We start from the raw sequence: 66676 nt of genomic DNA, 5'->3' as shown, positions 1-66676 counted from the left end.
CGCAGACTCGGAGGCAGGGTCTGCTGCGGACCCCGCCGCCGTAATTGCCGCCAGCCTCCCCTGAAGCAGGTGCACACCCGCCATCAGTTTTGCTGTCTTGATGTGAGAGTCCTGCCAGCAGGCCACTGTCAGATGCTGCTGACGCAGGACTCGCTGCTCCCAGCCTCCCAAAGCAGCCACACTGTTCGGGATGGGAACGTGGTCCCACCGTGATGCCCGGTGAGGGTTCCATCAGGGAGCAGGGAGTGAGGAATTCAGGTGCCTCCTGGTCGCGGGGCTGCTGGGGGACATGTGATCCGGCACCTTCTTCCTGTCTGATGAGATGGAGTGGTGACTCCAGGTTGGTCCTGGGAGCAGGAGAATGTTTCCCCCCTCCTAAACTTTGGCCCTCAGGTTAAGATGCCATTACCCAGGCCGCCCTCGAAAGCCGGGGTATCACTTCACCCCCATCTGGACGTGAGAAGGTAGCGGGGAAACGGGGATCCACTCGGTCAATCCAGCCACGCGAGGCCCTTTATTCTGTGCAGCCTGGGAGGCAGGCACAGCGTCAAACGGGAGGTGGGGTCAGTGCGTGACTGTCACACGCAGTCCTGAGACTCGACGTCTGGAGGCTGACGAGCTCCTTTCTGCAGGGCTGCGTCCATGCACTGTGCTTCTGGCATCTTTCTTGCTTCACCCATGAATTTCCACGAATTTTGTGCTTCTTTAAAGTGAAGCAATGATTGTAAGGCAAATATAAAGCTACGGAGTGCAAAAGCATCTATGTTTCTACAGTTTTCTCCTCAATCTTTTAACGGTGGCTGGTTTCACCCAGGGCCAGTTTGGAAGCAATATTTGTGCTACTCAACTTTACCGAGTCTTTCGAAAGCATTAGGCTCAATTTTCGTAAAACATCAATTCCCTCTCTTTTCACTCGGCCTCCATCATTTTGCATCCCAGTAAGTAAATCACATCAGTGCAATAAAACGGTCCTAGATGGGCTTGGGACCAAGCACACTGCTTCCAGCTGCATACAAGTAGCTCGAGCCGGCCACAGGCTCCGCGGGCCAGCTGGAGGTCCTGCCACGGGAAGGCCAGCCTGGGAGGAGGGTGCCCTGGGACGAGGCCAGGCGTGCCCTGGTGATGCCCAGCGGCCGCGGGGCCGCAGGCGCCCAGGAAGAGCGCCATCCGACCGGGTCACAGACTCAGGCTGAGAGGCACAGGTCACATCCACCGCGTGGTGACCGGCAGTCAAACTCAAGCCCCAAGGCGACGCCGTTTCCCTAAGAGCGAAAAATAAACCCGAAGCCCCTAGCTTTCCAGAGCCCTTAAAGAGAATTACACATTTTGGACATTTACTTTATATGCGTTTTTTTTTTTTTAAAGCTGAAGACATTTTCAACTTAAAAATTTATATAATAATGTATCATGCAATGTACACATCGTATATTATTGTACATAATTAAAAGCTTGAAATAATAAACCCATCCACATGTGACTCCCATGTGGGTGTAGCATCTTGTCAGTAGCTCCCGGATGCTGACGGCGGTCCCGAGGGACGCACCCTGGAACGCTTCCACCGGGAGGGCGCGCTGGGAGCAAGTCGTCACCCTCACGGCCCACGCACCCCTCTGGGTCCCGCCGACTGGCAGACCAAACCTAGCAGCCTTTTAAAAAGTTCTCCTGTCTATAGCACGTTCCATGTCAGAGGCTGGGTTGAGGATCAGTCAACGGCCAAAGAAGCAGCGTCTTCAGGAAGCAAAAGTGCTCTGGTCTCACGTGAGGACCGCTCTGCCACCTGTCCTTCCAGGCCCAGAACAACTATCTGAGCCACAGCCAAATCCCCTCCGGGTTCCTGCCCCCAGGCCCCCAGGCCGATGCTCCAGCTGGACTCTGCGCTGAGGGACAAGTGAGGGTGTGCTGTTCAGGGTGGCCCCCGGGGGCAGGCTGTGTGGACTCAGACCCGCTCTCCCGGGGTCATGTTCCCGCCCTCCTCCAGGAGCGGTTTTTGTGTCTGGATGGGGATTTTCCGGAAAGAACCTAAGCCGGGGACCATTCTGCTGGTCGCCCTCCCAGCATCCCGGCTCCGGCGGGGGAGGCGCGATTCGCTGGTCAGAGCGGGAGGCAGTCCTGTCAGGCGGGGACGCCTCCTGTCCCCTCGCAGCGAGAGGACAGTCCCGAGAGGAGCGGGCGGCCGTCGGCCTGGCCAGGAAGGGCCGGGAGTCGCCAGCATGGGTCTCATTAGCCCCCCGTGGGGAGCCGGCCTCCTACCGCCTGACCCCTGCCTCTGGCTCATTCTTCCACAGACTAATTCCCCAAATTGACAGATTTCAGAGCCCGGCGTGCCCAGGGTCACTCAGTCACACTGGGCTCTGGTCAGTGTCAACCAGGGCTTTACCCGGAGCAGGGGCTGCGGTGGGAGAAGAGGGTCCACAGGCCCAGCACGTGTGAGCTCAGCCCGAGAGGCCGGCGTGGGGAGGGCGCTCTCGGGACCGCGGACACGGCCGCGCCGCGGTGATGGGAAGGCGCCGAGCTCGACAAGATTCCCGAGCACGCGGGAAGTATCCCAGGAGAAGCGGTTTTCAGGTGAGGGCGCTGTGCCCGGGACAGAGCCTCGCGGGTGTGTAACACACACTTTGCAGAAACATCTTTTATGTCCGTGCACCTGTCACCTGAGGCTCCCAAACTGCCGTGTAGCTGGCGGGCGGAAACCTCCGTCCCCTCGTCTTCAGTGGAGACCGGACACGCGGGGCCGAGTCGCCACCAGCCCAGGTGGGGTGAGGGCGCCGTCCACGCCTCCTCCTCAGCGCCCCACCCCACCACCTGGCCCGGCGGAGGACTCGTGGCCAGGCCCCCGGGGCTAATGACGGAGGTGCCAGGTCGGTACCAGCAGCAAATCAGTTAAAGGCGTTACACCGCGTTCTTCTCTGTGCCAAGAGCTGAGGGAGCTCAAGGCTGGGAGTCGGGGCTCTGCTCACCTGGGATCTGAGACACAGACCCACAGATACCCTGGCAGGTGCCCAGAGGTAAGGACCCCAATGGGCGGCAGCTCCGGAGGGACCCTGGAAACCCGTCCTGGGGAAGGTGACCAAGGGTCCTCTCAGCCAGCGGCCCCTGCTCCTGCCAGAGAAGCAACACCACAGAAAAACCAGGACAGGCTGGTCACCGGGTCAGCAGGACCCAGAAGCCCGGCCTCACGTGAGGAAGGCAGCATGTGGTCACCTGGGCCCTGTCCGCTCGTCTGTCTAATCGAGCAGCCCCCAGCTGGCCTCATCACACGCGCGGGGGCCCAGCTGGGCTCCAAGGCTGGGCTGCCGGCCTGGGCACCGGGATTTTGAACATTCCTCAGCGGTTCCAGGCTGCGGCCGGGCTGAGCATCCCTGGCCGAGCAGACCGGGCGTCCGCACAGCCTGGGCACATCGTGTGCAACCGAGAAATGACAGCCGCTGCGGGTGGGATAATTTTAGACTTGGGCGCATTCGTGTACCGGACACCATACTGAGTACTTTAAATACAGAAGCCTCAGTACAAGCCTGAAGGCACTACTATTATCCCCAATCACACATGTAAACCCTGAGGCCCAGGAGTGCAGGGACTCGTGTGAGGCCGCTCAGTGGTCAACGGTCCAGCCAGATTTGAGCTCCAGTTTCCCTTGACCCTGAGCCCATGCTCCCCACGCCAAGGCTGTAGCATCTCCCCAAGTACCTGTGAGGCTTGACCCTCTGGTCACAAACTTCTCTTCAGTCATTTCATTCTGCACTAAATTATATTTTTGCCTGATCTCTGTCTATTTTTTTATGAACCTAACAATGATAACTGTGTTCTGTGAGTATTGCACATGTAATTTTGTACATGTACATCTCTATACATACATATACATGTATTCATATTTCTGGCGCGGTCATAAAATGTGCTTCTCCAGGCAACAGAAAGATCGGGTCAGCACAAAGGTGTCTTAATGCTGCTTTTTTAGGACCCTAATTGAGTCTGCTGCCTGCATATCCACTTGCAAGGCATCCTGACTTCGGAACGTGAGCCCACAAATGCTGCGGCACCAGCTGTCTTAAGCCTGAATCTGCTCCACCAGAAGGGCGGCATTAGATGTCCTCTCCCTTTACATATTTTCATTTTTGTAACAGCATTCCTCAGCTCAAAGCTGCCGTAGGTGGGTGAGGAAGGAGCGATGAGGGGCTGGCCTGGAGAAGAATGAGAAGACCGATGCCACCTGTGGGACCTGGGGCTCGGAGCCCCAACTCAGGCAGAGATGTGAGAAGCAGTCCTGTCGGCTGAGGCTGCCACTCCCGAGACCGGACTGGAACACGACGGGAGCCCCACCGGCCCCTCTGTCCCTTCTGGGGGGATTCACGCACACGCACGACAGGCGCCCCGTTTCCACAAATAAGGGCCAAGCTACCAGCAGCCCAGTGGTGGCCCCCCAAGAGGTGTTCCTGTCCCCTCGTGGGAGACCGGCTCTGCCGGGCACAGGGAGCAAGGGGCCTGCACACACGTCGGGTCCTGCTCGGCTGTTTCTCCCTCCTGTTGGGAGATGACCCCCGAGGCTCCACACTGCCACATGGCTTTCCAAGGGTGGCCACAGCCCAGGCTCTGGAACCTATGTGTCGCGTTCCCTGGAAAGGGGGACTTTAGGTTGCTAATCAGCTGACCTGAGACGAAGGAACCGGAGAGCCCTGATGCTGCTGGTTCTGAAGACGGAGGAAGCGGCCGGGAGCCCGGAACGCGGCGCCCCCGAAGCTGGAACGCAAGGCCCAGGAAGAAGTACAGACTCTCCTCGGAGTCTCCAGAGGGAACCAGCTCTCTGACTGCTCGATTTTAGCCCAGTGAGACCCGCGTTAGAATTCTATCCCAGAGAACGGGGAGTGGATGCATTTGTGATAATCTCTTACAGCAGCAACGGCTCACCAGTTCAGTCCCACTCCACGGAGATGGTCAGAATCTGAGGGAGGAATTGTAAAGGAGGGTTTGTGAACAAGAAACGCGACGAATGGGTTTCCAGCAGTCACCTCCAGAGTTTCATCTCCTCGTGCCCACTCCACAGGGTGATGTGGTGTGAGGTCGGCCTTGAGGACCGTGCCGTGCCCTTCCCCGTGGAGTCGGAGTCACCAGGGGAGACCCCGGGGCCCTCTCCTGGCACCAGCGACCCAAAGGGGTCAAGATAACGAGGTTTGCAAACTTGACCCTGAGAGACCAGGCCAGCCCCTGGGTTCTGCTCACAGGACGGTGGGAGGAGTCACACGGGACACCCTGTGCCCCCCAGACACCCCGCTGTGCGCTACCGGAAACACCGTCCCTGCGACGGGCACCAGGACTGGCACAGCCCCTCGTGGGCAGAGAATCACGGCTGCCTTCCGGCTCCAGCTCCATGGGCGGCCCTCACGGGGCTGTGAGGAGCTTCTGGAAGCCTGGGTGTGGGGGACCAGGCAGGGCACGTGGGACTCGGGCTCCCACCTCCCTTCTCACTGTCTGTCCACGTTCATGCCTGGGCAGGACCTTCTGCAGGCCTGGGGTCAACCACCCAGCCCAGACCCTCAGCCTGGGCGTCACGCGGAGCCTCTCTGGACCCAGACATCGCAGACACACACGCTCACAGGGGCACGCATACGTGTGCACACCAAGATGCACATGCCCAGACACACGTGTGTGCAGGCAGGCACGCGTGCCCACCCCCACCCCGCGGGCTTGCTGGCTGGGCTCCGGAGCGGGGCCGGGCCCGAACACACGTGGGAACTCCAGCCGCCCCCGTGTTTACACTGCCGTCTGCTGCTAATCCCACTTGCTGCAAACTGCAGAGTTGGTTCCGTAGAAGGAAGGAGAGTCTCGAGCTCGTGCCAGCTGCTGCGGAGGAACAGGAAGAGGAAGCTCTGTGCCTTCACTTCCCCAGACGGAGGGCTGAGAACGGCATTTACCACTGGGGAGAGCCTGGGACCGCCTGGACTTGCCTGCCCCCCAGAGCAACACGCCAGCCCCTGGGGCAGGCCTCACTCGCAGGCAGCCCCGGTGGGGGGCTCCGGGTGTCTGCACGGCGGTCCCCAGGCAGCTGGTGGCCCCCCTCGCCTCCCCCGAGCACAGCCCAAATCTACCCGAAGGCAGCCGGCTGCACCCCGGCCTCCCCCTTCCTCACTGGAAACCTGCACGCAGAGGCTGTGTGTGCTGGCTCCTGCGGAAGGCGCCTGGCACACCCGGCCTGAGGCGAGGTGGCAGCGTGATGCCCCTCCCGAAGCCCCCAGCCCCTAGGGAGCCACCACCTCTGAGGCGGCCCGGAGGCAGGCGGCGGGGCCCCGGGAGCTCCCGCCACCGAGGGCTGAGCCCGCGGGCCTGGGTTGCACAGCTGCTGGCACCGCGGCCGAGCGGACACCACGTCTCCAAGGCTGGTCCGCACCGACCACAAAAACTCGAGTCTCCTCGGCACTGGAGTCCTCAGGAAAGTGCGACTGGGCGTCTGTGTGGGAGACCCCCCTCCTCTCAGGACCCGCCTGACAACCGTGGCGAGGCTGTGACCCAGTTCTCCGGGGTGGGGGTGGGGGCACAGCTGTCCAGTGTCTGCTCCATCGCATGAACGGTGGGCTCTGATGTGTGGACCCACCTTGCAGATGAGGAAGACGGGGCTTTGGGCACGTGGACAGGAGATGGGCCCAGTCCCCGCTGACTGCAGCTCAGACCCCTCTGCACCGTGGTTTGCCGCCCTTGCCGCCTGGGAAGCAAAGTGTCATCCTGAGGATGAACCCGAATGCACTCCAGTGCTGGGCAAAGCCCGGAGCACAGCACACTTGCAACCCTCACGGCTGTCAGTGTTACCGCTGCTACAGCGTCCCTGCAGGGGACCCGCCAGGGGCTGGACCCCGCCAGCCACAGAGGCCACTTTGCAGGAAGAGAGCTGGCGTCAGGGGTTGGGCCCCTCCCCTCCTGGGTCTCCGCCCTCCTTTAGGAAAGATGGACCCGCCAAACTCTGTTCCTGCTGCACTTGGACAGCCGTGGCGCCTACCCACACCCACTCCATCGCTGGCCCTTCCCTGCGGCTGCACCGGCCTGGCGGCTCCTCCCGGCCCAGCCGCCCAGGCCCTGCCTGGAGGCAGAACGGGCATTATTCACTTTGCTCCGCTTTTGAAAGGAAAGGGCCAGGCCTCAGGCCATCTCCTCAGCCTCTCACTCACACCTGTGCTTTCCGGCTTGGAGGAGGACCCTGCCATCTCACCAGGAGGCTCCAAGGCCAGGTGGCCCGCCAGCTCCCCTCTGCAGGAGGGAGGCTGGTCTACACAGGTCACCAGCAACCGCTCTTCGGCTGTCGACTGGGTCCCGCCTGTGGGGCTGTCACCTAAGACCCTCCCTCGGGGCTGCTACCAGAAACGCCCAACGTCCAGCAAGGTTTCCCCTTGCTTCCTCGCCTCTTAATCCAGGACCGGAGACTCAGAACTTCGAAGCACAGCGGTCCAGGCTGTGGAGATAGTTTGCAGGGAGGCCGTGGCAGGTCAGGGGACTCGCTGCAGGCCTCTGGGGGCTTGTCTGTCAGGTGGTCCTGGGGGTCTCTGAGCCGTCCTCCACCCCGATGGCGGCCATGGGCGCTGCAGCCCCGGAGCTGCATGTTAATTATCTGTAGGACAAGCCATCAGGCAGGAGGCCGGGGAGAAATGTGGTTTCAAAGAGAAGCGACCTCAGGTCAGGGGCAAACACCACCGCGCTGCTCAGGGAGCAGGAGACCCGCAGACGGGAGATGGGGAGGGTGGGCACCAGCTTCACGCACACTCTGTGAACAGAGAGGAGATTAGAGGCTTAGTTAGTTACTGCTGAAGACAGAGCAGTTTGGTAAAATCTGAGAGAGCATCTAGAGATACTTTATTCTCAAAGCGCCTCCAAATTGTGATATTTCTTTTAAAACCTGTTTAGGGTGATCATTTCATCCGTCTTTTCAGAGAAGGAGAGAAATTCTGAAACAGTAGGAGTGTTTCCTGTGCCGATGGTGCTGTGCTGATGATTTACTCTCCAGGTGATGTTTACAACTGCAAGGTCGTAGCCCTCTGTTCAGAGCGAGTGGGAAAAGCATGATGATGTGATGGTGGTTACACCTCCCGCTCACAAGTCTGTAAGGAAACGTGAGCTCCTCCAAAGGCCTGGTGCTGCTGGGTCCACCGCCGGATGGGCAGTGCCAGAGAATAGCCACGCACGTCTGCTCTGGGCAGGTGGGGACACTGGCTGAGGGGTTGTGCTGGCCTCTGCAGAGACTCCGGGGTAAGCGTTTACAAGGCCAGGCTGGACCGGCGCCCAGGGTCTGAGACCAGCTGGCCTCTCCTCTTTCCTCCACTCTAGTCTCTTGTATCCTCCTGTGCAGCCTGGCCCTGCGACCCCAGGACCGAAGAGGACACCGCAGAGGGTGTCCTGGTCCTGCAGTCGGGCCAGCCTCTGCCAATCACCATAGGAAGCTGCGTGTCCCGGGACCTGGGCCTTTGTGATGTTAGGTGCTTGGAGTTCCCAGGGCCCATGACCCAGAGTGCTCGAGGCCCACAGGCTGAGGGCCAGCAGGACAGGCACCCACTGCCCCCAGCCCCACGAGTCCTCCTTCCATCCTGTGTTGTCACGGGGAGCGCCGCTATCAACAAGCTGAGAGAGCGGATAAAGGGATTTAGAAGATCCTCCAAAGAGGAGACGTGAGTCTCAAAGGCTCCCACATCGCGCGGGTCCTCAGAGGAGCCCTGGGCGCAGGGATGATTGGGGAACCTGCTCCCAGATTTTCACTGACGTTTTTTCATTGGTCAAGTGCAGCCCACCCCTGCCAGATGCCCAGCCGAGGTCCCTGGAGAGCCGGCGACCCCTCGCAGACCAGAGCTCACAGGGCACCACACTCCCAGGCCTCCAAGACGCGGGAGGGAGGTCCCCACCTGCGCCGACAGGACTGCGGGCCTTTCCGGGACGGTGCTCTGTTGCTGTCGCCGAGTCAGTGCTCCCGCGGTCCGATGGCGGCTTTCGGTCTGAGACTCTCAAACTCAGCCAGGCAGAGCCGCGTGTGGGCCCCTGCCTGTCCCCAAGGCCCTCAGGGGCTCCCAGCGGCCGCCTCCTCCCGCCACCACAACCCCATCTGCTCCAGCCCTGCCCCACTCATCCCAGGCCCTCCTCTGGTCTGCTGGTGCCGCCAGGCACTCCGCTTCTTCCTGGGGACGGAGCCCCCCTGAGTGGCCTCGCGGCTGGCCACAGTCCTCTCCCGTCACCCTCACTGCCGCCCCGGGCCCGGACAACCTCACCACACCCGGGAACCCGTCTTTTTCTTCGGCGTGAGATGATGCTCTGAGAAGAGCCCTGTGCTTGGTCCCCACCGCTCGTGAGACCACAGCGCCCGACGCTAGGAAACGCTCGGCTTATGTTGGCCGTCAGGACCCCCGCTTCCTGCGGGGCCCGCTCTTCCTCATCACCACGCAGGCCTGGTTTATCGTGAGGCGTCTGCACTGGAACTGCTCTCCCCACATTAGAGGAAATCTGCTTAACTCAGTGCCGGACCAGAGCACCAGGGGTACTCAGCACCCTGATTAGAGCACCAAGGGTACTCAGCGCCCTGATTAGAGCACCAGGGGTACTCAGTGCCCTGATTAGAGCACCAGGGATATTCAGCGCCCTGATTAGAGCACCAGAGGTAACTCAGCGCCCTGACTAGAGCACCAGGCGATACTAAGCACCCCAATTAGAGCACCAAAGAGTTTATTCATCACAAAGGTGACCCTTCACTTAATGATAGAATCACACGCATGTAGCACTAAAATAACCTGTGCTATTCACGGTTTTCTTGGCAAGGACCTACCTTTGTTTGAGGGAAGTTGTATTAACCTGGATCCCAGTACTTCAGACTCTGTCCTCAGCTGAGAAGGATGTAGCAGAGAGACCGGCTCTGTGCCCGCCCCTGCCCCGAGTCAGCCATATTCTTTTCTCAGGGGCGATGTGGTGCTTTGATCTAGTCCTGTGACCTACCCGGGAAGATGGAATGTCTGACCCCAGGTTGCCCCTGGGGCAGTGGCTCATGAGTCAGGAGAAGAGTAGCCTCCAAACACACCAGTCACCTCTGCTTTCCTAAAGATAGGGCTTCAGCTTATTTGGGGCAGAACTAAAAGACCCACAGTTTTCTTCCCGAGTCATTGAAATGCATGAGGAAAGCAATATAGACAGGATGAGGAGCAGGAATGAAAACCAAACGCTGAGAACAGCGTCCTAAGACTCGACAAGTGGGTCGTGCCCATGAGGCCCAAAAGAGCAATGCTCTGGGTTGTCAGCCAGCTCTGTGCACGGGGGAGACACTGAGGCAGGTGGAAAAGGGGCCCCACTCAGGCCGCACAACAGGGCAAGGGGAAATGGGCTGAACCCACAGCAATCAAGTTTCCCCTTGACAAGGGTCCGACCCTGAGGCCCAGCTGCCCTGACTGGAGGAGCTTCACAAGAACTCTCATCTCCTGGTATCACAGAACTTCTCTCCCAGACCAGCTACAAGTCTCAGCTAAGTTGACAGTACTTACTGATAGAACTAGGGTGGCAGGGGCCCAGCAGCAGACATCCTGCAATTCAGGTGAGATGTTTGGAAGTCAGATATCAGTTCCAGGCTGTAAGCACCAAGTTCCACAGATACCAGAAGCAGTGAGAATTGCCATGGAGACCTCCATCCACCCATCCCTCCACATGCAAGGAGCTGACTTTGAGCCACTCTGAGACTTAAGACTGAGATCAGCAGAGGATAAAGAAGAACAAAACCCAGAACCTGCTCCTGAAGCCATCACATGGGGGAGGAGAGGCCAAGAGGACCCGTCGCATGTGGGAGGAGAGGCCAAGAGGACCCATCATTTGAGGGAGGAGAGGCCAAGAGGACCAATCACATGGAGGAGAGAGGCCAAGAGGACCCATCAGCTGAGGCAGGAGAGGTCAAGAGGATCCATCACATGGTGGGGAGGAGAGTCCAAGAGGACCCATCATGCTGGGGAGAGAGGCCAAGAGGACCCATCACATGGGGGAGAGAAGTCAAGAAGACCCATCACTTGGGGGAGAGAGGCCACGAGGACCCATCACATGGAGGAGAGAGGCCAAGAGGCCTCATCACATGGGGGAGAGAGGTCAAGAAGACCCATCACATGGTAGAGAGAGGTCAAGAGGACCCATTACATGGTGGGAGGAGAGTCCAAGAGGACCTATCACATTGGGGAGAGAGGTCAAGAAGACCCATCACATGGGGGAGAGAGGCCAAGAGGGCCCATCACGTCGGGGAGAGAGGCCAAGAGGACCCATCACATGGAGGAGAGAAGCCAAGAGGCCCCATCACATGATGGGGAGGAGAGACCAAGAGGACCCATCACGTGGGGGAGGAGACGCCAAGAGGTGTAGACGCTACAGTGTTGCGTGGACTCGAACCCTCAGGTGGGACGTGGAGGTGTAGACACCCCTGCCGTCATGTGGACTCAGCACTCAGGTGAGCCCATTGTGGCTCTCAGTGGGTGTCTGGGCCCACACCCTGGGCTCCAATGGCCTCTGCTACCTTTGTTTAGATGGTAGAGTTTATGTTCTTTAGGAGCCATGATTTCCAACCCACATGCCTGGGTCTCTCGTCTGCTAAGGACCTGCATCGACAGATTTGGTCTCCGTGTGATAACACCTGGGCCATCATAATGGGGAGCGAGATGGAGGCGTGGGAACCATGGCTTCAAACCTGTTGGTCCAGCCCCTGGGATAGGCCCTTCCCAGCCTCCTCCAGGGGAAAGGCGCTCCCGCCCCCTCCCCGTCTGTCTGCTGCTTTCCTTCCCCTCCTTTACAGAGACCTGGTAAACGTCTACTGAGGTGAATTTTGTGAGGAAGCAAGTAGGCGAGGTCTCGGAGTCCCCTCTGGGTGGACCACGTTGCTTCAGCGGATAAAGGCCCAGCCGCATGCAGAGCCTATCCGGATGGATCAGTGGGTCTCTAGCCACCACCGGGCAAGGTCTTGGCCTTACAGCCGCTTCCCCAGCAGGCACTGACTTAACTCTCTTCCTTACTGGTTTTGCCCTAAGCGGTCACTGCCAGATTTCCCAATTTTTCTCTAAAAACTAACAAAGTACTTTATTATTTTCTGATATTTTCCCCAAGGGAAAAAAATTTGAAAGTAGCAAAATGATTGTAACTGAGCAATTATATTGTGCCAGAGACTGATGACTAATTGACAAGTACTTTCACATATTCCGTTTAACAAGACAGCAGGAAGATTGCTGAAATACTTCCCTTCTTCTTTCTTCTCTTTTTCAGCCGTACTTGTGGGGAGTCCTGGGAGCCAGGAGCTGCACAAGGGCCTGAAGGGAGGTCATGGCTTCCCCACGTCCCAGGCCTTGGAAGTGCCGTCTTGCTTCCCGTTTCCCCTCCCAGTCTCATTGCAGCATCACATCCCCCAAGACCAGTTTTCAATTCGCTAAATAATTTACCCCTAGCCTCCCCTGGCCTCCCTCTGTCGGAAACACACCAGCTGACTCGTGGAATCAAACAGTCCTTTCTTTTCTCTCTGAGGATGTGAAGCTCCGTAATCTTTCACTGACCAGCTCTGTCCCCTTATGAAATATTCATTGCCTGGAAGCATCCCCCCTGGAGAGTGACCCGGCCTCCTTCACCCCAGAGATGAGAGAGTGGGCGGGGTGGTAGGGAGGCGGGAGGGCTGTGTTTGTTTGGGGTCTGGTGCCATGTTCAGCCAGTGGGGGCCGGGCTCTTCCGAGGCTGCCCCTCCCCCGATCCCTCAGCTGCCTCAGCGCACAGACAGCCAGATGAGTCATGGTTACCATGACTATTTTAAGGAGGTCTTTTCGATGTTGCTGGATGGATTGCAGCTGTAATGCAACCCACACCATCACCACCATTGCTTCCTGGGAACCAGGGAGAGATGGCAGCTGGGAGCCCGGGCCAGGGGAGAGGAGGACTGGGAGGGGGCCGGGCGGCTCGGGTGCGGGGCGGGCTGCAGGCCTGAGAGCTGCCCAGTGCTGGAGAGGTGGAAGCAGATGACCAGCCTCCCCGTGGTATCACGCCGGCCCCTCCCAGTGAGCCCAGGAGGTCCACTGTAAATGCTTCAGAAATGAATGTGTAAAAGAGAGAAAGAAAGAAGAACCAGCGTTAAAACTAGCTTCTTCTGAAGTTCAGAGACCTCAGTTCAAGGAATCTCCACCCACCCCGAGTTCCGCCTCCCTCTTCCTGGCACGTCTCAGTTTCTATTCCAACTGGAAGAGAAAACGCTGCCCCGTAACCACCACGGGAAGGTCTGGCTCCTCAGTTCCCACTTGATTCGCACCCAGATGGGATCCGACGCGGCAGAGGCCTGAGGCCCGCTAACCGCGAGCTGTCGCGGGCCGGGGCCTCCACCCAGCGCGCCCACCTTCTCCCCAAGCTCAACCCAGAGCCCTGTGCGGGCGGAGCCCCGCCGGCGCTGCCCAGTCTCCTGCCGTAGGGAACAGCACGCCTGGAACAGCACCTGGCAACGTCCACGTAGCCCCTCAAGCCTGAGGACTTGAGGAGCCTCTGAAACACGGCGACTAAATCGTGAAGAACCTTGTGCGCGTGAGGACAACCTTGTGCGCGTGAGGACCACCTTGTTCACGCGGCCGTTCGTCCATCCGGAAGCCAAGCGGAGCCGGTGCCGCCTGCGCATCTCTCTGGGCGGCAGCAGGACCACAGTCTGCGGCCGACACAGCGAAAGCGTGCCGCGCACACTTCTGAAGGCCTCAGACAGTGGTGTCCAGGGCCTGCCCCCCGAAGGCCCCCAGGGACCATCTCCCCCCTGCAGAGAGCCCGCTTCTCCCTGGGGCCCTCCACGTCACCTTCCTCTGTGTCCAAATTTCCCCTTCCGATAAGGACAACGGTCCCGGGTGAGGGTCCACCCAGCTCCAGTGGGGATGCTGTTTCCACATAAGGTCCCATTCTGAAGGACTGGGGATCAAGACCTCAGCATACGAATTGAGGGGGACATAACTGAGCCCATAACAGACCCCGTGTTTGCTCACAGGCTGCTGGGTGATGTGCTTTCTGCAGGCAGGGAATGGGGCTGGGGTCCCCTCACTGCACCCCAGGGACCCCACGGCCCCTCAAACCTAGGCAGCACCCACGCCTTCTCAGCAGACAAATGCACAAGCTGCCACCAGGCTTCTTACGGATATGGAGTGGGGTCAGTTCCTGTCTGACGCCAGCAGTCCCACCCCCCCGAGGGGCTGGGCTCCATCAGCCCCAGCCTGGGCTGAGAGCAGCAGCTGGGAGGTGGTCCAGCGCATCTTCACGAATTCTCGGCTCCACCCCTCGGGAGAGCGTGGAAGGCGCTGGGTCGCTCGCGTGGGCCCCATGCCTGCCTGTGAGCGGCCCCAGCGCCGCTCAGCCCCACTGGAGGCAGCTCTCCTCCATCTGATCCCTGCGCTGTCTTCCGAGTTTGTCTCAGAACCACAGGGCAGAGACCAGGAGACACGGGGAAGGTGGCGAGGGCCCACTCTCAGGAGGTACAGCAGCCGGTCCCAGCAGAGGGCACCGCACCCGCTCTCTCAGGGAGTGATGACCACCGCCCCCGGTGCTGGGCACCCGCCTGGGCTGCTTTCTTGTGTGGAGACACAGCCCATCAACAAGCGCACTTCAGTCAGGCAACAATGCTCCTGACAGGAGACAAAGTGGGGAGGGAGGTGTGGCTAGCGTGTCAGGGGCCTCTCTGACTGGTGACGTGGCGGGGAGTGAATGACGCGGGAGGCCAGCCCAGGGTCCAGGGAAACAGCCCCTGCCAAGGCCCAGGGGTAAGAACAGGGAACCAGAGGAGGCTGGAGAGGCTGCTGGTTGGGTCTCGGGGGACCATGGAGTTTCCAGGTGACAGCCTGCGTTGGAGAAGGCCCTCCAGCTGCTCTGTGAAAGCTGGATGGAGCGGGTGGGGGGAGGAACGCAGGAGCAGGGAGACAGCAGGAGACCTTCGCAGTAATCCAGGGCGCTCGCGGTTGGCCTGGTCCAGACGATCCTGGTCCAGACGACGATCCCGGTCGCGGGCGGAGGGGAACTTGCATTCCGGCTGTGCTCACGTGGCCGGTTTCTGCTGATGGGCTGGATGTCTGTGCAGGAGACGAGACGCACCCGGGGTCCCCCCAGCTCTCAGCTCGAGCAGCACCGGTTGAGGCTTGAGGAAGGTTGTAGGATGTAGGGGAAGCCGATTTGGGAACGTGGGAGCCGGGACTCCTTTGACCTGGGCCATCTTAGTGCGGGCAGCTCATCAGGCATCCCAGTGCAGATGCTGGGTGGGCTGAGGGTGGGCATCCTGGGCTGGGGAGGCAAACTCGGTGGTCATCAGACTGGACGGCTCTGAGGGCCGTGGGGCTGAACGAGACACCCCCGGAACGAGCCCCGACGAGGAAGAGAAGGCGGCTCGGACGGAAGCAGGGAGGCCGCCCTGGGGGAGAGGAGACCCGGGTGGGGGGGCTCCAGGCCTGACCCAAGTGGTGCCCCGATGGGCCTGAGGAGGAGGGGTGCCGGCCGGCTGGGACCTGCGTCAGGAGTCTGCACCAAGAAATGTTGGCCAAGATGCTTCTGTCTGGAGGAGCCTTGCTTTTTGCCTCTGCTTTATGTTCAAGTGTAAATGTCTACTGCTTTTGCACTTAGAAAACAGCAGTTGCTGAAAACAGGCCTGGCCCACCAGCCTTGCTCATTAATCCCACCCACTCTCCCTATCTTGGAGGCCTGGGCCTCGCCTTCCCGCAAACCCAGCCCACGCTGCTGGGCCGGCCCAGCTGTGAACACACACACCCCGGTTTAAAGGGGCTTTGCCACCAGGACCCCGCATGACAGTGACGGGTCTCTGCCGCCAGAGCCTGGGTCACAGGGGAGACAAGACAAACCTAAGCAAACCCAGAGAGGGAGTCACTCCTCACAGACCTGGCAAGTCCTGGGCGCCTTCGATTTGGGGTCAGATTCGCCTGCGAAACAGCAGATGCTCTGTGGGCATCATGCCAACCCCTGGCTGGTCCGGACGAGGCCGAGAGTGCAAACCTCAGGGTCCTCGGGCCCGGGGGCAGGGCAGCTACTGTCCCCGGTCTCGGGAGCAGACAGGTCGCAGGAGCACGGGAGGCTGGCAGCTGCCCCCTTGGGCCAGACGCCACCCAAATTCTGTTTGACTCTCTGGGAGTCGCGGGACGCTACACGGCCGCTCGGCCTGGCAGGAGCTCCCAGCCCCCTCTCGGCGCCCTGCCCCTCGCTGAGCAGCTGTGGCCTCCAGGGACGGGACCGACACGCTCAGCCCCCGCGTGAGTCGTTTTAACCTCCAGCTCCGCACGACAAAACTGCTCTCAGCGACACTCACGAGATAAGACAAACAATAACAGTGGCCAGAAAAGAAACAAAGACAGAAATCTTCTGTTATTAAGCTTCGTATATAGGATCACACCGGTAAAGTTTAAAAAATTAAAATTAAAAACTGACAAAAAGTAAAACAGATATTACATTGCTAAGAAAGGAAAAGTCATAGATGAACACTTCTTGATTATGTGAGTGTCTCGTTTCACCAAAGGGGAGCTGGCAGCACACCCTGGGCTCGCTGTTTTCAGCCCCGGGGGCCACATTCCAGTGGCAGTGGCGTGTCGGGCGCCCCTGCTCCGTGGTTTCTGTCGCCGTTCATCCTGAATGTAGAACTTTGAATTTAGAACTACTGGCTCGCGGTGGTAATAAAAGCAAGCCAAGCTTTCGCTGGCTGAATTGTTTCTAAATTCTCTCCAGACAGGCCCCCGCCCTCGCGCTGAGGCCCCAGAGCTTCGCCGCACAAGACAGCCAGCCCCGGGCAGACCTGCCGGGTGCCAGCACCGCTGGTCAAGGATGAACACGTCTCACAAAAACCAGGGCTTTGGACAGGCTGCCAGCTTACACTAAAGCACGTCTGTTCTCGAGGGTGACCCGGTCCTGTCGGGGCCAAGGCACTGCCCATGGCGCAGTCCAACCGGCCAGGTTCACGTCGCCTCCAGGTGGGTCCCGTGCTCCACGACTGGTCAGTGCTGTGAGAGAGGCACCTTTAGGTGGCCACAGGCAGGGGACACCTGGGTCATAGGTGGCCATGGGCATGGGGAACCTGGCCTTGTTGTCCAGAGGTTGTGGGACTGACTGCAAAGGAACCTGCTTGTCAAGAATTCGGTTCTTCCTGGTCACAGAGGCTCTGCAGGGTGCTGAGGGCTCTCCTGGCTGTTGGCGTTGATGCCACCTGGAACGCACCTGCCCTGCAGAAGCAACCTGGCCTGTGGACTCAGGAGGGATGAGAACCCAGGCCGATGGTGTCTAGTGCTGTTTCTGAGAGGGCTGAGGGTCCCCGCAGGGCCTCCCAAGGGGAACTGCCGTTGAAAACATGAAGGTTTAATGAAATGGTTTTTCCTCTCCCCAGCCAGGCAGCGGGTGCCGCCTGGGGGCTCCTGGGAGGTGAGGGAGGGCTGGGCCTTGCCCCGGCTGTAAACAGCTATTACACTGATCAAAGGAGCTATGTGCACCTAATTACAGAGCTTAAAAATGAAGGAAGTGCAAGGCTTTTGCCCACGATGGGGATAAACCTGGAGTTAAGATAATCCATCGTGACAACGTGGGGGGCTCCCATGGTCATCTCCTCAGGCCTCCTGCTCCTCCCCACCGCACTTGTCAGCAGGGTAGGACCAGGCAGGGGACGCGCCAGCCTTGCACGGCCGAGTGTTTGCTGCATGAACAGACGCGTCACGGGAGAGGAAGTGAGATTTTTCAAGATTCAAGTGAAAGGGACAAACCTTCACGCTTCATTGATGGAGATGCCGCCGTTTGGACCGAAGGCGAAAACAGCCGGAGCCCACGTCCAGGTAATGAGGGGACAGCTGGGACGGACAGACTCCCTGCCGCCCAACGGCCCTGTCCAGGCAGGACCTCCCCCTGGGATGCCTTCCAAGCCCACCTCCTAAGGGGCACCGTGGGGCTGAGGGAGAGCAGAGCCTCACACCGGCCTCAGCGCGGCCAGGAGAGCGCCCCCAGACCCTCTGCTGCAAAGAGAGAGAGGACGGGGGCCCGGCGACACCCCCCGGGCCCACCAGCACGTTGACGACTTGTCCGCTTCTAAGAGTTGCCTCTGGTCAGGGGTTGTAGGCCCCTCCAGCCCCCATACATCACCTTGGCCCGAGGACTCTCGGTCAGCCTGGGGCCTGGTCCTTCCTGCTCCCTCCCAGGGGACAGACCTGTGTCCCAGGCCCAGGGCTCTCCCTGCTTCCTGATCCCTCCCCCCTGCTTCGCAGGCACCGTCCCTGTGGTTCCCTGCCTGCCATCCTACCTGCCGTCCGCCTCCCGAAGGCCCTGCACTGGCCATGCCGCATCTCTGCGCCCTGCAGACTGTGCGGGGGCATGTCGAAGGAGTTGGGAGCGGCCGTGCCTGTCTGCATGGGGGACCCGGCCCCAGGCAAGGACAGCGACAGCGGCCCCGGCACTGGGGTCCTGAGACCATTACCCGGTGGAGCTGTATCAGTGTATCAGCCAAGGTCCTCCGAAGAAACACACAGTGTGTGTGTGTGTGTGTGTGTGTGTGTGAGAGCAGTGTGTGTGTGTGTGAGAGCAGTGTGTGTGTGTGTGTGTGTGTGAGAGAGCAGTGTGTGTGTGTGTGTGTGTGTGAGAGCAGTGTGTGTGTGTGTGAGAGAGAGCAGTGTGTGTGTGTGTGAGAGCAGTGTGTGTGTGTGTGTGTGTGAGAGCAGTGTGTGTGTGTGTGTGTGTGTGAGAGAGAGCAGTGTGTGTATGTGAGAGCACTGTGTGTGTGTGTGTGTGTGAGAGCAGTGTGTGTGTGTGTGTGTGTGTGTGAGCGAGTTATCTTAAAGAACTGACGCGCGTCGTCCTCGCGGCTGACACGCGCGAAGGGCGCAGGGCGGCCCGGCAGCCTGGACCCTCAGGCAGGATTTCTATGTTGCCGTCTTGAGGCAGAATCACTTCTTTCCTGGAAAAACTCCATTCTTTTCTCTACTGTCTTCAACTGCTTGGGTGAGGCCCACCCCCGCCATGGAGGGTCGTCTGCTTGAGGCAAAGTCCACCAATTCTAAGGTTGATCTCGCCTAAAAATACCTTCACAGCAATTAGAGTGGTGTTTGACCAAACACTGGGCACCAGGGCCCAGCCAGATGGACTCGTAACCTCACCACCCCTGGGACCGTAAGTCACTTACGCGGTGGCTGGCCTTGCCGGGAGCCCGTCTGGGGGCTGCACGAGCTGCCCCCGCTCCCCCCTGGCTTCGCAGGGCTTGCTCCCCCTCAGGGGTCCCCGACCACTGCTGTCTTCGTTCCTTATCAGCACTTCATCGGTAGCATCGGGGTTTACTGTCCCCTCAGATCCGTGGCTCTCTGTGCCACCCCTTGCTGGACATGCCGCCCCCGGGCCCAGGCTGCTCTGCAGGGGCTCAGAGAGCAGTGAGGGTCCCGGGCCCCAGCCGAGCAACGCCCCCAGGCCACACCCTCAACTGGCTTCTCTCGGGCACTGTCTGGGGCTGACCCTGACCTGACTGAAGTCTCCTCACTCAGCAAGCACCCGCCCAGGAGCCGCGCCTTCGCAGGTTGCGGCGGAGAGAAGGACAGGGGCCCAGACCCAGGGTTGCAGTTGCTGTGTGGCCGCCAGCCGGTCCCTGGGCCTCTCTGGGCCTGTTGCTTCTTCTCTGCTGAGGGCAGCAAGATTGCGGGCAGAGCAGTGTCGCTAAGGTCCCTACAGCCCAGAATCGCGTGGTTCTCAGCCTTCGTTCTTGGAAGGAACCCTTTGGATGAGTGGGGACAGCGGCAGTCTGGACACGGGGGGACAGCACCTCCTTCTGTGCCCATTGGGCTCTCAGGCCAAAGGGCGCCTTCCAGGCAAAGGGCGCGTGTTCAGCGGTGACTGGCACGATGTTGGCTGGCCGCTGAGCGCCCGGCATGTCCCCTGCCAGCAGAGTCCTACCCACGCAGAAACCCAGGGCTGGGGTGGGTGTGCCCAGCCCACAGGGCCACCCCAGCAGGAGCGGTGGGCGTCAGGCCCCGAGGAGCCCGTGGGCTGTTCTCATCACGCGCGCGAGGAGAGCGCGTCCATCAGGAAGCAGCGCCTGCCTGCGGCCCCAGCCGGGCCAGGGCCTTGGCAGCTGCTGAGGCTCCAGCGGCCTCGCCCACACGGTGAATGCCTGGAGCAGACACACGGTAAACACCGATTTAGTGACGGTGAACAAAGGCAAGTGACGGTCTCTTAAATACTGACTTCCCTCTGAGATTAAGAGCCAGGTGAAAAGTGCCTCCCGGGCTGGCATCTAGCAGTGGAGCTGCGAGCCTCTCCCAGGCGGGCCTCGCTCATTCACTGAACAAATATTTGTCCTTGGCACCAGCTAAAATGTTGGCATGGTGTTGCATTCCTATTTTTTAACTATTTTTATTAAATCCATTAAGCCAACCAATTGCCAGAATTACTAGATTAAAATGTGTAATATACAATTAGAGCAAATGTCAAGAAATGCAAAACCTAGGCAGGATTCCTCACAAATATTCCACGATTGTGAGTCACTCTTTAGTAGATCTTTCTTTTCCTCCAAAGGAAGACCACACTTCAGAAGAAGAGAATTTTACAGTCAATTTATATTATATAAATATGTAAATTTGCCACCTTCTGAGGACATATATAAACACATAACTGGTCTCTTTATCAATGCCTCTAAGAAATAATTCCTCCAGAATAGGCAGAATTAGCCTTATAGCAAAGTCAGTTTTAAAAGAAGACATGCCACTATTTATGGATTATAACTTATTAATTATATTTTAAATAAATAGAAATGCTTTCAATATCAAGATTACAAGTCAAGTATATGCTGAGTCTCTCCTCATCTGTATTTCAAATCCTGAAAGGATAGGGGAAAAAGTAGCAAACGTGAGGAGAGAAACAAGGAGTAGGGATTCTCAGAGTTCGCCCACACGAGGAACCCCGAGAGACCAGAGGAAAGATGCAGGGCCGCTCCAACGCTGGTCCAGAGCACTCGGGAGCAAGCAGCCACAGGGGGACCTCCACTCCCAGAGGTGAGGACAGCAGGGCGGGCACCCGAGGGGACACCAGCAAGGTGTGCACGGGGGCCCCCAGCAGAAGCAGCTGGGCTGCCCACCTCCTCCTGGCCCTCACCCAGGCAGGCAGAGCAGGGACGAGGCAGAACTGGGGGTTGGGGGCAGAAGTGGAGAAAGCAGATACAGAGGCCCCTCTCAGCAGCATGGCCTGCCCACCACCTGCCCCCTGACCACTGAGGCTGACCTAGGAATCAGGCCCAGAAGAAAAGTCTTCGACGTTTCCCTGAGCAGGCTGTACACGGGAAGGTGTCTGCACAGGAACGTCGACTGCAGACACGAGCAGAGTGATGCCTGAGGAAGCAGAGCTGATGGCACTACCCGAGGAGAACATTAACACACAGGATACGTGGTGTCCAAACCAAGAAGGTGGAGTGAGGAAAGAGAACCAAACAGGAGCACTGAAAATTGAGAGCATAACTGTTGAAATTTAAAAATTCAATCTATGTTTTGAATTTTAGAGTGGACACAACAACAGTGTGAATAATGAGCCATGAAAGGAGGCTGAGGGATTTTCCCAGAATGTCTGAAATCTAGATAGTATAAAAGTTAAAAGACATGAAAGGGAGATGAGACACATGTTCATTCAGGCTCTCCAAGGAAACAATGGAGAAATTACAGAGAAATCAGTATATAAAGAAACAATTCTTGAGAATTTCCTGACAATAAGTTAGTTCTTAGTGCCTATCAAATGCTAAGCAGTATAAATAGGTTTCACTTACCCCTCGACGCTCTGGAGAGAAGTATCAGAACATGAAATAGAAGAGAAATCCTCAAAGCTACAGAAAAAATCCTATTTTCCACAAGAAGCAAAAGTCCTGTACAATCAGATTATTATCATTCCTGGATACATGAAGAAAAATGGAGTAATGTTTTCAAAGCACTGAAGGAAGAGAATTTTGAATCTGGAATTGTGACTCTAGCCAACCTATCATCCAATGAAGGTTAAGAAAAAAAATCTTTCAGACTCACCAGGAATCAGAAGGCTACTCCTCACAGGCTCTTTTTCATGAACTGCTAGAGAATGCGCTCAAATAAGAAGAAAAATTAATCCAACAGAAGCAACGAGACATAAAGTTTTATTAATAAATAAATTAATGAAATGCATCAGTACCTAAATATGTTATCCTTAAAATCTTTTAAAAATACTTCTAGCATAAAATAAAATGATTTTTACAAACTTTTAAAAACAATAATCTGAAACTAAAATCCCAGTGAACAGGGCAGTAACAGATTGATGAGTGTGGAGGGAATTATGATTATGCTAATTTTCTTATTTTCTCTCTGGGGAGAATTTAAATACTTATTACTTTAGAAATTTTTAGAAAAAAACTACGTATTTGTTTTAATAATATAAAGGTAAAAACTAAAAGAATAGAAGTACGCTATGACTTTAAAACCTACAGAAGAATAAAATTAAAAAGGAAACTAGATCAATATACAAAAAGGAGAGAAAAAAGCAAAGAAAAAAGTAAAGAAAAAACAGTAGATAGAAGATATAATAAGATGGCTGAATTAAGCACAAATATTTCTGAAATCATAAAAACTGTAAACTGGATCAATCAGTCAGTTAAGAAACACGCCTCACTGTAAATAAGAAAAAAGCAATCTAGATATATACATTTATTATAACAAGCTCAAACAAAAGCGAAAAATAGAAAATAAAGGAATAGGAAATATTACCAAAATGGAATCTGGGCAGCACTATTAATACCAGGCAAAATAGAATTTAAGGTGAAAAGCATTAAAAAGTACAAAAAGGAATATTTCTGAAAGACTGAAGGAAGATACACCCAGGAGATATGACTGTGAGCATGTTGGACGGTAGCGTTGAAATCCGCCCAGCAAGACCTGAACTAACGACCGGATTCCTGACGATCAGGGTCGTGGGAGCGGGATGGGGGTTGGGTGCGGTCCACAGATCTCTCCGGAGCCGAGAGATGAACCAGGGAAATACGGGAGGAGGTCAGAGGTTTGAACCACTTGACTGATCAGCTTGATGTACTAACTGACACCTGCGCGGAGAGACACAGAGCACGACGCCCCAGAACACAGGCATAAGACTCCCTGCGGAGGGCGCTGCGCACGAGTGATCGCTTGGGCGTCCGGGACGTACCCCACGCAGTCCACGTTATAAATACCACGTGCTCTGACCTCCACCGCTGACTTTGGGAATCAACAGCAAAAAGACATCTTCAAATGCTACTCATCTCGAAATGTGAGGCCACGGGTCGGAGCGGAAAGTTCGCGCCCCTGGGTGGTTCCCGGTGCTGAGATGGGCGTGGAGTGCAGCGCGCCCACCTGGGTCAGTCCCGGTGGAGGAGGAGGGCAGGGGCGGTAGACCCTGCAGAGCTGGGCTGGCCACACACTCAGGAGTCCGCCCGCCCCCGTGTCCAAGGGAGGCTCGAGAGCTCCTGAAGTGCCGAGAGCGCAGCCTGAGGGGAGGGTCTGGGCGGCGTCTCCCCAGGCCCACCAGACCCCGCAGGCCCGGGAAAGCACGGGAGCAGGTGGCACTGGCCCCTCGCTCAGCCTGCGGCCCCTCGGGGGTCCCTCTTCGCCACGTGCCTGAGGCAGAGAGAGACGCCGTCTGGGGCGTGCAGACGGCTCTGGCGAGACGCCCCTCTGCATGGGAGAGAAGACCCCTCTTGCCGGATGTGAGAAGAGCCTCTGGGTGGTGTCAGCTTCACCTGAGGCCATGCCCTTCTTGGGCAGCCCAAGCCCAGTGACTGAAGGGGGACAACGGCTTGGCCATTTCAGCCCCCCAGAGAGCAGCTTTCCCATGGCGTAGACCCCGGCGGTCTTGGGTCCAGCCCTGCTTCTCTCCTTCTTCCGCAGGTGCTAACCCCTAATAAACAGCCTGCACCCCAAACATCGTGGTCTTTGTTTCTGGACGCCCTGCGACACCCCAGGGGGGACCACTGGCCGCACAGGCGCTGGCTGAGAGCCAGCGCGGAGGGCGTCCTGCCTGAGAGGAGCCAGACGCCAGCTGTGACCCTGTGTCCAGCTGCAGAAGCAAGGGCTGCGGTGAGTATGGTTATTTCCTCCTCACTCTGATACAAATTTGTCTCCATACATATTTGCCATTTTCTCCTTTCTTTCCCCCATTTCTCACTATGCAGTGTAAGCGGTGTTAATAGTGATTAAGGAGACATCTCAATGCTCAAGTCGCAGGCTGTCCAAGGGGAGCGTGGCCCTGAAGAGGAAGGAAGGTCACCCAGATCGACCTTCGGGTGCTGTGCCCTCCCGGGGGAGAGGGTCGGCATGCTTATGGTCGAACCTTCCTGACTTGGAAGGTAAGTATACTCCAAGAGGTCTGTGTGGTTGCTGGGTCCACACTGAGTGAACTCTGGTGGTTTGCACTGGGTCGGCTGGGAGCTGGCAAAGAGGAACTTGCAGGAGCTGTGAAGGCAGAAGAGGAGCAGCCGCCGTGGCCCTGAGGGTCGTCGAGTCAGAGGCGGAGATGGACGGAGCTGAGGGGCCGGAGGCTCCAGCTGTCCTCCACCCTTCCTCTCGGTGTCCAGCAACTCTTCCCAGCCGCTAACCCCACGCCCAGCGCCGGGTGTTTGGCTGCACACCGCACGGAAGCACAGCCCCCTCGGGTCTCCCTGGGTGTCCCCTCGATCCACAGCGGCCGGACACGCTCAGCTTCTCAGACCAACAGGTTGTGGCATCCTCTGATCGCCATTTCCCTTCTAGACTGGTTCCCTCAGCTCTGCCACAGTCCCCACAACAAATGTCTCATCCAGGGACACTGATTAGCGACCCTGCTCTTCTCACGGAACCCATACTGAGGCACCAACACATAATTATTGATTTTCGAGATTGGATGGCACTGTGCTAGGTGCTGGGTACTCACAACCCAGCTAGATGATATATTTATCCTTATTATGTCATATAATAAATCGTCATTTACTATGTTCATGGTCCAAAGCATCTGCCGTTATTATTTCTACGAAGCACTCCTTTTGCTATTACTGTAATTGTCCACATATTACTGTTGCCATCTCTTTAAAAAGTTACTCAAAGTGTTGGTGAGGAGGTAGAGAAGCTGAAACTCTCACTCACCACCATGACAGTGTAAATTGGTACAACCCTGTGGAACCACTTGGTAGTATCCATGAAATCAAAGCCTTTAGTAGGTGCCTATCTGATGATCCAGCAATTCTGCCCTGAGGTATAGACCCATCAAACAGCATGTTCGCGGCAGTGCTATTTTAATAGGCCAAAGCTGGGAGCCACACAAATGCTCATCGTTAGTAGAGGGATAATTTGTGGTTTATCTTCAGCAGTAAGAATCTACAACGGCAGGCACCAACAAGCATAAATCTCACATAGTGTGAGGGAAAGAAACCAGATACACAAAATACATATGGTCTGATTCCAATCATACAAAGTTCAAAATCAGGAAAAGCTAATCTAAAGGTTAGCAGTCAGGTTATTCAAGGTTGAGGGGGAAGGACATAGTGACAAAGTGGAGAAGGAACAAGCTCCTGGAAACTGGCCGCTGATGATCATCCCACGGTGCTCGTTGTAGAACTTCACTGGGTTTGCACCTAAGATGTGTGTATCTTTCTCCTCAAAACAAGTGTTTTCCCCTCAGAGTTACTCTGCTTTATCCTTATTTCATGTTGTTTCTGTATTTCTCTTCATGTCCTAAAAACATATGAGCTACAGGTGCCTTATTGTCCTTCTAATAGCGTTTAGTCATAACGGGCAAGTACATCTGTGCGATTCTCTTTGTATCTTGCAGGCCAAAGGACATTGTGCTCTCAGGTTCTTGATAGAGGTCTTTTGATGATGGTGGTGATGATGATGGTGATGGTGGTAATGGTGGTGGTGATGATGATGATGGTGATGATGGTGGTGTTGATGATGATAGTGGTGCTGATGGTGACGGTGGTGCTGATGGTGATGATATGATGGTGATGGTGGTGATGATGGTGATGGTGGTAATGGTGGTGGTGATGATGGTGGTGTTGATGATGATAGTGGTGCTGATGGTGATGGTGGTGCTGATGGTGATGATGATGATGGTGATGATGGTAATGATGCTGATGGTGATGGTGGTGATGGTGGTGGTGGTAATGACGATATTTATCTCAGAACATGTGACAAAAACAAATGGATGATATTAATGCTTGAATTATTAGATAAAAGATATAATTAAAATCAAAATATTAGTATTTTATGCCATGTTCCCAGTCCCAGATGGATTTCTGGAGTACGATTCGCAGAAGTGGCCCACGGTGGACCGCAGCGCTCTCTTGGATGGCGCAGCACTCCCCCTTCCTGCTCCCAGCGCCTGTCTGTCAGCATCGACTGAGGATCGGAAAGGGCTTTAGATCCCGCCACCCTCTTGTAAGTACATGAGACCTTGTCCCTGGGGGTGGCTCTGTCAGATACAAACATGCACCCACTTCAACAGCCAAGGAACGCCCCCCTCATTTCCATCTCCCAGTTGGTTATCCAGAGGCCTGGGGAAGAAAGGAGAGGACAAGACCAGAGTGACAGCCCCGAAAGCCCCACTGCTGCCAGCACTTCCCAGCAAAGCAACAGGCCCCATTGTGCGACTGGGCTCATTTACATGAGGAAGTGCTGCAGGTTTGTCTGCAGTAAACAGAGGGGCGTAATCAGGGCCAGACCGCAAGGCCATGGCTGTGGTGACCGCCTGCTGGAGCCACGTGAGGGGCCGCTGGCCCCGGGACTGCAGATGGGGGTCTGCCGCCACCTTCCTGAGCCTGGGCGTTGTCATGGCTCTGGTGAACTTCTCCACCTGTGTTTTTTGTCTTTGTCTGTGGCAGAGATGCCACCAGTAGCTAGAGCGTGTGGCAAACAGGAGGGGACTTATTCTCACTTCCAGAACTTACTGCGGCCGGGACAGTGGGCAACTCACCCCTTCTCTCCAGGTCTTCGTCTTCCTCTCTCAACCAGAAAAGTTAAATAATTAATGACTTTTTCTCCAATAATCATGGAGTATCTTGGGGATGTCTATGGTGTATCTATGCTTTTCAGAAGTTCAGGAAAGGTAATTGCCATTACTCGCTTGCAGCAAATAAGGGGAAATAAGTGTATCACCCCCTTTAAAATAGACCCCAGTCAGTCGTCAGAGCACTTTCTCCAGGAAGCCTTTGCCGATGCCCGTGCCCCCTCCCTGCAGGCTGAGCCCACGCCTCCCCCTCGCTCAGGGGGACGTGGTGCAGGAACCACGCTCAGCCCCACACGCGCTCTGTCCACGTGCGCACGGTCCGCGGGCGCTGCTCTCGGGAGAATGCTGCATTTGTGCAAAACAATGACTCGGGGAGTCTCAGGGCCCCAGGAACACCAACACGCGTGGGCAGCTCAGACCTCACGACGGCTCCGTAGTCTCAGGCATCTTATCTCGTTGTCACCAGCGGGCAGGCAGGGCTCGGCCCAAGGAGCAGCGGACCCGGTGGCTTCTCTCACCAGCCCGGTGCCCTCGTGGCCCCAGCTCAGCAGTGAGCCCGGGAGCCTGGGCCACCGACCGACCTCACCCACCCAGAGCCTCCTGGGCCAGTCTTCTCTTTCTGGGAAAATGGCAGCAGCCACCTGAGCCTCTGGGGAGACATGAAGAGCTCGGGGAAGCACCGAGCCAGGAGCCTGAGGACCCACCACCAACTCACTGCTAAGTGAGAACCCAGGACGCGGTGAGCAGCTGCGCTCGCCATGGACACGGGCCGTGCCAGGCGCCGAAGCCACTGTTGCTGCCGTGTTAAGTCCTCGCAGGACAGCAGCGCGCCAGGCCCGCCTGAGAGCCGGGGGGGGGCCTTCCCAAGTGCTCAGACCGTGAACTGACCTGAACTCCAAGGCTGGGCCTCCGGCGGACCCCCGGTCGGGCGCAGGAGCAGGGATGAGCGTCCTTGGGAAGGGCCGAGACGTCGTCACCACAACAGAGGGCAGGTGACTGGCAGCCCTGCCCCCTGTGGGACGTGGTGGCCGCAGGCAGCCTCACGGGACACGGAGAGGGTGGCACCGGGGCCGCTCTCCTCCTGCGGGAATGTCTGAGGACAGTCCCCAGCGTTCCGTCTCCGCTGTCTGGGTCTGAACAACCTCCCGAGAGAGAAGGGCCTCCCGTGACAAGCGTTTCCTGTCTGTTCTAGGCGCCTCCTGGGTCTTCACGGGCGGGAGACGCACTCCCGCCCCTCAGCTCTCCCGGGCCCGCTCCCCACGTGCCCCCCTTACCTGTGCTCTTGCCTCCGCAGCGCCCGAGATTGAGGCCTGTGTGTGATTTATCTTTCACGTGACCCTCAGCACGTGGCAGGTGTTGGGTGAGTGAGGACAGAGCTGAGTGGCTGGAGGGGGAGCCAGGATCTGACCTTTACATTAGGACCAACACGCACATGGTCCTGACTCCAAATCCTCCCCACCGCGAGGTCTTGACCTTGTTCCCCCGAAGCCAGTCTCCTCCTACTTCCTCAAGAGCCAGCACGGTGAGGAGCTGCCCCGCGGCGACCTGGGACACCCGTTCTCAAAGCGGCCAGAGGCGGTTAGAGGGACGGAGGGACGCGGACCGGCACACAGGCAGCAGCCCATCCCCTTGGCCTTGCAGCCGCCATGGGGCGCCGCCCAGCTTCGCCCACCCGGTGCCTGCAGCTCCCGGCCCTGCAGGATCTTCACCGACCTCAGTCCCGTCAGTGTCCAAGGCCGTCCCCCCAGGAGCAGGTCCGCCCGCCATCTCACCTGCCTCACTCCTCTTCCCCGCTCACTCTCACATTCCTAAGGGCCCCTCCCACCTCCTTTCTGAGGCCCTGAATCGTCCTTCCTTCAAAGCCCAGCACAGCCGGGCTTGGCTCTGGACTCAGCGTCAGGTGGAGACCTTCGGGGTTGGCGATGAGGCCGCCTGTCCAGCTGTGGTCCCGGGGCTACCGGAAGCCACTGTGCCATCAGCTGCCTCCCGGGTCATGCCTGGAAGGGCCTGAGCGCACTCTCTGGGGATCCGTCTCCCCTATCTTGCAGTGAGGCAGAGGGGAAGCACCCCCTCCCGGGAATCCTCATTGGAGGCTTGGTTGTGGCCGTTCAGACGTGCCAACCCAGCTCCCATTAGGAGAGGCGGCACCGCTGCAGCTGGGACACTGAGCCCTGCCCTGTTGGTCCTGCCCGGCCACACCCTGGGGGCAGGTTGCTTCTGAGCTGCACCTGTGGCCACAGGCCCCACAGGTCAAGTGGAGCCCAGCAGGGCAGAGACCCCCCTCCTGCCCTCCGCACGAGCTGCCCGTCCTCCACGGCCAGGTGGGGGGTACGCCAGCCAGCTCAGGGTGCCCTCCTCCACCCCCCGGGGAGCTGGGAGCATCGAAGTCCCCAGGTGGGAAGTGCAGACACAGGGGACCATGGAGCACCCAAGGGTCGCGAGGACCTTGCGGGGAGGAGGACTCGCGAGCCAGAGGGAGGCCCACCGAGGCTGCTGCCCAGACCGCAGCCCACAGCGTAACTCACCGGGGACCTCGGGCTGAACCCAACCACGTGCCTGAGTGTGAAGGCCCAGCTTTATCGTTAAGCCGCCCGGCCTACTGGAAGATCTCTCCTGCGTTAATGCTGAGGAAAACCTAAACCAGCTTGCCCCGGGAGCCAGGCCAGCACCCGAGCAGACCGCCCGCCCCACCCCGGGCAAGACAGCATCCACTCCACCGACGGCAGTTCCGGGCAGGCAGCCTCGTTTACAAAGGATGCAGACGACCTGAGCTCCGCCCAGCCAGAGAACACACCCGGACGCACCCAGGTAACGGTGAGACCTGCACCCCAGGTGAGGCGAGCAGGAAACCTGACCCTCCAGCCCAGCCCTGAAAGCGAGTCAGGACTCCTGGCTGGTTTCCTGGCCTCTGTGAGCAAACGCTTGGGTCCATGTTCCAGAAAATTCCCGCGTGTTTGCACGTACGTCGTATGTAGACAGGTTCCAGAAGCAGTGGTGGGCCCGCTGACCTCCAGGACTTGGTCTGTCTGGAGAGGCAGGGAGCCCCCAGGTAAGCAGGAAGCACACTTACTTCGGGGGGGCACACAGAATCAGGACACCGGCGGGGGGTTTCCAGGGAGACTGGAGACTGCTGGGCGGGGGCCGACCAGGGTGACCTTGGGGCAGAGAGATGCAAGTTGCGCCCGCCCGCCACCAGGCGCAGAGAGATGCGCGGACGCTGTTGAGTGAGCTCTGAAGAAGCAGACCGACCACAAAACGTGTTTGGCCCTGAAGGCAGAGTTCCAAAGTTGACTCAGGGCTGAGAATACAGATTAAAAAGAGAAACCATACCTGGAACCTACTAAGATTTAAAAAGCAATAATTTTACTCTATCTTCTCCCATTTTAACTTGAGAACCATAGATTCAGCTCTGCAGATCTCAGCACCTCTGAACCGTGAGGACTAAGTCCTGACTCTCCATCCTTGGTGCACCCCTTCTCAGTCTACCACGTGTGCCCACAGCCTTGGGGTCCCTCCTGTTCCCGCAAACTGACCACATTCTCTGAAGATCCCCCTCCAGTACACAAGCACCCTGAGCAGACTGCGGCACAAGAATAACTGCTCCGTATTTTCTTACTAAACAACAAGAGAGAAAGATACATAGAACCAATCAACTGGAATGTTTCACAGGCCTTATGCAATTTCAGTGGAATCTCATGCAGAATGCTCCAATTTGGGGCCTTTTGCTAAATTCTGCTCAGCATGAAGGAAAATCATTTCTCACTTGTTAATTCTTTGTCATTCACATTCTAGTTCTTCGTACCCCTCCCCACTCCCCCAAACATTACGAACTTGCCTTTTTCTTATAGGCAAAAGATTTAAAAAATACTACTTTGTGACTTCTTTAAAAGTCCCTCTTGCCTGGAAAATATCTTCTCAACAATGTTGCAAACCTGTATGAGGCCGTCCTGCTTCAGCAGGACAAACTCCCCGACATGTGCCTCACTGCGCCCACCCTACAGGGCCAGCTTCCACGCTGGTGTCACCACTTGTTCCAAACACACAAGCCCACTGCTCACAAAAGGGTCTGTAGGTCACACACAAGGCCATGAAGTAATTAAAGAGCAAGCCTCTGGGTGGCCTGACCCTGGGGGGACGGGGAGTCACCCACAAACCGTGAGTGTGAAGAAAGAGGAAGTCTTGTCCAATGACACTGACTTCAGACATTTTCTCACCAAAAGTCCCAGAGAGCTGTACCCCACCCCTCCTCCCAAGCCTGGCACGGGGAGACCCAGCGCAGGTGTTCCTGGCAGCTGCTCCAGGTGCTGGCCCATGACGGGTTCATGCATTGGTTGTGGAGCAGGGCAGGGAGCTGCAGAGCCAGGCTGACAGGGCATGTGTGCCTTTACCTGAACTCAGCAACTGTGGGGACTTCAGTCTCCGGGATTTTAATATCAGTTATGATGTCAGTGGCCATTGTGGACCATGAACCGGCATATGGGGCGGGGGGTCGACATCACAGAGCCAGCTGACCTGGGCAAGTCCTGGCCAGACATTTGCCACACCCGGGCCCTGGTGAAGAGAGATGGTGTTAACACAGAGCCACATGTGGACTCGTTCCTTGTAAGTGCTTGATGTGTGTATACCTGCGCTTCAGTTACTGAGTGATCTGTACACAACTTGTTAGTAGATGATTTGGTTGTTCTCAACTGCATTTACAGAACTCCTTCACAAGAGAAGCCTCTTCAAGTCCCTCTTCAGGGCCTCGGCCCCACTGTGGTCAGGAATCTCTCTAGGGCGTCCTCACAGACAACACAGAGCAGGAAGCGCCTCTCTGCCGGCCCGCGTTCTGCAGAGAGAACAAACCAGGAATGAAGAGGAGGAGAAAGAGGAGGAAAAGAAACACTAATCAAAGAAATGAGAGTTGAAAACCTCTCAAATTTAGCAAGAGACATAAACCTACAGATTCTGAAGATGAGCAAACCCAAACAGGATAAATTTAAAATCCATATCAAAACACCTCATATTAAACTTCTGAAAACTAAAGACACAGAAAAAAAAAAAAAAAAAACTCCTGATGTCTGCCAGAGAAAAACTGACATCCTACCTTTAGGGGAAAAACAGTTGGAATAATAACATATTTCTCATCTGAAATCATGGAGGCTGGAAGGAAGTGGCCTAATATTTTATGTGTTAAAAGAAAATAACTGTCAATTCAGAATCCTATATAATTCAGAAAATGTCCTTTAAGAATGAAGGGGAAATCAAGGCATTCTCAGATGAAGAAAAACTAAGAGAAGTAGACCTATCCTAAAATAATGACTAAAGTAATTTCTCTAAACAGAATGGAAATGATGAAAGAAGGAATTTGAGAACAGCAGCAAGAAAGGAAGAACACAGTAAGTAAAAATACAGTAAAGTTTATATAGTAGGCGCTTCTTGAGTTTTCTAAATTATGTTTGACAATTACAGCAAAAGTATACCACTCTCTGATATTGTTCTAAATGTACATTAAAAAGATATTTAAAAAACACTGTATTATAAATAGGACAGACTAAAGGGACATAATAGGAGGAAAGGTTTCTAATCTTCACTCAAACTGGTAAAAGGAAAACATGTGACATGTTAGTTATATATACTGTAATACCAAGAACAACCACTTAAAAAGCTGTACAAAGAGATAGACTAATGAACACTAAAGGTAAATCAGAATGGAATTCTAAAAATGTTCAAGTGAACCACAGGAAGGCAAGAGAAAGAAAACATACAAATGAAAAGCAGAGAGAATAAAGAGGAAATAAAAAATAAAATGTCAGACTTAAGTCCTAATATATCAATAATTACATTAAATGTAAATGGTTTAAATATACCAATTAAAAGACAGAGGTTGGCAGAGTGGACTAAAAACTATGACCCAACTCTTTGCTATTTAAAAGAAGCACTCTTGAAAAATAACAATACAGGAAGACTGAAAACAAAAAGATGGAAAAATATATATTGTGCAAACATTAATCAAAGGAAAGCAGGAGCGGTTATATTAATATAAGGTAGATTTCAGAGAAAGAAAATTACCAGAGACAGAGAGGGACACTATATAATAATAAAAACTCAGTCCACCATAGCAATCCTAAATATGCATGAACCAAACTACAGAACTACCAAAATACATGAAGCAAAAACTGATAACCAAAAGAAGAAATGAACAAATCCATAATCATAGTTGGAGACTTTAACATCAACAATAGATAAAACAATTAGGCATATAATCAGCAAAATTAGAGAACTCAGTGATACAATCAACCAACAGGATTCAACAGATAATTATAGAGCACTCCACCCAACAATAGCAGAAGATACACACTTTTCATGTGCCTATGGAATATACACTAGGATTCGCCATATCCCGAGTCATAAAAAAATACCTCAACAAATTGGAAATAAATGAAGGTATAAAGAGTGTGTTTTCAAACATAGTGGAATCAAACTAGAAATCAATCATAGAAAGATAACAAGAAAATTGCCAAACACTAATTGGAAACTAAGCAACATACTACTAAATAATCCATGAGTTAAAGAGGAATTCATGTAAAAGTCAAAAATTACATTGAACTAAAATGAAAATGCAATATGTCAAAATCTGTGGGGCACAGCTAAGGCAACACTGAGAGGGAAATTTATATCACTAAATCCATACAGTTCATACATTAGAAAAGAGGAAATGTCTCAAATCAATAGTCTAAGCTCCCAGCTCAAGAACCTAGAAAAAGAAGAGCAAAATAAGCCCAAAGTAAGCAGAAGGAAGGAAATAAGCAGAAATTAATAAAATTGAAAACAGAAAAACAATAGAGAAAATCAACAAAATTAAAAGTTGCTTTTATAGAAAGATCAATAAAATTGGCAAACTGCTAGCAAGACTGAAAAAGAAAGAAAAGTAGAAGACACAAATTATCAATAGCTGTAATAAAATATCAGAGAGGATATCACTACAAACCCTGAAGACATCAAAAGAATAATAAGAGAATACTATGAACAACTCTACACATATAAATTTGCTAATTTAGACAAAATAGACTAGTTCCTCCAAAACCACAATCTACCAGAACGCACCCAAGATGAAATAGATAATTTGAGTAACGCTTTAATTCTTAAGGATATTGAGTTTGTAATTTTAAAAGTTCCAGAGGAAGATATTTCTAGGCCCAGATTCTTTCACTGGAAAATTCCACCAAATGTTTAAAGAAGAATTAGCACTGATTCTATACAATCTCTTCCAGAAATTAAAAGAGGAAGGAACACTCTAATTGATTTAATGAAACCAGTATTACCCTGATACCAAAACCAGTCAAAGACAGTGCCGAAAAGGAAACAAACCAATATCCCTCATGACTATAAATGCAAAAATCCTTAACAAATATTAGCTAATAAAGTTAGCTCTATAATATATAAAAAGAATTGTATACCATAACCAAGTGTGGTTTATATACACTGGAAATGCAAGGCTGGTTCAATATTTAAAATCAATCATGTAATCCACCATATTAACAGACTAAAGAAGAAAAACTGCATGACCATAGAAGCTGATGCAGAAAATTCATTTGACAAAATTCAACACCCACTTAAAATTTTTTTTATATCTCATAAAAATAGGAATAGAGTGGAACTTCCTGAACTAGATAAAGAGTGTCTATGAACTCCTACAGCAAACATCATATTTAATGGTGAGAAACTGATACTTTCCACTAAGATTGGTGACAAGGCAAAGACGTCTGTTCTTACCACTCTTATTCAACATAGTGCTGGATGTCCAACCAGGGCAATAAGGTAAGAAAAGGAGATAAAGGCATGCAGTTAGGAAAAGAGAAAATGAAATTGCAGATGACATGATTGTCTATGTAGAAAATTCCAAGGACTCTACAAAAAAAAAAAAAGTTCAACAAAGAATTTCAACAAAGTTGCAGGATATAAGACAAACATATGGAAATCAATTGTATTTCTTCTTGCTACTTATGAACACGTGGACACAAATGTCAAATACAACAACATTTACTATTGTTCAAAAAACATGAAATTCTTAGGTATAAATCTAATAAAACAGAGGATTTGTATGTAGAACCCTACAAAACACTAATGAAAGAAATCAGAGAATATCTGAAGATGCAAACATCCAGTCCATGGCACTCTTGCACATGTGTTCCAGAAGGCCTGCAGGAAATGTTTAGAACAGCATCGATGGAACAGCAAAAGTACCAAAACAGCCAATGTCTGTAACCAGTAGAATGGGTTCATGAACTGTGGTATATGCAGAGCTGGTAAGTAAACTACAGTGATATGCATCGTGGCTGTGCATCTCAGAAACTTCATGTTAAGTAAAAGAAACAAGTCCCATAAGGACACTCAGAGTGAGTGTCCACTTGTATAAAGCCCAGACCCCTACAGTACTAAACAACGTGTTGTGTGGAGATGCATAGATACATACACATGTTGTAAAACTATAAAGAAAATCAAGGCAACCTTTATAAAAATTCAGGATCATGATTGCCTCTAGGAGGAAGGAAGTGTGATGCGATTGGTTAGGGGCACACGGAGGTTTCAAACAGATTAATGAGGTTCTCGTTCTAAACTTAGGTGGAGGAGACCCAGGTGTTCATTTTACTAATATTCTTTAAAATACACTTATATATTGCAAAGACTTTTGTATACTTTTTCGGTTTTCTATCACTCTTAGAAACATCTTTTATGCATGTGACTTTACACAGTGTATTTCATGCAACAGAGTATATCAAAAACATTCTTTTTCTTCTTGGTAAGTGTTTTTGTGTGTACACATAGCATAATGTGTACCATCTGAACCATTTTTAAATGTACATTTCAGTGGTATTAAATATATTCACATTTTTGTGCAACCATCACCACCATATATCCCCATAACTCTGAAAAAGAGTTTTCACTCTGAAAAAAACTTTTTCATCTTGTAAAATTGTAAGTCTATACTCATTAAACAGTAACTCCCCATTCTCCCCTCCTCTGGCCCCTGGCAACCACCATTCTACTTTCTGTCTCTATGATTTTGACTAAGTATCTCATAGGAGTGGAGTCATATAGCATCTGTCCTCCTGTGAATGGCTTATTTCATTTCGAATAATGTCCTCAAGCTTCACTCATGTTGTAGCATATTGCAAAATTTCCTTCTTTTTAAGGCTGAATAATCTGCCATTGTATGTATAGAACACATTTTGCTTACTCATTCATCCACTGATGGACACTTGATTGTTTCTATGCTGTTTTAAATAACGCTGCTATGAATATGGATGTGCAAATATCTCTTCAAGACCCTGCTTCCAATTCTTTTGAGTATATACCCAAAAGTGGAATTGCTGGATCATATAATAATTCTACTTTTAATTTTTTGAGAAACCACGATACTGTTCTCCACAGTGACTGTTCCATTTTATATTCCCACCAGCCATGTACCAGTGTTCCAATTTCTCCACATCCTTGCCAACACTTGTATTTCCTTTTGTGTTTATGCTAGAGTTATTTTCTTTGTGGTTACCACAGGGATTTCATTTAACAACCTAAAGTTATATACATTGTGTGCCCCAAAACATAATCATTCTTTTAAATGCATTAGGCTCTTAAATTATGTAAAAAATAAGATTTGGAGTTACAAACAAAAGTTATAGTAATATTAGCTTTTACACTAATAATTGGTTTTCTTTAAATGTATTCGTCTCTTACATCAGTGTAGAAAACAGAAAGTGCAATTACAAGCCATTGTTTCAATAGTATTAGCTTTTATAATTGCCCATATATGTACCTTTATTAAGGCCGTTATTTCTCCATAGAGCTTTGAGGTCTGGTCTAGCACCCTTTTGTATCACCCTGCAGGATTCCCTTGAGCATTTCTTGCACAGCAGGTGTAGTGGTAACAAGCTCCCTCAGCTTTTGTTTACCTGAGAATGTCTTAATTTCTCCTCACTTTTGAAGGACAGTTTTGCCAGATTCAGGATTCTTGGCTGACAGGTTTTTTTTTCTTTCAGCACTTTGAATATATCTGCCCATCATCTCTGGTCTCCAAAGTTTTGGTGAAAAGTATGATGATTATCTTATTGAGGATCCCTTGTGTGTGATGATTCACTTCTCTCCTGCTGTTTCCTAGATTCTGGCTTTGCCTTTGTCTTTTGAAAGTTTCATTATAAGATGTCTCAGTGTGGGTCTCTTTGAGTTCATCTTACTTGAAATTCATTGACCTTCTTGGATGCTTATATTCATGTCTTTCATCAAATTTGGGAAGTTAGCCATTATTTCTCTTTGCCCCTTTCTCTCTCCCACAAGTCCCTTAGGCCTGTTAGCCTTTCTTCAATCTTTTTTCTTTCTGTTCCTCTCTTTATTGATATTTCCATTTTGTTAACACATTGTTTTCTTGACTTTATCCACATCTTTTTTTAGTTCTTTGAGCATATTTAACAGTTGTTTTAAAGTCTTTGTCTAATATATCTGCTATTAGGTCTTTTTCAGGGACACTTTCTGCTGAATTTTTTTTCTTTGAATGGGCCATACTTTTCTTTTTCTTTGTATGTCTTTTGTTTTTTAATTGAACACTGGACATTTCAATTTAACAATGTGGTAACTCTGGGGCTTCCCTGGTGGCACAATGGTTAAGAATCCATCTGCCAATGCAGGGGACACGGGTTCGAGCCCTGGTCCAGGAAGATCCCGCATGCCACTGAGCAACAAAGCCCATGCACTGCAACTACTGAGCCTGCGCTCTAGAGCCCGTGAGCCACAACTACTGAAGTCCACACGCCTAGAGCCTGTGCTCTGCAACAAGAGAAGCCACCTCAATGAGAAGCCTGCACACAGCAAGGAAGAGTAGCCCCCGCTCACTGCAACTGGAGAAAGCCCACGTGCAGTAACGAAGACCCAACACAGCCAAAAATAATAATAATAATAATATGGTAACTCTGGAAATCAGGCTTTCCCCTTTCCCCAAAGTTTGCTGGATTTTGTTACTGTTTTTGTTTATTGTTTTTGCTTCTCCTATTGTTGTATGCTGTCTCTGTGCTAAGGACCAGCCTAAGGCATAAACTTAATGCCTTCTTATGTTTCTTCTGAACCTTTCCCCAGGCATTTATGGGCACTTTCTATTTTTTCCTGTATATGCAGTCATTTTTTAATGTCCTAGTCTTCTAATGTCAGGCTCCCAAAAGAGGGAAAAGCAAAAAATAAAGGGGGAAAACAGGAGTGGGCCTTTTAAATCCCCTGGCAGTCACTTCAGCCTGAGGGGGAGGGGTTGCAATAATGGGGGAGGTGCTACGACCATAGCTGTGCTCCTCCTTGTCTGCACCTCTGTGACCAGAAGCAGTAATCAGTGATCAGAGCACAAATCCCAGTATTTGTAGGACAGGATCCTTTTTGCCCACCCCGGCTCCCACAGTCTATGCGCACAGCTGTCTGCCAGGGGCTGGGGGTGGCTGGTAGGTGTCTGCTCCTGTGGTAAGAGCTGACATTGACCAAAATGGACCACAATTTACGATCCAAGCTTTCAACAGACCCCAGAGTTCCAAGACGGTTACATCAGACAGACTCTGCCAGTGCCACTGTTATCCGGGTGGGAAGACAGAAGATTTCTGCTGTGTCCTACTCTGCCATCTTCCCAGAATCCTCTGAAAACACAGTCTTTTAGTGAAATAACACTGTATTCACTCATATGTACAACTAGTATTCTTAGAAACATCTTTTGCACCTGTTCTTTTACGGAGAACATTAAATACAGCACATGAAGTGAACACATTCTTTCACTGAAATAACACCATCCAGGTGCAATAAAATCCTTCCACCCTTAGAAAATATTTTTCTTGCTGTTGCTCAATGGGTATCACATCTCTGTCATGCAAGATGAATACGTTCTAGGGATCTGCTCTAAACATAGTACCTAAGTTAATAATGTAGTCTGTGCACTTTCAGATATGTTAAGAGGATAGAGCTCATGTTAAGTGTTCTTACCACACACACAGAAAAAACCCACAAGGAAAGTTTTAGTAAAAGAAATAGTGCAGCACACAGTGGAGCAATGCCTCAAAATTCTGAGGGAAATAAAGTGTGAAGTTTAATGCCATAGGCTTAGCCCCAGCAAGGTCATACATTCTCAAGTCTGTATGAATTCAGGGGATTCAGTAGATTTTCAGTAGACTGAAAAATCTACTTAATGGTGAAATTTAGTCAAACAAGAAAAAAATCAAAATTAATAACTCAAAAATGCAATCTTTGAAAAAGTCACTAGATGAAATAAAACTCTAATTTGAATGCAGTCAAAGAGAATATTTGATATTTGGAAGATATCATTGAAGCATTCACCCAAAACTCAACATTGAGTGACAGTCTTTTATATAAAAGAACAATTCAAACATAAGGACACGTTTTAATGTCTCATAGACATTCTAAAAGGAAAAAAGGAATAAGAGTAACAGAGAGACAGCATTTGAAAAGAATCTTCTAGAACAGAAGAAAGATATTTGTCCTCGGAACAAATGTGCACTTCATACACTGAACAGGGTAATTAGTGATAATCCACACCGAAACACAATATAAGGTCACTATAACATCAAAGGCAAAAAGAACATCTTAAAATCTTCCAAAGAGAAAGGCATATTACCACAGAGGAACTACTTATACCAGATTTCTCATCAGCCAGAATAAATGAGAAATGGTAATGGAATAACATCTAAAACATGCTTAGAGAAAATATCTGTCGGCTGAAAGATTTATACCTATCGCTTAAGAATCAGGGCAAAATAAAGACATTTTAGACCTTCAAAGACAAGGAACTGAGCAACCACAGATCCTCACTAAAAAGAAGTTAAAGGAGTTCTTCAGCCAAATGATAACTAAACTTAGAGGGAACACAAAGGATATAAGAAACAACTAAGCGCAGGAGATTGATTTTTAAGTCATTTATTTATGTTTTAAAAAAATATTTTATAAAATAGCTTTTTTATTTCAAAAAAATAAATACCCAAATAATAACAGTTTGGAAGGAGGGATCAGTGATAATTACAACTTGTTATTTGGGAGAAAAGGAGAGACATACTGAATAAATTTCTATAAATAAATTCATCAGAAAGACAAAGGCTAAAAGGAACTAGTTACGTTTTTTTTTGTTTTTTTCTAATTACGTTTTTGATTTAAGAAGATAGAAAGAGAATAGAGTGAACCTAAGGAAAGTAGAAGGAAGGAAATATTAAAGAACATAAAGTAACAAAAATGAAAATAAGTGATCTGTAAGACAAGAAAGACATTAAGTTGTTCTTCGCAGAACTATAGATAAGAGCCTAGCAAGACTAGGCCAAGAAAAAAAAGACACAGATTACATACTTGGAATGAAAAGGGGAGGATAATTACAATATAGAAGACACTTTCCAAATTACAAGAGAATCCTATGAACAACGGTGTATTGATAAATTTTAAAACCTCTATAAAATTAATAGTAATTTTAGCAATATAGATTGTCAAAAATTAAACCAAGATGAAATCAAAAGCTAAATGAACCTATAATCATTAAGCAAAATAAAAATTCATTCAAAAGTCTACCTTTGCCAGAAGTTTCCAAGACACGTATCATTCCCCTGTTTTCAACAGGAAAATGTACTACATGAATGGAAGCTGAGGAAGGGGCCGTCATCTTCCCGTAGATGTGCCCGACCCGTAACACACGTGCAAAGACCCTCAGTGGCCCTGTCTGGCCTGTCAGCACTGATCCCGCATGCACCGTCGGATGCAGGCTGATCTGAACACGAGACAGGAGTGTGGGAATCTTTTTGTTCACAACCTTCACACTCTCCTGGGGCCACGTCACACAGGCTGGTCACGGTGCTGATTACCTAACTGTATTTCTGCAAACTCGGAGAAAGCCTCAGTCAGGTTTTGCTGCCGTGGTGGTAACTGCTCTGTTTTCCTGGCACCCGTGCCCCAGAAGGCAAAGCGCAGAGCAGATGCCAGCTCCCAGGGGAAGGCTCGGGCTGCCGATGTGGCCTCATGCTAGGGCGGAGCCTCATGACCAGCCACCACCTCAGAGAGAGTCCCAGCAGCAGCGGGTGAGAAGCCGGAAGCTCGCTCAGCCTGCGGCACGCGGGCGGCTAGCGGAACCAGCACGCTGCTGAACACACATCTGGCGGATGGGAACGTCCTTTACGGACTTTTAAACTTTCTCCCTGGTGCACTAGAGTCTAATATCACACTCACCCAATGTGACCTCCGAGACAGATGACAATGGTACCGACGAAAAGATGGAACAACCCAAGACCCAGTTCACGAGGAGCCGCACGGACCCCAAGGGTGGGCTGGTCAAGCCAAGCTGCTCGGCAGGGGTTACGAGCACGGCCGTTGCCTTCCTGAAGCCGCTGGGGGAGCGGCTGGGGGCCTGGGGTGTGTGCTGAGCCCCCTCGCGAGGCCCAGAGCAGTGACCTCCTCCACCTCCTTTCCTGGTTTCAGCCCAGGCCGCTCTGCGACCCCGTCTTCAGCCACCCCTGCCCGCTCACCTCAACCTGCCCTCTCCCGAGCTACGGACAAGGAAGACGCCTGGTCCTGGAGGCATCCTTTACCTCATCTCACCCTAGGCTCTGCAGCTTCTCGCCCCACACCTTCAAAGCCCTCTTTGACCCGAGCGTGGTCTCCTTCGCCAGCATCTCTCTAAAATACGCTACAGTGTCGCCAAATCTCCTCCTGCAGCGCCGGGAAGTGCGGCCTCCGCCTGAGCCTCCCGAAGCCAGGAGGCCCCCAGTTCAGAAGAGCCCTGTCCCACTTGTGAAGACGGATGAAGCACCTGCAGGCAGACATCCTCAAACAGAATAAGGGCAAAACCGTCTCTTAGACCAAAAAAAGAGATCGGGGAGATGGTTTAAACTATGGCTCTTTCCACCAGCTTAGGGCAAGACAAAATCAACTTTAAATTCCACTTGGCTCGGCTGTGCAGACTTGCGTCAGCCCAGATGGTAGCCACTAGCCATATATGGGTTCACATTTGAATTCATTAAAATTAAATAAGATTTAAAAAATCAGTTCCTCATCCTCACCAGCCACAGTTCAAATGCCCAGTGTCACATGCGACCAGTGGCTACTGCGTTGGACTGTCTAGAAATTTCTACTGGACAAAGCCAGCCTCAGGCATGAGCAGGGGAAGAACACCACGTTGGGAGCCCAGTGCCTCCTTCGCCCTTACAGGCACGCGCACGGGAGGCAGTTGAAGGGCTGCAGCGATGCCGTTCGCATGGCCTCTGCACGAGTGGCTAATGGCACTTGCTGTGGGTTTTATGATTTTGGAGATAAGCTGATGGGACGGCAGGGCTCCCCATCCTGCCTTCCTGCTCCCAGGTCAAGAGGAAAACCCCGTTCCCTGTCCTGGGGCTGCCCGGGGAGCCCTGAGCTGAGTGGCCTCGCGGGGCACATGCAAGGAGCAGAGCGCAGGCTGCCTGCGGGGCGCTGAGGCCCGGGCTGGGCTCAGGGGGGGTGGGGGCGCTCACAGACTGGGGAGGCGGCGGGCACCCAGCGGGAGCGCATCCTGCGAGCACGCACGCTGTGGCGGAGGCCACGTGTCACGCAGCACAGCCCTGTGAGCTGGCTCTGGGACCGCTGCTGGCAGCAGCCTGATTCTACAACAAGGAAAGTGAATCATGATGTTGAGAAGATCCTCATCTCAGGCTGTAAACATCCGGCAGTGGAGTCAGAATTGGTAACCCGGCAGCTCTGAGACACAAACTCATCTGGGATTTTAAAAATTTCAACCAAAGAAAGTCACTGCCTATTTATTTGGCTTTTTTGTGTGGCCGAGCTCTCAGCTAATGAGACAGGTTGGCAAGTCCCCCTCCCTGGGAGCAGCGGCTCTCCTGGGAGAGCTTGGAATTGGGAGATGGACTCAGATAACCCCTAATGCATCCCGCTCCCTAAGTCTCCCCTTGATTCCCTCCGGGGCCAGGAGACTAGCGTTCCTGACCTACATATTTTCAGGTAGACTCTATAGAGGTAGCTCCCAGTCTCCTTCCCAGACCCCATTCTCCAGTTTCATCTGCCGGCCTCCCTCTCTTGTGTCGGGGCAGGGGAGGGTTCAGCTTTCCCCGTGTGTGCCCTTCCCCCGGGGATGTCTGGTCCACACACCGGTCCCTGGTGGCAGATCTGGTCCTCGTTTCTGTAACAGGAGCTCAGTTGTTAACGACATCGGAATCAGACAGATCACTTTTTCCAGAGAATCTTGGGCCACAATGAAAACAAAGCAAAATAAACCCACATCATCCACCATCTGGGTTTCCTTTGGCTTTTGTTCATGGTAGGAATGTGGAAACACTGAAATTCAGTCTTTCCCCTGGAGATGCAGGATTTCATTAACGTTTGGGGAAAATTGAGATAGGGGCCAGCGCTAGCTACCTGACCACTCCAGGCATCGGATCCGCAGAGGGCAGGCGAGGGCTGGTCCCTGTGATGCAGGGAAGGGGCTGAGCTCCTGCACACACCTCATGGGGTCGTGGGTGTGAAGAGCCTGGACCCTGGGGAGAGTCCTGACCTTGCGCCCCCCAGAGATTCCATGGATTGGATGGCCCTTCGAATCCTGTGTGAGAGCCTCTCCTCATGACAGGGCCTGCAGCGTCCTGGCCTCAGGGTTCGGTCGCTGCGCAGGTCTGTGTTAGCGCCTAAGGGTAGATTTGCGCCTGAGCAGGAAAGTGCCAAGTGTGTGACCCACTCGCCAAGGACACCAAGGTGTCCTGGGTGCCCGGTGTGCGCGGGGGAACAGGGACAATTCTGCCCAGGGATGCAGGACACGGAGCAGAGCTGTGTCCTCTAGCCGCTGGCTCAGTCACCTGCCCTGCCATTGCTTTCTTTCAGGTTTGTAGTCATCTCCATTCCACCAGAAGGCTCAGTGCCGAAGAAAGTGCTTTGAACTGAAATGTTCTTGCCCTCACGAAATCTTGAAGCCTGTAATCTTAGGGAAAGAGCTCGGGGCTGATGTTTAGAACGGACTCTGGGTCCACGAGGACCATGGAGGGCTCAGTGCTGGGGTTCTAGGGCCAGACCATGTGGGTTTGAATCCCAGATGTGCTGCACACAAGCTGGGTGACTGGGAGGATTTACTTAGCCTCTTCGAGCCTTGGTTACTCCTCTCCAGATGGATGTACTGGTCCCTACTTCGTGGAGCTGCTGTGCAGACTGAACGAGCGCTGTCTGCAAGGGGCCTGCAGCGGCATGTGGCCCCTAAGGACGAGCGGGTGCCAGCAGGCTCCCTTAGAACGTCCGGCCTTTGAAGCAAGTCGCTGTGAGGCCCTCCCTCTTAGGGAACTAGCGGTGGGCGGCGTGTGGGCAGGGAAGGGGGGCCGTGTGGAAACCCCTCTGGCTGGGGAGGCTCAGGGCAGGTCGCGTTCCTGCAGGCTGACGGGGACACCTTACCACGGCTCCCTCGGGCTCCCTGAGCAGGGTCCGGGGGGGCGTGAGGGCGAACCTCCCGAGGCCCAAACTTTTCCACAGCTCCAGCAGCGATCTGGAGGGCTGCTTGGGGAGAGGTGGACAGCTGTGATGCCAGCTGTGTTGTTTCAGCTCGAGGGCTTTTTGCTGGGACAGCCAGGGCCCCGGCACCCTTGAACAGGGCACACAGGACCACTGAGCCCGGGGCGAGCGTCAGACGCCTGGTACCACGCCCGCCTCCTCGCAGGCCCGGGCAGCGGGCGGCTGGCAGCATGGGTTGTCCGCTCACCTTTCTGAAGACGCCGGCTCGCCGACACCACAGTTTGCAGTCGCACAACCAGCGGTTCCTGGAAGCAGAGTGACAGCGGCCCCGGGGCTGCTGTGACGGACAGGTCCTGGCACTTGCTGGACACTGGACGGGCCTGTGCCGAGGGCGTGCACGCTGGAAGCAGGCAGCCCAGTCCGGGCAGGAGAGCCCTCGGGGAGGTGCTGGGGATAGAACTCACAGGCTCTCGGGGGCGTCTCCTCCCCTGTGGCCCTCCGGCCCTCCCACGACTGTGTCCTCTGTCCCCCACCTCAGGGGCTTCTGACTGTGCCAACCTTTTAAAATCAACGTGAAATTTACTTTGCAAAGCTAAGACAAGACACAAGCCCAATCTCTCTTTGTACGAGCCACCACCGTCCCTCAGACACTGAGCCTCCATCACCGCCCCGAGCTCATGTGAGCTGTGACCTTCGACCTCACAACAAGTCAACAATATTGCCTCTACTGTTGTTGAGGCCTGTGGCTTGGCGCCTGTGTGCCCAAAGTCTCCAGGCCAATAAACAGAACAGGTGAGCTGGTCCTGCAGCATGGCTCTGCCCACACGACTGACCACATGGCTCACCGTTGGGAAAGGGCCCGACCAAGAGCATCTCGACTGAAGGAAAGATGAACTTAATGAGTCAGTGCACACACCGGAGGTGGATGTAAGCAGCCTGGCGCCTCGGCAGAGCCTGGACCACGGCAGAGCCTGGTGCCTCGGCAGAGCCTGGACCTCGGCAGAGCCTGGTGCCTCGGCAGAGCCTGGACCTCGGCAGAGCCTGGTGCCTCGGCAGAGCCTGGACCTCGGCAGAGCCTGGACCTCGGCAGAGCCTGGACCACAGCAGAGCCTGGTGCCTCGGCAGAGCCTGGTGCCTCGGCAGGGCCTGGACCTCGGCAGGGCCTGGTGCCTCGGCAGGGCCTGGACCTCGGCAGAGCCTGGACCTCGGCAGAGCCTGGACCTCGGCAGGGCCTGGACCACGGCAGAGTCTGGTGCCTCGGCAGGGCCTGGTGCCTCGGCAGGGCCTGGCACCTCGGCAGAGCCTGGACCTCGGCAGGGCCTGGTGCCTCGGCGGAGCCTGGTGCCAGGCTGCAGCTAGCATGCCACAAACGGGGCCCTCTCTGCAGCCAGACTGTTGAGTGCCAATGTGGTCCCAGCTCCTACCTCTCCCCCCGACCTTCGCTCACACGCCCCCTCCAGAATCCTCTGCCCTACCTTCCTCTCCTGGGCGTGCACCGCCGCCGGGATGCTCTCAGCTCCTGCTGCCTGGTCAGGCCTCACCCTTCACTCAGCTCCAGCCTCACTTCCATGGGGAAGCCTTCACTGGCCTCCTAGCAGGGTCATAGCAGGGTCATCGCAGGGTCACGAGCCTCTCTTTTGGAGCATTTCCCACAGTTTACTTTGCATATTGTTAAGTAATTACTTGACGAGTGTCTGCCTCTCCCAGTAGAGTATAACCGCCATTCGGCGGAGGCTGTGTCTGGGTTTGCTGCCCGCTGCACAGCAGCGGCTTGCAGGGTTAAGTACTGAATAAACACTTGTCGATAAAGGCCCTGCGGCCCGGGGATGGAGGCAATGGTGGCTCCACTGGTTGGAAGCTCACTGCCTGGGAGGGAAGGAGGCTGATCTTGGCTTCAGACCAGTTGGGTCTGGGGCAACACAGGTGAAAATGCCCTCCAAGCGGCACACGCTCAAGAAAGTGATGCAGGTGAGACGTCCCTGGGGACATCACCATGGAGGTTGTACGTGGTCTCCCAAAAGGAGGGAGGCCTGGAGACATAGCCACGTAAGGGAGGGGCAGGTGGGAAGCGGCCAGGCTGGGGGCCACCGGTGAGGAGGACACAGCAATCCAGTCCGGCAGAGGGTCGAATGGCTGGACCCTGGGAGACAGGAGGGATGTCACGGAGGCAGGAGACAGCGGGATGTTCAGCGTCAAGAAGTCCAAGGACGCTGGATGGGGAGGAGCCCAGTCCTGAGCTCACACACGGGATTTGTTATTTTGTTTCAAAAACAGATTCCTCACGTATAATAATCGGTATCATCATCTCCTCACTTGTAAGCGTTCTCTGTAGGTTATCAGAAAAACACAACTTTGAGAATCGTAGCATTTGGACTTGCAGGTCAGGAACAGAAAGGAGTCCGGTGGGTGGGTGGCGCTCCTGAGGACGATGCAGCCCAGGACCGCCAGGCAGGGTCTACACCTGAAACTCGCCAGGCACACCCTGCAGAGCAGCGCGTGATGGGTTTGTTGGACCGTCCAGCCCAGGGCTCTGTGAGCAGAGGCCCCAGCCGGCAGCCTGAACGCTTGCTAGAAGAGCAGGGACGGTGGGGATGTGAGAAACAGTGCCTGGGCTGCCTCTGAAACGTGATCTCCAAACCCTCTGTGCCCCTCTGGCTCTGAGCTCGGCGGGCAGGGGCCCCCGAAGGCACAGGAGAGAGGCTGAGGCCCTCCTGACCCACCCTCATCTCTGTATCAACACAGACTCACAAGTGAGGGGCCGCAGTGGGCTGGGCTCGCTGCAAACACAGCTCTGAGCCCCGGGGGCCGGGACCCCCCCAGCTGCCGGCGCCACCGCGGGTGCACGAGGACTGGAACCTGAGGGGCTCCCGGCACCACGGCTGCCTCTTCCCTTCCTCCTGCCACCCCTCCCACCGCCCAGCCCAGCCACCTGCCTGTGCCCCACCTGCCCGGACCTCCCTGTGGAATCCCTTCGGACTGTGGGCCCCTAATTAAAACGGATTAATGTTCTGGAGCAGAAACTGTACCTAATGGAGCCGTGCTGGGGTCCTTCGAGGCGCTTTGCCTGCGTCCTTACCAGCCCTTCCGAGACGGCTGCCACCCGGCCCCAGCCTCTGCCACCAGCAGGTAACGCCAGGCGACGTTCCTCACACCGTCACCACCTCGAACTGTCCCCGTGCCCACGGCGGACGGGCCCACCTGACCTCTCACGCTGTCCCCGGAGGGGGATGCCCCCATCTGGATAAAGTGGACAAAGGCGGGGCATTGCAGACCCTCCCTCCCAGTTGGGGTCTCGTGGTCCCAGTCTTGGGTCGGCACTTGCACACCTGCTCAAGCCTTTGCTGCTACCACCATTTCTGGGAGGGGCCCCAGGAGGAAGGCTGTGAGGACTCCGCGTGGTCCGTCTAGAGACGGGGCGGGGCGTGGCACAGAGGGTGAGGTGCCCCAGGACGAGGGACCTGCCACTGCTGACCCGCCCACGCCCTCCCTGAGGCCAGGGCAGAACCTGGAGTCCACGGTACTTTAGGGACCCAGGTAAGAGGGGAAGGCGGGCTTCAGGTGGAGTGATGTTGACCTACTTGTCTTTTTCCAATGCAGCCAGTGTCCTGTGTCCTCTGTGAGGTTTCTGATGGGGGAGGGCCCGGCACCTGCAGCCTGTGCAAGGGCTCGGGTCTGCAGCGGGCCACTCGTCCTCCCAGGGCCTCTCTCGGGCTGCCCTGCATGGCGTGGGCCATGGGAACAGCAGAGCTTCCCCACCCCCAGCTCTGGGCCTCCCGCCAGCTGCCCCCGCTCAGGAAAGGCCTCCACGCAGAGGGACCCTGGGCGGCTCTGCCCCGACTGTCGCCCGGCACAAGGACGGGCAGGCCAACGCTTGTCTCTCGGGTCACTGCGCCGACCGCCCCACCCTCCGGTGCCCGCGCGGGGCTCACACAGGCCCGCGCCTGCTTCTGGGTGGGCGTCCAGCCCGCCTCAGATCCTGCCTGCTGCCCTCTGCCCTGCATTCCTGGGCCTCGCCCGCAGCCCCAAACTCCTGCCGAGCTGAAGGCGGGGTGTTCTCCGCGAAGGTACTGGCTTAGGAATTCACCCTCTCACCTGGCCTGTCACGGCCTGAGCCCATGGCCCGCGGGCTCACACAAGTCCCGTCTGCTCCCCGGTGGAGGCTTGGAGGTGGTGACTCAGGGCAGGGGAGGTCCTGGACCACACGCCCCACACCCAGGAGGCCGGTGGCAGCCCTCTCTGGACGTCAGACAAGGGGTAATGAGTTTCCTGCACACCAGGCTTCTGAAGAGAGATGGTCCACAGGTGCTGGGGTGGACGCGGACGCTGATTTGTGGTGCGGGGGAGTTTCCACTGTCTGGAGCTCTTCTCCTCCAGGTGTTTGGGCCTAGAGGCCGAGGAATGCCGGTGGCCTCAGGAATGTTATCTGCTGGGAGGGGCTCAAGATTACATGAAGCAACCTAGCCATGCAAAAGAACAAGCTCCCAAATCAACTCGTTCAGAACGAACCGGCAGCTAAAAAAAGAGACGTTACCCTGAGCAGGTTCTTAGCGCGCAAGCCGCACCCTCCCTTCAGGCTCATGGACGGCGCTCACCTGGGACGGCGCTCACCTGGCTCGCAGGAGGCCCGGTGCGCTCTGCACTCGGCTCCTGGTGAGAAGCCAGCCCAGCCGAGCCTTCCTGCCGAGCCGTCCCGAGCCAGGCCGCTCGGGGCCGGGGGCCCTCGGCCTGTGCTCACTCCCCCCGGCACCCTGGGCTCACCCCACGGAGAACACCGCTGAGGTTAAATGGATCTTGTACACAGATTTTTGTCTCCTTAAGTGAATGGACTTTATAAACAGTTTTATTTTAGTCTCGTCATTTCTTTACAAATAGGGAGTGGGTCTCCTAGAACTGTCCTAGATCAGATTTCTCCCAACCAGCGCCATTTACCAGAAAGTCAGGCCCAGGATCGGCACATGATAAATATCTATGGGTGGCTCTTGTCAAACCCCCATTAGAAATGCAGGATTCTTCGGACCACTGGGGCCAGCACCCTCTTTTTGCGCGTGAGGAAACGAGAAGTGTTCCTGGCCTGCCCAGGTCGCAGGCCGGCCACCTGGAGTCCTGCCCATCCGGTACTCTTTGCTCCCCTCCCGGCGCTGAGCCCCTGGGGTGTTGTCAAAGGAGCAGCCAGCGCCCATCGGCAGTAACACCGCGGGATGAGTCACGATCGTCTCGTATGCCTTGCTTCTAAGCCCTAAACCAGCTCGGACCTGCCCTGCTCCTGGCGTCCGCAGCACCCCCGCGAGCCCCAGCCCCGCTCTCCATGGGGCTCGAGCAAAGGGCTTGGAGGGGCAGCTCTTCCAAGAGACTCCTGCATGACACTAAACACGTTTGCAGTCTTTAATCGCTACAGGTAAAAATACAAGTAAGCCTAAGACGTGCTTGGTAAATTCATGAAAGATGGAGTTGCCGCATTCAACACCTGGGCCCTGGGATCACTTGGGCACAGTTCTTTTCTCTGACCGCATGCCCACTGGTGCCGGGTACTGGGTTCCACTGCTTTCATCGTTCAGCATGCAGTCTGTTTTTCAAGAACATCCCAAAAGGGGGCTTCGTTTTTTTTCAACTTGTAAGGGGCGCCTTCTCTAAAGGTCCTCGGTACAGGCTAACATCACTGCCCCAGAGTGTGCAGTGCAGCCTGTCTTGCTGTTTCCCACCCAACTCTCAGGTAGAGTAGAACTACGTCCGCATCGGTGGTCACCAACCGTCCTGATTTGCCCAGGACTGTCCTGCTTTTAGCACTGGAAGTCCCATGTCCTGGGAAAAGCCTCAGCCCCCGAAACCCAGGATGCTGGTCTCCCTCTGACTGCCTAAAATCAAGGCTGCTTTGTCTTACGTCAAGCAGATTTTTACACCGAAAACTTTTTTAAAAAGTTCAAGTGGAATTTTTATTTTATTTTATTTTATTGTTTTTTTGGCTGCGCAGCATGTGGGATCTTAGTTCCCTGACCAGGGATCAAACCTGTGCCCCCTGCGTTGGAAGCATGGAGTCCTAATCACTGCACCGCCAGGGAGGCCCCTCAGTTGGAGTTTGTAGTGATGGGGGAAATGGTGGGAAGAACTGGGGAATGTGCTCGCGACCTCTGATGACAAGGTGGCGAGAGGATTGGAATCGAGGGTCTTTTTCTGCAAAAGCTCTGAAGCGCCTCCTTCCTCTGCAAGAACTGCTGTTGTTTTTATTTACATTCAGTGTGGCTCCACATTCATCAGGGAGAGAAAGTCCAGGATCCAACAGGTTTCTCCTTCTCAGATTCCTATGATGTAACCAGCAGGGGAATCATCTGGGCTTTCTCAGCGAAATGGCAGCAGGTCACGGGGCCGGCCGCCTGTTCATGCATAAACATCACCACTAACTGTCTCTTTGTTACCCCATAGCTCTCCTCCCGGGGCTACAGTGCACTTGGTTTGGGTGCACTCCCCGGTGCGGGAGAGCCATGCAAGGCCCTTCCTGGGGCTGGATTACACCCCAATCCACTGGCAGGGCCGGTGGTCCAGCGGCAGCACAGAGGGCAGGGGGACACCGAGGGTGCCGTGTCGCTTCCACTCCCGCTTCGTCCCCGGAGGGTGCTGGGCCGGTTTCCTGGCGCTGCCCGAGGGAGCGCGGCCGTCTGGCCGCCGGGCGAGCTGCTGCCCATGTGGCTGCTGCCCTCTTTTGTCAGGAGCCCGGGGCCTGGGGCAGGGCCCCAGGGAGGGTCTGGCACAAGTTCACTCCCACGTCCGCCCTGGCCTGGGACAGAGAGGGGACAGAAAGGACCGTGGCAAAGTGTCCTCACGCGCATCTGTGTGCACACGTGTGCCACTCTCACACACGGCGCCGACCGTCTGGGGAGGCGTGCAGACGGGCACATGAATTCGGCGCCACCCGAAGAGCACGGCCCAGAGAAGTTGGAAGACGAGGTCTCCGAGGGCGAGAGCCAAGAAAACCTGTGCAAAGGGGAGGGAAAAACAGGGGCGGACGGGGCGAGGAGGCGGTCAGACAAATGAGGACGAGAGACGGGCAGGAAGGATGGGGCAGCCCTGCGCCGGACCCGCGTCTGCACCGCCCCGTACGCCAGGCGGGACGCACCGCGAGGCTCCCCCTGTGCTGCGCCCCCTTCTCCTGGCGCGTTCTCTTGTTTGTTTGCAACACGTTGACGTCACGCACTCGCCAAGAGCTCAGGGGCCAAAGCCGCCTCACACTCAAGAGTGGGAAGAACAAAGCTGTTGAGGGAAAGTTTGCTTTTTCTGAAATGGGTGCACCACAAGGGCTCGAGCCGGCCGGCATTCTGCAGGAACACGCCCTGCCGTTATCTGACCCTCGCCCTCGCCTCTGCCCAGGGAGACCTCTGACTTGGAGCCGTCCTGCCCCTCTGTCCCCCAGGGGCCCCCACCTGGAGCACATCAGCCTTGGCCACTGCCTACGCGGGCCTGTCTGATCCACCACCTCGCAGGGGGGTTTGCACAGCGTGCCGGCCACGCTGGACAGAGAGAAATGTCATGAAGCCACCCGCTCCGTGTGGGGAAAATGCACCCCTCCCAAGAGGCGGAGACAGAGTTCATAGCAAACACTCATTGCCATGCTTCTTCAGGAAAAAAATAAAAGCAAATAAAAGTGTCTGGTCACGGAGCCTCGACAGTTGAAGGAGGGAAGGAAATGGCAGCAACCCCCCTCCTCCAGGTCCTTGCATTTCTCATCTGGTGCCCACGCCACAGCTGTGACATCACAACACGAAGTGCCAGATGCTGGTAATGAGCTCCTCTAGGAAGGCCTTTTAGCGTCCACCCTCGCGCCTGTGATGTGAGGAGGCCACGTGCATCCCTGGGCGTCTGATGACTCACCCGGAAGAAAGACTGGTCAGGGGCAGTGAGCTTTGCTGGGTAAATTCTTTGGAAATTGTTTATTTATATACTTGTGTGTATGTGTGTGTGCATGTCTATGTATGTGTATGTGTATGTATGTATCTGTGTGTTTGTGTGTGTTGTATGTCTGCGTGTATGCACATACATGTATCTGTGTGTTGTATGGCGGTGTGTGTGTGCACACATGTATCTCTCTGTTGTGTGCATGTGCATACACGTGTGTTGTGTGCATGCATGTATCTGTGTGTTGTGTGTACGTGCATACACGTGTGTTGTGTGTCTGTGTGTGTGTGTGTAACATTTACATAGTTCTCTCGGGCCGTTTGCTCACTCTGACCCCTCACCTCCTGGCTGAGGACAGAGAAGTCACAGGAGCCGCAGGAACCAGGCTCAGCCGGAACGGCCCTGACACGGCCTCGAATCCTCACAAACAGGCTCAGATCTGAAGCGTTTACCCCAGTCAGGGAGGAGCTGGAAATCCTGCAGGAAGAGGACCGTTTGCTTTTCAAGACTCCTAGTCCAGAGGGGCTGAAAAAGAGAAAAGCAGGAAAATCCCCTTTTAGTGGCGTCTTGAGTTGCTGGGTCTGTGCCGCAGACACGGGAACTAGGGCCGCTGCGTTCTCACAGTCGCCACGCCGCTCACCCGCGGGAATAGTTTTCTGCACTTTCACATCGTGCCACGTCAGCGCTCTCACAGCGGGGAAGGGTTTGAAACTAGACACAGAAGAAGTTCCACTTGACCTTGCTCATTGCCCAGCGAGTTCTGGTCAGGAGCTGAATACCTGGCTGCGGCTCCTTAGAAACGTGGGCCCTGCTCGCGCTTCTGCCAGTCTGTTCTGGAAGCTCTCGGAGGCCGAGGGCAGCAGCGGCAAAGCCGTGCAGGGCTGCTCGTTGCCGTGGCGAGAGGTGAGATGTGCCGGCACCTGCCCCCTTCTCTGGGCAGCGGGGGGACAGAGGGGGAGGCCCCTCACGGGCTCCGGTGGCTAAAGCACCCAGGGCACAGGAGCCAGCAGGGAGGCACGTGATCTTGGGCGTGAGTGGCATCTGACGCGAAGTCACCCCACACGAGGACGTAACTTGAGCCCTGTAGCTGGTGGTCCCTGGCGGCGGCAGGAACAATGGCTGGGGGTGTGCGGAGTCCCCCGGCTTCGTGCTGGGCACCGTGCGAGCGTGTGCACGGGTGTGCCTCTGCGGATTCTGGAAAGCAAGGCGCTCCCGGTGCCAAGATCCTATCTCAGCTCCAGACGGGACCCTGCACCTGCCGCGTGGGCTTCGGGGCCGCCGGGGGTGGACGGGAGGCTTTGCGCACAGATGAAGCACTTCTGAAAAGCCAACTCACTAAATCGGCTTCTGCGGGGCTAATTGATGTCCCGCACAGGCTTCCGCAGACTGGCCTCAGGCAAGTCCTCCTCAAAATTGAAATCCTAGTGCAGGGCCGAGGCAGGCCTGCCTGGGGTCCCCACTGTTGATCGGCCTGCAAATCAGCCGAGGAGTCAAAAAACTCTTTTATCAGCAGTAAGATGGTGCGCGTCAGAGATGAACTGCACACGCAGTTCGCAGACACGTTTTCCCAGCGGAGCCTTGAGTTCTGAGTGACGTTGTGAGTGTTTCTGAGGAGCAGAGACGCGAACGCCCGGCCGGCCATCACACAGCTGAGCTGGGGGAGTGGGGATGTTTGCAAACCCCCAGGGCAGTGGGAGCGTGGCATCTGGACGTGCGGGACGAAGTGTGTGGACAGCCTCTTTGCGGAAGCCACGGCTCCTCCCCAGTCTGAGGCTGGCAGCGCCCTGACCTCACAGGAGAGCAGAGGGGGAGGGCATGTGTGTCCGAGTCCTGGGATCCCAGGACCCATCCACGCTGCTGGCCGCCGAGACCACAGAGCCTTCCCCGAGGCAAGTCCAGCCCTGCGTGTCTGGCAGCAGAAACCGCCACCAAGAGCACAGTTTTCAGGGGAGAATACTTATGACTGTTGGTGTAAATCCTTTTCATTTTTTCCTGCAGCTACGAGACCCCCTGAGTAATTCTGACGCCGGCCTCTTCCCTTCGGGGGGACGCGGAACCAGCCTGTGGAGCTCGGCCCGGGTCTCTCCTGACCTCGGCCTGCCACCGCGTCTGGGGACGCGTCTGTAACCAGAGCGGCTGTTCACTGTTGGCTCCAGTGGGGCTCAGACCTGGCCCTACAACCCTACAGACGCCCATCCCCCAGCGAGTCGCCCCAGTTCGCACGCCCACTCTCACCGCCGAAGTGTTGCGTCGATTGGGTGGGTTCAAGAAAGCCCTGCAGGAGAGATGGAGACGGGCCCCACCCTGAGGACAGGGCCGAGGGGCCATGAGAGCTGAGATGGGTGGTGAATCAGCACAAGGGCACAGAGTTCACTGGCGATGGTCTTTAAATCAAAGTCCTAATATTCAAGGAGTTAACGTGAGATGAGGGAGGTCAAAGCGACAGACGGATGGCGCGTCAGGTCCACGTCACACGCCGCTTCATTGTGGGTCAGAAACCCACGTTTATGTGTGATTAGGTCTAGAGACCTGTGAGTGCTTCACAGCTCCACGCCTTTGCTGCCTGGCTGAGCTTTCCCACAGCCAGAGCCTGAGATGAATCAGGAAGAAAGAATATTCCTGTACCTGGCCAGGGGCTTTGCAGCCCCACACACATCAGGGGTCAGAAACCAGATGCTGTGGGAAGACACAGACCTGCTGCACCAACTACCTGATTCTGACATGCTGAGCAAACCGCGGGTCCCAGGATCTGGTGGACCCAGGGCTGCCCGGTCGTCTGAACCCAGGACACCAGCCGTGGGCCCTCGTCCCCGCTCACCCAGAGATGCGACGGTCAGGAGTGGGCCAGCGGGGCCTCCTGGCTCAGCCCATCCACCAGAGGCTCTCGGGCTCCACTCTGAGGTGCCCGGGTTCCAGGGCAGAGCTCCTTCCTGGAGGAGAGGTTTGATGTGAAGCAGCGAACGCTGCAACTCAGGCCAAGCTCATCTGCGCCGGCCCCTCTGCCTGCCTCTCTCCCCTGCTCACCTTTGCTCGTCTGTTTTCTCTCCATGTCGACCGAGGCCAAACGTCTGGCCACGAACCCTCCATCCAGCATGTCCCCAGGCACTCGGACCCCCCTGGCCAGCGCACCTGGTGAGTGGACGCCCCACCTCTCCTCCACAGCTGCTTCCCGCTGGGCTGCTCCCTCACAGGGACCCCGCGGCACCAGCCCCAGAGCCAGCGCCCTGCTCTCAGCCGGAGGAGTGGGGTCTGGCTGGGGCTCTTCCTGAGCCGATGGCCACCCACATGGCCTCCCGGCCCCTGTGGTGAAGGCTGGTTCTGGGGACTCTGAGGATCGCGCAGGTGACTCTGTCTGCTTGGAATCACTTCCCTCTGGAGGCCTCTTAATTTCTAGACGCTGAAACACCCAGATGTGCGTGTAGGGTTTGGAAAGGGAGCGTGCAGACCGAGGAAGTGCTGAGGCCAGATGAGCTCAGCAGTTTTGCTTGACACCCTGGATGGCGGCGTCCTTGCCTCTGGAGGGGGAGGCTGGCTGAACTCGTGAGGACGCACAGATGCTGAGATCGCCCTGGGACCGAGGTCGGGCGGGGGGGGCCCCATCTCAGCAGAAAGGCAGGTGGAGCCAGGGGCACGCCCTGCCCAGCAAGGCCGTGTCAAGGCTGGAGTCCGTGCTGGAGCCATCTGGTCAACCCCTGGTTGCCTCTACCGGCCAAGAGTAAGCCCAGGCGTGACAGACTGGTGAGCTCACGGGAGAGGCTTTCTTTAGATCCTCACGTGAAGGAAGCACCGAAAGGTGTTATTAAGCCACGGTCACAAAAAAACATGTCTGAGAAGAAAAACGCCAGGTCAGCTGCCGGCCCTTCAGCCCAAGGAGTCGCACCGCACCGAGGACTGGTCCCGGCTTCCGAGATGTCACCGGCGGCTGGAGGCGCCCGTGGTCTGTGCTGCTGTCCCTAATATATAGGCGTAGTCTCCGTCCTACACAGTAATTGCGTCATCTAGCCAGCCGATTTACTACTTCTTTAGGGTTCTGACCCAGATGTACATATCTGACTCCCTAATGTACGAGTCAGCTCTTGTGTTCAACCACCTCTTGGAGTCGCTTCAACCCAAATGTCCTGACTGTCTCCCCACCCAGGACTGTCGGCACCTCCGAGGGGCCTCCTTTGCGGGACCCTCTGGGCACCGTGGGGGGCAGCCACACGGGAGATGCAGGTTTCAGGTGAACACGAGAACCCCTGGTTTCGTTCAAAACACCATCTGTGGGTTTAGTGTTAGATCCCAGCCCCCAGATAATGGTATTTCGTGCAAGGGAGGCACCATGTTCAACAGTCAGACGTCTGGAGAGCGACAGGCCGGCTGGGGTGCTCGCTACTGCTTCCTCTCTGAGCCTCAGTTTCCCGACAGGCAAGGGACCCATCTTCCAGGGCTGCACCGAGATGAACTTGGGGCCGTTCGCAGTGCAGTGCAGGAAGGTACCCCAGGGGTCGTGTCAGGCTCCAGAAGCACTGCCAAGTTTATGAATTAAAGTCCTTTATTTCATCAGCCGCTTTGGGTTTTCTGTGCATTTTCTTTTGTCACAAGGAGCATCGTTTTCCCTCGTTTTTACTGTGTCCTGCTGAAATAGCAGCTTTACAAAAACACTTGTGTCACAGCAACATGCACTGTAGAAACAGAACGAGAAAGACAGACGGCTCTTTGCAGAGTAGTTTTCTCTTCATAGTAAGTGAACTCCAAGGTGACTTAAAAAATAGGCCCCTTCCAACTAACAGCAAACGTATAATGTATTTACTTCAAACACAGGAGGTAATCTTATACACAAGAGCCACTAGAATTGATCAAGTTTTTGAGTGCAGGAAGCTTATTGTTCATTAGATTATTCATAAATAAAGTTGGCTTTTTGGTTTAAAAAAAAAAAAATGACCAAGTCATGAATGCAAAAAAAAAACCTGCATTTTAACCCCAGACTCGCTTTCCCCGAGCTCGGTGGGCTCAGCTCCTGCACCTCGCCCCCAAGGTCCACGCCGTCGTCTGCTGTGACGGTCACAGCCCTTTCCTCGGCTTCCACCTCTGTCGGCTGGATCATTTGTCTCCGTGTTGCGTTTTCCCTTCATTGTTCTGCTACTTCCAACTGGGGTTTAAAGATTACATGACTGGCTGCAAAGATCCTTAGCACCAAACATAAAAATTTCAGTGAAATTAGTTGAATTCTCCACTAAATTTTGTTCATCCAGACTAGATATTATTGTTATTAAACCTTTGCTTTCAATGTACTCTGATAGAAAATTTAAAACTCTGTAAAAGATGTCAGATGATGGTTTATTTGACGAGATGGCGACTCCATTAAAGTATTTAATCAGTTAATAAAACATTCAAGAAAAAACTGTGGCCAAAGAAAAAGTATATTTTGAAGAAAACGTAAGAAGATTCCACCAAAAGTAAAAGAAGCTTCAGAACCCACTAGATTTTTGTTGTGGTCTTTTCCTTATATATTTTCTTTCCTTTTCTTTTTAAACACTGCCAATTAGATGGATTTAAAATTCAACAAAGGTATTTTTTTATTCAAAAGAGACCATCTTAGTTTGAAGAGGAGCGGATTTAAAGCAGAAATTCCTCCCTGCTGTGCCTGATCAGCTATTGATTAGGGGAGGGTTGCTGACCTAAACCATCAATGCCAGATAACAGGCCTGCAGCCTGACGGACTGAACGGAGCACATTTGTTGTAGGAAAAGTAAAGCCGACCTTTTGTGGAGAACCAAAGGCTCTGGTCTCTCTCAAGGAAAAGAAATGTTAATTGAAAAATTCCTTAAATAGGTGAAGGCTCTGAAGCTGCTTTACAGAAAGGTGTGAAATCACAATCAGAGGTCAGGAAAGAAAGGACCCAGCCGTTCAAGTGGGAGTTTGCTCTCTGATGCTGCTGATTAATTTCCCATTCACGGCGGCCTGGGCGGGTGGAAAGGACTCCTTTCAGCAATGGGGCCGATGACAGCTGGATCTCCGTGCTCGGGGGGGTCTGGATTAATTGGCCCCTTGACGGGGAAAGTAAAACAAAGAAACTTCCTATTGGATGCTGAGAACTAAACCTGACGATTTACATAAATAATTAATGCATGGCCGTCTTCTCTTCTGTCAGTTAAGGACCTTAGACAAACAATCACGTTGCCACCGTTAAAGGTTCTCAGGGATCCTTATGCGGAAAAGCGACTCTGAGCCCATCAGGGCATCTACACATAACCCACTGTATCCTACAAGAGGAGTATCGAGTGTAGACAGGAAGCCAAGAGTGACTGACAAGCCAGGAAACCTGGGGGCACAGGAGTGGCCAGCGGACAGAGGCTCTTCCCCAGAGCCCGGATCCTCCGCTCCTGCCGTCCACACAGGCCGGGGCTCGGTGCCCCTCCTGCCCTTCCTGCCCTTCCTCTGACCCTCACACTGTCCACACCACGAGCCAGACTTGATGGAAAGAAAACACATCCATTCCTTCTGCCTCAGCCACAAAGCCACCCAAGAAAGTGGCCGATGAGGCCCCAAGCTGGGCCTTGGCACTGGCGGTTGGGACCGTCCCAGCTCCCACGTTCACGGGGAGACACGGGCAGGCTCGGCAGGGCATCAGGAAGCAGGAGCAGGTCGGGTTCCCTGAAGATGACAGGGCTCCCGGCGGGCAACGCGGGACCCGGGGCAGCAGGAGAAGCTGGGCAGCTCCCATCTGCCGTCGAGAGCTGTGGACCCCCCCAAAGTGTGCCCATAACCACTTCCCACTACTCGGCACCCTGCACGGAAACCAGCCTGACAGACCGAAGACGGAGCAAAGATTCAGGTTCTGGCCATCAAATCCCAATGGCCAAAATGCACCCGCCGAGCACCACCAGCTTTGCAGGTGCATCCAGAGCCTCGCTGCGGGGCCCGGAGGCCTACCCGCCCACCCCCGTCAAGTAGAGACGTCCTCGTAACATGGAGCGTCTGTTCTGCTAAAATTAGATGAAGAGTACATTTGGGAGTTTAAATAATTCAACTAATTGATTAATTTAATTGAATAATTTAAATCTTTCACTTCTCACTAACTAGGAAAGATGGCTGAAACCAGTGTGTGTTCTGCCCTCTCCCCCAACCTCCAGACTTCAGTCAGTGACATGCAGGTGACACGCAGGTGCCTGAACCGAGTTCGGCCCAATGAGACGCAGCGGTGAGAAGGAAACAATACCTGGGCTCGGTCAGGTGTGGGAACGGCGGCTGACAGCAGAGCCCGTCTAAGGCGGAAAGGGCCATGGTGGCCCCGTGGTCCTTGCTGGAGAGCGGGCTCTGCAGCCCTGTGCGCAGGTCATCAGGAGCCGGGTGCTGGAGGACAGGCACCCCTGCCTTGTCTCTGAAAGAACCGCAGGCGAGGTCTCGTCCGCTTCGACGGGGCGGGAGAACACACAGGGGAGCTTATGTGGGGCCCGTTGCACGTTCTCAGGCACAGGAGGCGCCCAGCGCAGCGGCTCAGCCTTGGGGCCTGGCCCAGGCGAGTTCATGCCACACCGTGTTTGCTGGGTCTTAGGTTCCGTCCATCCGGGGAACGCGATCGTCTTACCCACGGGACTGCTCAGACCCACCCCCAGGGACAGGCAGCCCCGGGCCTCCCTCCTAAGGGGCAGGCACTGCCAGGAATCGGCCTCGTGTCCTGCGAGAAACAGCTAAGGGGTGGGGGGGTGGCCTCCGGCTGAAGACGGGAATTCAGAGCTGCTCGAACAGCACACCTGGCCCTGGAGGGGAAATTGCCCTGAAGGCTGCTCTGGACTCTTGGTTGGTCGGCTCCACCCCCTCAGGCCTTGGCGCAGGCGTCATCCTCTCAGGGCCGTGCCCATGACCACCCCCATCCTCAGACTAGGCTCATGGCCACTGCCTGGCCTGTCCTGCTCTGGGAGGGAGGGCTGCGGCCCCAGGACCAGCCCCGCGCTTGCCTCTGGACTAGTAACAGTGAAAGCGCCAAGCCCCAGGTCACAAGGGACTCAAAGCAGAGTTCCCATTGCCCAGGCATTCAGAAGCAGGGCCCATCGAGGGGACAGCACCGGGCAGGTCTGGGGGTCCTTCTGCTTTAACGTGTCTGCACTTCAATGGGATTTTTAAACAATCAAACAAGAGGACAGAGAAGAAAATTCTGCATAGACTCTACGGTGACGCACATCCCTCTGAAGAAGCCCCGGGACAGGGTCCTCCAGAAAGGAAACAGGGCAGCAGATGCTAAAGATGGGAGAGTCAGAACTGACTGAACTGGCCAGTTTTCTTCTAAGCTGAATGTGTTTCTAGGGAACCCTGCACGGGCCCATGGGGTTTCGCCAGCCCCAATGCCTACAGCAGCCTTGGCCGCCGCGGTGGCAGGAGTATGGGGATGGGGGTGGGGTGGGAGGCGTCCGTGGGCCTCTGGGGGTAAAGACTGGTGTGCGACAGGTGTGCGACAGCAGAAGGAGCTCCCTAACGAGAAAAGTTACAAAATTACAGGTATTAGAAAGAGAACGCAGTCATAACAAATGTACTTACAACACCAAAATAGACCTAGAACAGAAATGTCCAGCAAAAGTGGATTGGATAAATAAATGCAGAACCTCCGAGTGACAGAGACTCTGTTCAAAGGAGATTCCAAACCAGCGTAAGCAGCCATCCAGCCTGTGCTTGGCCCAGCCGAGGGCCTGGACCACTTCTAAACTCTCGGACTAGTCTCCCTTTTAGGCCAAAGAGCTTAATTTTTTGAGAGACATGATTGCTTTGACCAGCTGAGGAAAGAAACCGACTGTCTCCCTAGAAAAGCTCTCAAGCACCTGCTATTTTGCCCACAGTTTGAAGAGTTCCACGGCAGCAAGGAGGCCCGAGCCCAGGGTCCCCACAGCCTCTGTTTCCGCGGGGACATGCAGGTGTCAGCCAGGGGCGTCCAGTCCGTTCAGACCCACGTGCTTCCCCATCCCCTCGTCTGCTAATGTCAACACAAGAGGAGCCCCCAAACCCAGAACTCAGGTCCCACCAGACCCTTAGGCTCAGGAGGAAGAATTGTCCGTCCCATTGATTCTCTGGCCCCAGAACTAGGAAAGTCTTCCCTCCACAAGCATTTTCCACTGGACTCTCAAGTTCTTCCAATAAGTGAAGAGAAGGGGAACAGCCACTCCAGCCACGGGGGAGGGAGTGGTGTCACGGGGAGTCCAGGCCCGTGTCTGCGGGACGAAGCCCCAGACGCAGTTAGAAGAAGACAGTCCTACCTGAGACACACGCAAGCAGGGCCTGCTCCCCAGACCTGCACACCCATGTCGGAACATGACAGGCCACGCTCCGGAGAAGCCACGGCGTCACTAGGGATTAAGAGTCTTCAGTGAGTTCTAGAGCAGCCAGTTCACAAGTAGGAAATGTAAGTGAACAGCAAACATATATTTTCCTAGTCCAACTTCATAGGTAATAAAAATCTAAATTAATATGTATCAAATTTGCAAAAAATTTAAAGTATCTATATTTATTGTTAGCAAGGATATAGGACATACACATTGTCAAACGCTGCTGGGACACCCGAGTTCAAATTTTTGGAGGACAATGAAGCAATGTAATCAAGAACCTTGAAAAGGTTTATGCTATTTTAACCACTAATTCTGCTTCCTGAAATTTATCTTAAAGAAATAATAAGTTTACACAACAATTTTTATACCAGGACATTCTTTACAGTTTTATTTAGCAATAATAATAAATAGACATGACATTAATAACCAACAAAAGGGGATTAGTTAAATAAATTTTAGAACATCTATATAAAGAATACTCTATAGACATTATAAAATCCTATTTTAGGAAAGAGTTAATGACATAGGAAGTGCCTACAGTAACTTAAAAGGCTCATTACATTGCAGTGTGTATGGTGACAATATTGTACCATAACTTGGAAATTATTGGGAGGGTGAATTTTATGTTATGTGGTGTTTTTTTTTGGCCACAATTTTTTAAAAAGCTGGCCACAAAGGTGGACAACCCCAATTGTGATGAAAGCTTACGTAACATGAATGGGCCCCACTTGCTTCTCACTTTCCTTTTTCCTTTGATCTAAATCCTCTCTTCTTTCCCATGAACATGTGTTGCCTTTATGAACAGGAATAAAGGGAAACTAGTTTTTTCCTGTTCCTACCTCTACCCCCATTTTTCTACTCCTGGAAAATTAGCCTAAGGAAATAAATTGAGCTCTAGAAAAGATTATTTTTAAAACAAGTTCATGCCAGCATTATCTATAAGCGTAAAGAATTTTACTACTTCAAATATTCAAATCAATATTTTTTAAAAGAAAATCTTTAAAAATCTATCAAGTCAATGGAATATTATATAGACAAGATAATGCTTGAAGGGCACAGAAGTGCTTACATTGTAATATAAAGCAAAATATCAAGATATAAAATCATAATCCTATAAATATCTAAAAGTGATGCATAATCTATAAGCAATAAATGTGCATGGAAAAAAGGAGGGAAGAACATACACCAAGATGTGACTAGTACTGCCTGTGGATGGTGAAACACAACGATTTTATTTTCTACTTGTCTCTGTTTCTAAGTGAGCAGCTATTACTTTTGAATTGGAACAAACGATACATTTTATTTTTAAGTGTAAAAAGCATATCTAGATTTCCTTCCTCAAGGAGAGAAACGTTTTCTTTATGAGCCAAGACGTCAGCCTCTGCCCACTCTCTCCACCATTGAGGACGAAGGCCCAAGGACCGGCCTCCACCAGGGTCCCCCGTGGCGAGAAAACACTAGAACAAACCTCGTGAGAGAACCGCCGGCTGTGTGGACCTTGGATATGAGGTCAACCTCAAAGGGTCTTTCGACACACCTCTGAAAGCTTTTCAAACCTGGGTTTCATGCGGCGTGGCGTGACGTGTCCACGTGTCCTCACGCAAGGCAGGCACACGCACGCGCAAGCAGCTCAGGCCGGCCCAGCCCCACCCACACGCGGCCGGCACGCCAGCGGGGTCCCTCTGGGGTGGTTGCGGTGCCCCTGCCGAGCCACATCCTCACGGGGTGAGAGCAGCGCCCCCCCCGAGGAAGCCACCGAGGTGGGCGCCCCCCCCCCGAGGGTCCTGAGAGCCACACCTTCCCTCCGCCTAGACCTTCTGCGAGGGGTCCAGGACTCACAGGACCCTCCTCCGGGTGCTCGAGAGAAGGCAGGTGTGGGGATGCAGAGCTTCAGGCCCTTCACAGTGGCCAGAGGACAAAGGGGCAAACATTTGTCTTATAATGAAAACAACCGACTTCACACAATAGGGTGGTAGATAATGTATCAAACCAAACACATGCGGCTTTTAAATTTCCACGTTTGGAATTGGCTGACATCAATTATTTAAACACAAATTGAATTAACAAAATATTCAACATATGTTCTCTTTAAACTCTGCTAAATCTGATGGGACATCCAGAGCCGATCCGGGGTCAGCCTGCGGAAAGGGGGGAGGCAGGGGGAGGGGCCGAGTGAGTAAACGCAGCCCAAGGTGGCTTCACGCGGTGCTGGAGGCCTGAACTTCCCGCTCCCCAGAGGGGCGGGTGATTAATGCTGCCACCAAATGTATGCCCGTACCTGACCCCGATCTCATCAAATCCTGCTGCCACCATCTGCTGTTTTTAATTCCTCTGCAATATTTGTATTTGCTGCCTCTTCCGACAAAGGCGGGGGCGGGAGCGCGCGTCCCGCTCGGGGCGTTGTGGGCTGGTTGGCTGGCGGAGCCCCGGCCAGAAGGCATCTGTTGCTCGTAGCCCTGCAGCATCTGCTACTACTTCTCACTTTCCCCGATCGCTGTGGGATACGGTTTCTCCCAAAGGTGGCCTTTCCACGCTCACTGTCAATCCCAGCATTGTGCGCCTGGCGTTCCCACGGTGCCGGCCTCGTTACCATGCTGCCGGCCTTTGCTCGCTGGCTGTCTGTAATCCAAGATATTGTGTGATTGGGTTATGCCATTAACCCTTTTCGTACGCATCAGGACATTCAATTAAGCCCGGCAGGAGGAGCAGATTGAGGGGGAGGGCCGTCTGGTGGGAGGGACAGCCCATTTCTGGTGGGAGGGAAGCTAGAAAGCTTACAAGGATAATGATGACAGCAACTAGCGAGCACTGTCAAAATAGCGCTTCCTTCCAGAGAACCAGAGACGCTTTTTGACAGGCAGCTTTCTCCTCTCTCACTTTTTTAATTCAAAGTGCTGTGGGGGACTTCCCTGGTGGCACAGTGGATGGGACTCCACGCTTCCAGTGCAGGGGGCCTGGGTTCAATCCCTGGTCTGGGAACTGGATCCCACATGCATGCTGCAACTGAGAAGCCTGCCTGCCGCAACTAAGGACAACTAAGACCCAGTGCAACCAAATAAATAAATAAATATTAAAAAAAAAAAAGAAAAAAAAAAGTGCTGTGGAAGGATGCCCCCTTTTTCTCCTGATTCCTGGTGCAGCTATGAAGCCCTGTAATAATGCGTGTGCGGTGCTATTACTGAGGTGTCTGCTCTTGAAACACCTCCTGTTAATGGGGTGCAGGCTGATCTTGCAGCGTCCCAAGCTGTCATCCCTCGTGTCCTTCTGTCAAACCCGAGCACGTCAAGGGCTTCTATGGGGAACCGTCCTTCCTCCGGAAGCTATTTCTCCCTGGGGGACCAGGCAGAGGGGAAAGACAGAAGGAGAGCAGGGCAGCCACGGGGGTGGCTTCAGGGGGCCTCCACTCTGCGGCTCTCTGCTCTGTCCCTCATCCCCGGGATGGCGTGAGCTGGTCAAGCTGTGCGCTCCGTCCAGCGTGCGAGGCCGTGGCCACCCCACAGGCCCTCTCGCTCCCGTCCGTGTGGGGCTTTGTTTCAGGCTGCAGGGCCCCATAAGAGGTCAGAGTACAGCCAGATTTGGAAAATAAGTACTGAGCCGGAAAAGATTTTCTTAAATTGAGGCATTTTTAATGTTCCTAAGTATTAATACTACCACACTGAGTGTCAGCTCAGTGATTCTGGATATTCTAAATTTGTGAATAACTGGCAATTTGTAAAGAGAGGGGCACGTCTGTAGGGTGCCTACTGTGTATCTGCAGTATAGCGTTTCCGCTGGTGCTGAGCCCTAGGAGGTACCGTGGGTGTCCCCCTCCGCGGGTGAGAGACGTCTCCGGAGGAGCCGCGGGCATGCCCAGTGTGGGCACCTACAGGTGGGGTGTGGTCCAGAACCACGGCCGGCCCAAGCACACGCCTCAGTCTTTGTTACTGCAAACATGGATGAAAAGAATAAACCCGCGAAATTCAGGGAAATTGCACTAGGTTAGGTCGCACTCAGAGGGAATTAAAAATGTAACTCTGCTCTGACAAAGCAACTTGGATGTCCTCACGCGCTCTTAGAGACAGGCTAGACTGAAGAGGTGCCGTTCGAGGGTCTGGGAACCACAGCTTGTAACACAGCCCAGCCCTTCGCACGGCCTTTGCTGTGTCGCCCCGCGTGGTTCCATTTCCAGGAGCGGCTGCTGTCTGTGGGCCCGGCCCAGGCTCCGCGGGAGCCCCCAGCCCGGCCCTGGGGTGCACAGAAGGCTGGAAGGAAACTGTTTGCGTGACGGGTGTGCCCTCCCCACCTGAGAGCCTGGGAAGCCACCTTTCCCAAGTTGGTCGCTTACCTCACAAACCCACTCTGTGATCCTGCGTTCTCGTTATTAATTACGAAGTGTCCAGTCCCAGTCAGCATTTCATGACCACGTAGAAGGCAGAGGAGCGCCCAGGATCTCTGCCCACGATGCGGATGATGGCTCCTCTCGCCCGGAGCTTCTCGTCTCTGGGAAGGAAGCTCCCCACGGCCCGCGGGCACTCAGACCCTATGCTCCCTGTCAACCTCTTTCCAGTCTGGGATGACACCGTGTGTCTGCTGGGCAGAAAAGAACAGGAAAGGCGTGGCCTTCCCGGCGGATCTGAGCCGGCAGAAAAGGCAGTGCTTGGGGCCACGCGGCCCGTCTCTCGTTGGCAGTGTGTATGCCTGAGTCCTTGTCTCCTCGCCGCCCAGAAGCAACAGGACACCCCCGGCCCTGGACGGGAAGCTCGGGGCAGAAACGACGGCTCAGTCACTCTCAGCGGCGCTGGGAGAGCCGTCGGCAAGCCTCCAGCTGCCCTGGGCACACAGCAGGCATTGGGGGGCCAGGCGGGCAGAATGTGGGAGCAGATGCCAGGGTGTGGCTCGCGGGCTTTGTCTGGGTGACCGACCAGGAGACGGTGCTGCGGCTGTCACGGCTCTGCAGGGCAGTGCACAGCTGCTGGTCTGTCTGTAAGGCCACGCTGCCTTAACCCCGACTGAAGGGACCAAAAGTCCTCTCTCTGTGAATACTGGCTGCACACGCAGGTGCACAGCAGCCCTGGAGAACAGGGAGCACAAGTTTCACCCCAAGTCAAGTC

At 54.0% G+C, this 66676-nt stretch overlaps 2 long non-coding RNA genes across 7 annotated transcripts; both read right to left on the bottom strand.

The window, feature by feature from the left end:
• Window positions 1-18943: 18943 nt before the first annotated feature.
• LOC309634757 lies at window positions 18944-59881 on the bottom strand. Of its 5 annotated transcripts, none has more exons than XR_014248413.1 (8): window positions 59492-59881; window positions 31566-31768; window positions 31329-31491; window positions 30474-30555; window positions 27829-30238; window positions 26908-27589; window positions 19121-26488; window positions 18944-19020 (listed from the first exon to the last, which is right to left on the bottom strand). It is a non-coding gene; the product is annotated as an uncharacterized lncRNA (long non-coding RNA). The 5 variants fall into 5 exon arrangements; XR_014248415.1 differs by lacking the exon at window positions 18944-19020 and having other exon boundaries at window positions 25212-26488; window positions 27829-28073; window positions 28215-30238; XR_014248416.1 differs by lacking the exon at window positions 18944-19020 and having other exon boundaries at window positions 25212-26488; window positions 27829-29564; window positions 29905-30238.
• Window positions 37710-50293, bottom strand: LOC309634758. Of its 2 annotated transcripts, XR_014248419.1 has the most exons (4): window positions 47985-50293; window positions 47433-47643; window positions 45882-46732; window positions 37710-45284 (listed from the first exon to the last, which is right to left on the bottom strand). It is a non-coding gene; the product is annotated as an uncharacterized lncRNA (long non-coding RNA). The 2 variants fall into 2 exon arrangements; XR_014248418.1 differs by having other exon boundaries at window positions 47433-50293.
• Window positions 59882-66676: the final 6795 nt, after the last annotated feature.

This window comes from Balaenoptera borealis, assembly GCF_965194805.1.
Source record: "Balaenoptera borealis genome assembly, chromosome: 9".
Taxonomy (NCBI): domain Eukaryota; kingdom Metazoa; phylum Chordata; class Mammalia; order Artiodactyla; family Balaenopteridae; genus Balaenoptera; species Balaenoptera borealis.
This window is presented reverse-complemented; position numbering and strand designations above follow the sequence as displayed.